The sequence below is a fragment of the Arachis ipaensis genome, chromosome B8, assembly GCF_059453495.1.
Source record: "Arachis ipaensis isolate K30076 ecotype BB chromosome B8, ASM5945349v1, whole genome shotgun sequence".
In the NCBI taxonomy this organism is placed as follows: domain Eukaryota; kingdom Viridiplantae; phylum Streptophyta; class Magnoliopsida; order Fabales; family Fabaceae; genus Arachis; species Arachis ipaensis.
This window is the reverse complement of record NC_142443.1, coordinates 92,070,448-92,142,536: the sequence shown is the minus strand read 5'-3', so window position 1 is coordinate 92,142,536 and position 72,089 is coordinate 92,070,448. Positions and strand designations below refer to the sequence as shown.

Genomic DNA, 72,089 nt, shown 5'->3' with positions numbered 1-72,089 from the left:
AAGGCCGTAGACCCAGAGATTCCTCTACAGTTAGAGCCTCCACTGCAGCAGACCGATCCTCCTACACTTATCCAGCCTGCAGATATTCAGCCTACCATAAAGACACGTTGCACATCCTTCCGGTAATGACGCTTCTTCACACCCAACTTGAGTGAGCATCGAGGACAATGCTATATTTTAAGTGTGGGGAGGTCGCCATCCCTGGCTTATCTTTTTGGTGAACCACTACAGACTCTTCTATCTTATTTTGTTTATTTTTCTGTATTTTTATTTTTATTTTTATTTTTCAGTACTTACACATTGTTCTTTTGCTGTATTTTTACTTTATTTCCGCATTTTGCACTTTAGTTTATATCTTAGACATTTAGTTTAGTTTGAACTTCTAAACTTATTAGTTATAGAATATGTGGATTAATTAGTATAGTTTACCCTTTTAGCATATATTAGTTTGGTTTAATTGAAAATAAAAAGGAGTAAACTAGAAACTTTAGTAAATTAAAACAATCTACACACCTTGTATATATAGCATTACATGTTAGTTAGTTAACAACATTTCATCAAGGAGAAACACTAAGGTTTTAAAAGCCACCCTAATATTTACATTGAGAATAATGGGAACTCTTGATTTCTACTTGCATGACATACATAACTGATATATGGTTTTTGAGCTGGAGAACACACAGCCTGTGAGTTTTGAGCTTAATTGTATGGTTACATTCAAACCATAAATTTCATTCTTGTGTGTTTTGCCCTTCTTTTTCATTCTGATATTCTTTTCTTTGTTTTAATCTATATATCCAATATAGAATATAGATACATACCAAGAGATGATTGAGGCCATGATTTGAATTTTTCCTCACTTATCCCAATTTAGCCTACCTTTTACATCACCCTTGTTAGCCCCATTGAGCTTTTTAATCCCCTCTTGTTCTATAACCACGTTACTAGCCTTAAGCAGAAAAACAAATAAAAATCCCAAGTTGAATCCTTGGTTAGCTTAAGATAGATATTGTGTACAATTTAAGTGTGAGGAATTTTATGGGAACATGGGATGATAGAAACAAAGTAGGGATTTAAAATGAATAAGTTATTTCAGAAATTTGGGAAGCATGCTCATGTGAAATCAAAATAACTAAATTACCATGTGCATAGATTAAAATAATAATAATAATAATAATAATAATAATAATAATAATAATAATAATTTTATATTTTCAGTACTCAAATAAGGGGATACAAAAATTCCCCAAGTGCAAAATAAAAAAAAGAATCAATACACATGGGACAAAATTTCAAAATTAAATTTAATGCATGAGCTTGTAATACAAAGTGGAAAAATTTGGGTAGATAGGTAAAGGAACTTTAAATTATATAAAGTATGTATGTTAGGTGAGATCTTAGACTAATCAAGGATTCACTTTGTTAGCTCACTTAGCCTTATACATATACCCTTACCTTTACCTTGGCCCCATTACAACCTCGAAAAAGACCTCATGATTTTTGTATGTCTATATTCCATATCTGTTGATTGGTTAGAAGAAGAACAAAGTTTTAGAAAGCAAGGATAGAAAGAAGAATAGAGTGATTAACCCAATAAACACTGAGTGACTAGAGAGTAAACACAAAATCCAATGAGGGTTCAATAGCTCATCACCATATATCTCTGCTTAATTGTTAATTGTCTTGCAAGTTTGTGAAATACTTTTACCCATCTCAATTGTAAAAGTGCTTTAACATTATCTAGGGTTTGGCTATGCATATATGATTCCTTGAGGATATGAATTAATTTAATTACATGTAAGCTTTATATACAAGTGGATAATAATTAGAATTGCATGATTCATTTAGGTAGTTGCATTTAGAATAGAATGCATTGCATGAGATTCCACCATTCTAACTTTACCCTTTCTTTGGGATTTAGCATGAGGACATGCTATTGTTTAAGTGTGGGGAGGTTGATAAACCCATATTTTATGATGTATTTTATGCCCAATTCAAGTGATTTATTCAATCCCTCACCCACTTATTCATGTAAATTGCATGGTTTTACTTTCCCTTCCTTATTATGTGATATATGTGAAAAACATGTTTGCTATGCTTTAAAAATATTAATTTTAATTACCCTTTATTACCATTCGATGCCGTGATTTGTGTGTTAAGTATTTTCAGATCTCCTAAGGCAGGAATGACTTAGAGGACAAAAAGGAAACATATAAAAATGGAAGGAAAGCACAAAAATGGAGTCTTGAAGAAAAAGGCAGCGACGCGAACGCATGGACGACGCAGCCGTGTGCCTAACGCGAAAAGGCAGCGACGCGAACGCGTGACTGATGCGAACATGTGCCTTGAGCAGAACGCAAATGACGCGTACCTGTGACCGACGTGACCGCGTGGAAGAGCAGAACTCCAGATGACGCGACCGCGTGACAGACGCCACGTGCAGAATCTGCAGAAAATACCCCCAGCGATTTCTGGACCCTTTTTCAGCCCAATTCTGAATCCAGAAACACAGAATATAAGCCAGAGAATGGAGGAATCAAAAGAAGATATATCATACATTCCTAATTTTAGGATTAGATGTAGTTTTTAGAGAGAGAGGTTCTCTCCTCTCTCTTAGGTTTTAGGATTAGGATTCCTCTTAAAGGATTTAGGATTTCAACTTCCTCTCAGGTTCAATATTCCTTTTATATTTTTATTTATTCTAATGCTTTTATTCGTATCTGACTTATGTTACCAATTTGGCTCATGAACTCTTTATGTTTAGATTGATTTTCTTTTTTTAATGCAATTGAGGTATTTCAGATTTATCTTTAGTTTTTTTATATTCTTGGCTTTAATTGATTAATTGGAGACTCTTGAGTTATCAAACTCATCGTGATTGATAATTGTTATTTTTGCTAATTGAATTGAACTCCAATAACTCTAGTCTTTCCTTAGCAGTTGGCTAGGACTTAAGGATCAAACTAATTAGTCCACTTGACTTTCCTTTGCTCTAGTAAAGGTTAACTAAGTGGGATTAAAACTCAATTCTCATCACCATCGATAAGGATAACTAGGATAGGACTTCCAAATTTTCACACCTTGCCAAGAGTTTTATTAGTTATTAATTTATTAATTCCTGCAATTTATTTCCCTTGTTCAAACCTTTTGAAATCCAAAAACACCATTTTTCATAACCAATAATAATTCATACTTCCCTGCAATTCCTTGAGAAGACGACCCGAGATTTGAATACTTTAGTTTATAAATTTTATTCGGTTTGTTACTTGTGACAACCAAAACGTTTGTAAGAAAGGAATTCTTGTCAGTCTAGAAGCTATACTTACAACGCGAATTTATTTGCGAAAATTCTAGAATGCGTGAGAGTTTCTCTCTTTCAACCATACATAAGAGTGGTAGAAGTCAAAAAGCAAAGCTTTTGTAACACCAAACTTAAGAGTTTTGCTCGTCCTCGAGCAAATATGAACAATGGGGAAGAAGAGAGTAGAAGAAGAAATAGGTAGGGATAGAGGGAAGGAAGGGAAGGGGTGAATGATAGGTGGGGTAGGTGTAGAATCTGTGGGACCCACTAATCCTGAGAGGCTAGGGAATTCAAATTTCCTGTCCCCTTGTGGGCATTGAACGCCCAGCCTCAACTCTTTGGCTGGTGTTGAATGCTAGCTTCCTGCTCTATATAGGGCGTTGAACACCCTTGAGGGTTTCCCTTTCCTGGCGTTCAACGCCAGGTCTTTGCTCCCTGGCTGGCGTTGAACGCCAACTTCTTGCTCCATTATGGGTGTTGAACGCCCTCTAGGGACTCCTTCCTTGGCGTTCAATGCCAGCTTCCTCACCCATTGGGGGTGTTGAATGCCCTCTTTGCCTTCTTGTCTGGCGTTCAACGCCATCAAGGGATCTACTCCAGGGTATTCTGCTTCCATCTATGAACGTCTCTGTCTCTGTTCTAACTACTGCACATGATCACAAACATTAAAAATCAAGGGAAAACTAAAGGAATTAAACTGAAATGAACTCAAGTGAAAATAAACAAAAGAAAAACAAAAGTACTCTGCTCATGGTTGGGTTGCCTCCCAACAAGCGCTTCTTTACCATCATTAGCTTGACAGACAGCTCCTTTCAAGGAGAAAGGTAGTCATAGAGGATTAAATTCTTACTCCTTACTGGGAGCATCCTTCCTATGATCTAATGGATTAGCTTAGCATGCTCAAGAGACAGGATCTTGTTCACTGCATGAGGCAGGGTTGGGCTTGCAGCAATATGTTGGTGTCCCTTTATGCCATTTCCCTCTTCCATGGTGAATACTATGATGAGATAAATGAATACTACCATCTTCCATGGTGAGAAGCCTTCAGTAGGGATGTTTTTTGTCCTCCATCCCCTATGCATCTTTCTCTTAGGATCCTCTTCCTTAGTTGATAGTGTACACCCGACACCAAACTTACGTTTGGTGGTAGGGGGATTGAATTAGTTCCATCCAAGGGAGGAGGCCTGAATGCCGAATCCTTTATGCAAGTGCATCCCTTGTCAGGGGGTAATGGAGGGTTAAAAACCTCGAACACCATCCAGTCCTCATGCAACCTCAGTGCCTTCTCTCCTTGCTCAACATCTATCAGAGCTCTTTTAGTGGCCAATAGTCAGGTTTTGAGAATGATGGAGGCATTTGCATCCTCTCCCATGTCAAAGCCTGTAGGAAAAATAGCTATCCAACCTTTACCAGTATGTTCTCCACTGGCTCGTGTGCTTGTCTCAAATACTGGTCATTCATTTGTAGGGTAACCCTTGTTGCTTGTGCCTATTAGATTCCTAGCTTCTTCATCACAGATGAAGGTATCAGATTTGAACTTAAGCCAAGATCATACAGGTGATGAGCGGATAATTTATACGCTTTTTGGCATTGTTTTTAGTATATTTTTAGTAGAATTTAGTTACTTTTAGGGATGTTTTCATTAGTTTTTATGTTAAATTCACATTTCTGGACTTTACTATGAGTTTATGTGTTTTTCTGTGATTTCAGGTATTTTCTGGCTAAAATTGAGGGACCTGAGCAAAAATCAGTTTCAGAGGTTGAAGAAGGACTGCTGATGCTGTTGGATTCTGACCTCCCTGCACTCAAAATAGATTTTCTGGAGCTACAAAACTCAAACTGGCACGCTTTCAATTGCGTTGGAAAGTAGACATCCAGGGCTTTTCAGAAATGTATAATAGTCCATACTTTGCCCAAGTTTTGATGACGCAAACTGGCGTTCAATGCTAGCTCTCTGCCCAATTCTGGCGTCCAGCGCCAGAAACAAGCTGCAAAGTGGAGTTCAACGCCCAAACTGGCCCAAAAGCTGGCGTTCAACTCCAGGAATGACCTCTACATGTGTAACACTCAAGCTCAGCCCAAGCACACACCAAGTGGGTCCCGGAAGTGGATTTATGCATCAATTACTTATTTCTATAAACCCTAATAGCTAGTTTATTATAAATAGGACATTTTACTATTGTATTCGATATCTTTGGACGCCTGATTCTTAGATCAGAGGGGCTGGCCATTCGGCCATGCCTGGACCTTTCACTTATGTATTTTCAACGGTAGAGTTTCTGCACTCCATAGATTAAGGTGTGGAGCTCTGCTGTTCCTCAAAGATTAATGCAAAGTACTACTGTTTTCTATTCAATTCATCTTATTTCGCTTCTAAGATATTCATTCGCACTTCAACCTGAATGTGATGAACGTGACAATCATCAACATTCCCTATGAACGTGTGCCTGACAACCACTTCCGTTCTACATTAGATTGAATGAGTATCTCTTAGATCTCTTAATCAGAATCTTCGTGGTATAAGCTAGATTGATGGCGGCATTCATGAGGGTCCGGAAAGTCTAAACCTTGTCCGTGGTATTCCGAGTAGGACTCTGGGATTGAATGACTGTGACGAACTCCAAACTCGCGAGTGCTGGGCGTAGTGACAGACGCAAAAGGATAGTAAATCTTATTCCAGTATGATCGAAAACCTCCAAGATGATTAGCCATGCAGTGACAGCGCATCGGACCATTTTCACAGAGAGGAATAGGATGCAACCAACGACAAGGGTGATGCCTCCAGACGATTAGTCGTGCTATGACAGAGCATTTGGACCATTTTCCCGAGAGAGATCGAAAGTAGCCATTGGCACCGGTAACATCCTTACATAAAGCCAGCCATAGAAAGGAGTAAGACGGATTGGATGAAGACAGCAGGAAAGCAGAGGTTCAGAGGAACGAAGGCATCTCCATACGCTTATCTGAAATTCTCACCAATGATTTACATAAGTATTTCTATCCTTATTTTAGTATTAATTTCGAAAACCCCATTACTATTTTATATCTTCCTGAATGAGATTTACAAGGTGACTATAGCTTGCTTCATACCAACAATCTCCGTGGGATTCGACCCTTACTCACGTAAGGTATTACTTGGACGACCCAGTGCACTTGCTGGTTAGTTGTGCGAAGTTGTGAACCATGGTATTGGCATCATGTTTTTGGCGCCATTGCCAGGGAAAGAAAGAGCAATGAATTTTACATAATCAAAGTGTAATCACAATTTCGTCCACCAACAGGGCTTTGCCAAGAGTGATCTTTCCAGTAGTGCATAGAATCTGAAAGCTTCCTGGATCTGGCATCTTCCTTGGTTGTTCATTCTGGACTAACGCACTGCACTCTTTGCTCAGTACCATAGTCTCGTCTCCCCTTAGGTCCTTCTTTTCAAAAAGAATGCCTTTTAGACAGGCCGTATAGCGGGTTTTCTTTCCCAATACCTCTGCAAAAGAGATATTGACTTGCAGCTTCTTGAGTGCTGCTAGGAAATGAGCCAGTTGCTCATCTTCTGGTTCTTTTTGGACACCTAAGAAAGGTAGCTCTTGAGGCTCTTTCATCTTTACAAGGGCGTACTCTGTGATAATCACAGGCTCCTCTTGCACGCCCAGAGAAGATTCAACTTGAGGTTCCTTTTCCTCTGTAGGGGGCGTGCTCAATGGCATTCTCAAGATCCTCTTGGTCCTTTATTGCCTTCAGTCCCTCAGTAGCATGCTCCTGAGGTTTGGCCTCCTTGGTGAAGACTACTGTTCCACCTTCTTTTAAGGTCTCCTTCCCAGAGAGCATTAGGCTTTCTGTGAAAGCCCTACAGGGATGCACCTCCTCAAACAACTCAGTAAGAGGAATATTGACCTGCTCAAGTGTCCACTGGTCGTGGGCGTGAGTGTCTCCTTGAGTATAGTTACCACTCATATTACTAGGAGTATTATAAATCTCAGTAGGAGGTGCGGCTATAGTCTCCATGTATAGAACTTCTGTCCTAACTGGAGTTTCCTCACAGGAGTATAAGTGCTGGTTGTTGGCAGCTATCTGCCTCTTTGTGTGTCTCTATAAATACAGAGAATCGCCTGCAAAGTGATCTACTGTCTTCCTGGCTATCTCAGAGATGAGAATATATGGGGAGGGCAAGTCCTAAACATTAGTTTGTACCTCTCCCAAGCATCATGGAGGGACTCACTCTCCTTTTACCTGAAGGTCTGAACATCTATCACTGACTTAGTTAATCTCTGTGAAGGAGAGAACCTGTTAAGGAATTCGTTAAAAACCATATCCCAAGTGTTCACACTTCCTCTAAGTTCAATATGCCACCATTCATTGGCTTGATCACTCAGAGCAAATGGGAAGAGTTTTAGTCTGCGGACTTCAGGGTCCATTCCGTTGGCCTCTACAGTATCACAAAACTGCAAGAAGTCGGCGATGAACTTACCAGGGTCTTCTTATGGTTGTCCATGAAACTGGCACTTTTGCCATAATAGCAGGACCTGGTCTATGTTGACCTTAAATTCAATAGGAGTGTCAAATGTATAGGAGCCTAGAAGTCTCCCGATTTGTGTATTCCCCTTTGGATCCATAGTGTAATACCCTAGTTACCCTAAGCCTTACCTTGCGTCGTAAAGCAAAGGTTAATCAAAGGCTATGACAGTTCTAGGCTCACACATATAATACATAGAAAGAATTAATATAATCTAGAAGACCGAGGAAGGATATAGCTCAAAAACAGGATTTGAAAAGCGCAAACGTACACACAAAGATACAAACTTAAAGCACAAGATATAGATATAATATAACCAAAAGATAATAGTATAATAGTAAGAGAATCTAGCCATGACTCACAGAGTTTAAGCCGGCTAGTTATATACAGACAAAAACAAAAATTTGAAGATTAAAACAGCTTATACAAGTTTTTCTCTCAAAATAAGCCTCTAGACAAAAAATAAATATGAAAGATGAGAGACATATACAAAATAAGCAAAAAGAGTCCAAAAAGTATCCAAGATCCTCTGCTCTGTCACCATCGAAGCAACTCAGAGAGGTGGGTTTGACCTGCATCTGAAAAACAACAACAGGATATGGTATGAGAACCGGAGGTTTTCAGTATGGTAACAGTGCCCAGTGATGTAAGATATAAGACCCCGGGATGCCAGAGACAATCCTAGACTTCATCTCAACCACAAGATTCACCTTAAAGCATTTCTATAACAATAAAGCATAAATTAATCCATAACGTAATAAAAAGGTAATCTAACTTAAAGGATTCTCTAACTAATAACTCTCTGCTGTCCCACAGCCTTCACCAACCTATCCTCCATGCGATCCTATCGCCACTGCCTTCTGAGCCTCCTCAATCCCAATAGAATACACAGATAATATCAATGCAAGTAAAACACAAATATAGGCATATATAGCAAGTAATTCATGTAGGAATTTAGACATGTTATACACTTAGGCAAGCAATTAAAAGTCGGCAAAGCAAACAAACAAATAGAAGATGCACATGATGTATGCCTGTCCTATTGGCTGTGATATCACATTGTCGGTTCAACTGCCAACCCGACACATCTCCATGGAGACGTCGCCATTTGGAATCATGACTGGGAACCCCCGAGATATGGTGCTTGGAACACCGTTGGTGCACGAAATTGTGATGTCCAGGCTCAAACAATCCCTGGCAACGTGAGCAACTTGGTACGCGTAATCGTGATTACACTTTAATTATGTAAAATTCATGGCTCTTTCTTTCCCTGGCAGTGGCGCCAAGAACATGGTGCCAATACCATGGTTCACAACTTCGATACAACTAACCAGCAAGTGCACTGGGTCGTCCAAGTAATACCTTACGTAAGTAAGGGTCGAATCCCACGGAGATTGTTGGTATAAAGCAAGTTATGGTCACCTTGCAAATCTCAGTTAGGCAGATATAAATTGATAATGATGTTTTCGAATAATAAATAATAAAATAGGGATAGAGGTACTTATGTAAATCATTGGTAGGAAATTCAGATAAGCGAATGGAGATGCTTTTCGTTCCTCTGAACCTCTGCTTTCCTGCTATCTTCATCCAATCAATCTTACTCCTTTCCATGGCTGGCTTTATGCAAGGGCATCACCGTTGTCAGTGGCTACATCCCCTCCTCTCAGTGAATAATATGCTCACATGCTCTGTCACAGCACGGCTAATCATCTGTCGGTTCTCGATCATGCTGGAATAGGATTCACCCTCCTTTTGCGTCTGTCACTAACGCCCAACAATCGCGAGTTTGAAGCTCATCACAGTCATTCAATCATTAAATCCTACTCGGAATACCACAGACAAGGTTTAGACTTTCCAGATTCTCTTGAATGCCGCCATCATTCTAGCGTACACCACGAAGATTTTGATTAAGAGATCTAAGAGATATTCATTCTAGCTTATTTCATGTAGAACGGAAGTGTTTGTCAGGCACGTGTTCATACGGGAGAATGGTGATGAGCATCACACATAATCATCACCTTCATCACGTTCTTGGGTGCAAATGGATATCTTAGAAGCGAAATAAGATGAATTGAATAGAAAACAGTAGTATTTTGCATTAATCTTTGAGGAACAGCAGAGCTCCACACCTTAATCTATGGAGTGTAGAAACTCTACCGTTGAAAATACATAAGTGAAAGGTCCAGGCATGGCCGAGAGGGCCAGCCCCTCTGATCTAAGAACCAGGCGTCCAAAGATGTCTAATACAATAGTAAGAGGTCTTATTTATAATAAACTAGTCACTAGGGTTTACATAAGTAAGTAATTGATGCATAAATCCACTTCCGGGGCCCACTTGGTGTGTGCTTGGGCTGGGCTTGAGTGTTGCACGTGTAGAGGTCCTTCTTGGAGTTGAACGCCAGCTTTTGTGCCAGTTTGGGCGTTTAACTCTGGTTTTGGCTCCTTTTCTGGCGCTGGACGCCAGATTTGGGCAGAAAGCTGGCATTGAATTCCAGTTTACGTCATCTATTCTTGGCCAAAGTATATACTATTATATATTTCTGGAAAGCCCTGGATGTCTACTTTCCAACGCAATTGGAAGCGCGCCATTTCAAGTTCGGTAGCTCCAGAAAATCCACTTTGAGTGCAGGGAGGTCAGAATCCAACAGCATCAGCAGTCCTTCTTCAACCTCTGAATCTGATTTCTGCCCAAGTCCCTCAATTTCAGCCAGAAAATACCTGAAATCACAGAAAAATACACAAACTCATAGTAAAGTCCAGAAATGTGAATTTAACATAAAAACTAATGAAAACATCCCTAAAAGTAACTAGATCCTACTAAAAACATACTAAAAACAATGTCAAAAAGCGTATAAATTATCCGCTCATCACAACACCAAACTTAAATTGTTGCTTGTCCCCAAGCAACTGAAAATCAAATAGGATAAAAAGAAGAGAATATACTATAAATTCCAAACTGTCAATGAAACATAGCTTCAATCATATGAGCGGGACTTATAGCTTTTTGCCTCTTGAATAGTTTTGGCATCTCACTTTATCCATTGAAGTTCAGAATGATTGGCATCTATAGGAACTCAGATTTCAGATAGTGTTATTGATTCTCCTAGTTCAGTATGATGATTCTTGAACACAGCTTCTTTAGGAGTCTTGGCCGTGGCCCTAAGCACTTTGTCTTCCAGTATTACCACCGGATACATAAATGCCACAGACACATAACTGGGTGAACCTTTTCAGATTGTGACTCAGCTTTGCTAAAGTCCCCAATTAGAGGTGTCCAGGGTTCTTAAGCACACTCTTCTTTTGCTTTGGACCTTGACTTTAACCGCTCAGTCTCAAGTTTTCACTTGACATCTACACGCCACAAGCACATGGTTAGGGACAGCTTGGTTTAGCCGCTAAGACCAGGATTTTATTCCTTTAGGCCCTCCTATCCCCTGATGCTCAAAGCCTTGGGATCCTTTTTATTGCCCTTGCCTTTTGGTTTTAAGGGTTATTGGCTTTTTGCTCTTGCCTCTTTGTTTTAAGAGCTTTTGGCTTTTTCTGCTTGCTTTTTCTTTCTATTTTTTTTTCGCCTATTTTTTTTTCTGCAAGCTCTGTTCTTTGCTGCTTTTTCTTGCTTCAAGAATCATTTTTATGATTTTTCAGATTATCAAATAACATGTCTCCTAGTCATCATTCTTTCAAGAGCCAACATATTTAACATTCTTAAACAACAACTTCAAAAGACATATGCACTGTTCAAGCATACATTTAGAAAACAAGAAGCATTGTCACCACATCAATATAATTAAACTAAGTTCAAGGATAAATTCGAAACTCATGTACTTCTTGTTCTTTTGAATTAAAACATTTTTCATTTAAGAGAGGTGATGGATTCATAGGACATTCATAACTTTAAGACATAGTTACTACTACTAATGATCATGTAATGAAGACACAAACATAGATAAGCACATAACATAGAAAATGAAAAACAGAAGAATTAAGAACAAGGAATGAATCCACCTTAGTGATGGTGGCGTTTCCTTCTTGAGGAACCAATGATGTCCTTGAGCTCTTCTATGTCTCTTCCTTGCCTTTGTTGCTCCTCCTTCATTGCTTTTAGATCTTCTCTGATTTCATGAAGGATGATGGAGTGCTCTTGATGTTCCACCCTTAGTTGCTTCCAATAATTGTGTGGTAGAAAATGTATCCCCTGAGGTATCTCAGGGATCTCTTGATTTGCAGTCAAATGTTCTACCACTGAGCTATAGACCCTTGATGGAAGCTTTTGTCTTCCCTTTCCTCTTTCTAGAGGTTTCTCTAGCCTTAGGTGCCATCAATGGTTATGGAAAAAACAAAAAAGCTATGCTTTTACCACACCAAACTTAGAATGTTGCTCGCCCTCGAGCAAAAGAAAAAAGAATAGAAGAAGAAGTAGAAGATATGGAAGAGATGGATGGATTTGTGTATTCGGCCATATGGGTGGGATTGGGTGGGAGAGAGATGTTGAACTTTGAAGGTAGTGGGTGTATGGATGTGAGTGGTAAATAGAAAACAGAAGGGATGATCATGAATGGAAAGAGAGATGATGAGGTAGGTGGGGATCCTGTAGGGTCCACAGATCCTGAGATGATCCTGTGGGGTCCACAGATCCTGAGGTGTCAAGGCATTTACATCCCTGCACCAATTTAGGCATGTAAAATGCCCTTGCACACAACTCTGGACGTTCAACGCCCATTTGTGTGCCATTTCTGGCGTTGAACGCCAGAACCATGCCTGTTCTGGCGTTCAGCGCCCAGAAGCTGCCCATTTTGGGCGTTCAGCGCCAGCACCATGCTCTGTTCTGGCGCTGAACGCCAGACAGATGCTCCTCCAGTGTGTGATTTTTCTTCTGCTGTTTTTGATTCCGTTTTCAATTTTTATATTTATTTTGTGACTCCACATGATCATGAACCTACAAAGACATATAACTAAGGAAAATATAGTTAGATAAATAAAAATTGGGTTGCCTCCCAACAAGCGCTTCTTTAATGTCAATAGCTTGACAGTGGGCTCTCATGGAGCCTCACAGATGTGCAGAGCTTTGTTGAGACTCTTCAACACCAAACTTAGAGTTTGGATATGGGAGTTCAACACCAAACTTAGAGTTTGGTTGTGGCCTCCCAACACCAAACTTAGAGTTTGACTGTGGGGGCTCTGGTTGACTCTGCTTTGAGAGAAGCCTTTTCTGCTTCCTCTCCATGGTTGCAGAGGGAGATCCTTGAGTTTTGAACACAAGGGAGTTCTCATTCCATTGAAGGACTATTTCACCTCTGTCAACATCAATCACAGCTCTTGCTGTGGCCAGGAAAGGTCTTCCTAGGATGATGGATTCATCCTTTTCCTTTCCAGTATCCAGGACTATGAAATCAGCAGGGATGTAAAGGCCTTCAACCTTTACTAATACGTCCTCTACTTGTCCATAAGCCTGTTTTCTTGAACTGTCTGCCATCTCTAATGAGATTTTAGCAGCTTGCACCCCATAGATTCCCAGTTTCTCTATTACAGAGAGGGGCATGAGGTTTATCCCTGAACCAAGGTCACACAGAGCCTTAAAGATCATGGTGCCTATGGTACAGGGTATTATGAACTTCCAGGATCCTGTTTCTTCTGAGGCAATGTCAGTTGATCCAGATCACTTAGTTCATTGATGAACAAGGGAGGTTCAACTTCCCAAGTATCAATGCCAAATAATTTGGCATTCAGCTTCATGATTGCACCAAGAAACTTGGCAGTTTTCTCTTCAGTAACATCCTCATTCTCTTCAGAAGAGGAATACTCATCAGAGCTCATGAAGGGCATAAGGAGGTTCAATGGAATCTCTATGGTCTCTAGATGAGCCTCAGAGTCCCTTGGTTCCTCAGAGGGAAGCTCCTTATTGATCACTGGACGTCCCAGGAGGTCTTCCTCCTTGGGATTCACGTCCTCTCCTCTCCTCACAGGTTCGGCCATGGTGCTTATGTCAATGGCCTTGCACTCTCCTTTTGGATTCTCTTTTGTATTGCTTGGGAGAGTACTGGGAGGGATTTCAGTGATCCTTTTACTCAGCTGGCCCACTTGTGCTTCCAAATTTCTAATGGAAGACCTTGTTTCATTCATGAAACTTACAGTGGCCTTAGATAGATCAGAGACTAAATTTGCTAAATTAGAAGTATTTTGTTCAGAGTTCTCTGTCTGTTGCTGAGTGGATGATGGAAAAGGCTTGCTATTGCTAAACCTGTTTCTTCCACCATTATTAAAGCCTTGTTGAGGCTTTTGATCCTTCCATGAGAAATTGGGATGATTTCTCCATGATGAGTTATAGGTGTTTCCATAAGGTTCACCTAAGTAATTTACCTCTGCTATTGCAGGGTTCTCAGGATCATAAGCTTCTTCTGCATAAGAAGCCTCTTGAGTACTGTTGGATGCAGCTTGCATTCCATGCAGACTCTGAGAGATCATATTGACTTGCTGAGTCAATATTTTATTCTGAGCCAATATGGCATTCAGAGTATCAACTTCAAGAACTCCCTTCTTCATAGGCGTCCCATTATTCACAGGATTCCTTTCAGAAGTGTACATGAACTGGTTATTAGCAACCATGTCAATGAGTTCTTGAGCTTCTGCAGGCGTTTTCTTTAGTTGAATGGATCCACCTGTAGAAGTGTCCAGTGACATCTTTGATAGCTCAGATAAACCATCATAGAATATATCCAGGATGGTCCATTCTGAAAGCATGTCAGAAGGGCACTTTTTGGTCAACTGTTTGTATCTTTCCCAAGCTTCATAGAGAGATTCACCTTCTTTCTGTCTGAAGGTTTGAACATCAGCTCTAAGCTTGCTCAGCTTTTGAGGAGGAAAGTACTTGGCTAAGAAAGCCGTGACCAGCTTATCCCAAGAGTTCAGGCTGTCTTTGGGTTGAGAATCCAACCATAATCTAGCTCTGTCTCTTACAGCAAAAGGGAAAAGCATGAGCCTGTAGACTTCAGGATCTACTCCATTAGTCTTAACAGTATCACATATCTGCAAGAATTCAGTTAAGAACTGAAAAGGATCTTCAGATGGAAGTCCATGAAACTTGCAGTTCTGCTGCATCAGAGAAACTAATTGAGGTTTCAGCTCAAAGTTGTTTGCTCCAATGGCAGGAATGGAGATGCTTCTTCCATGTAAATTGGAATTAGGTGTAGTAAAGTCACCAAGCATCTTCCTTATATTATTATTATTTTTGGCTGCCATCTCCTCTTCCTGTTCGAAAATTTCTGAAAGGTTATCTCTGGATTGTTGTATTTTAGCTTCTCTTAATTTTCTCTTCAAAGTCCTTTCAGGTTCTGGATCTGCTTCAACAAGAATGTTCTTGTCCTTGCTCCTGCTCATATGACAAAGAAGAGGACACAAAAAAATAATAATAATAGAGATCATTTATACCACAGTATAGGGATCCCTTTGTGAGTGGAAGAAAAGAGGGAGACAAAGAGTGTGATGTAAAGAAAGAAACACAACTGTGAGGATGGCAGAGATATGAGGTGAGATGTTAGTAGATGAATAAATAAATAGAATAAGATGGGAGAGGAGGAATTTTCGAAAATAATTTTTGAAAAAGAGTTAGTGATTTTTGAAAATAGTTTTTGAAAAATGTTAGTAATTTTCGAAAATTAAGATTTAAAAATTAAAAATTAAAATAATTAATAAATTAAGAAGAAATTTTGAAAAAGGGGGAAGATATTTTCGAAAATGAGAGAGAGAGAGTTAGTTAGGTAGTTTTGAAAAAGTTAAGAAACAAACAAAAAGTTAGTTAGTTAGTTGAAACAAATTTGAAAATCAATTTTGAAAAGATAAGAAGTTAGGAGGTTAGAAAAGATATTTTGAAAAAGATAAGATGAGAAGATATTTTTGAAAAGATATGTTAGAAATTAGTTTTTTGAAAAAGATTTGATTTTTAAAATCACAATTAATGACTTGATTCATAAGAAATCACAAGATATGATTCTAGAACTTAAAGTTTGAATCTTTCTTAACAAGCAAGTAACAAACTTGAAATTTTTGAATCAAAATATTAATTGCTATTGTTATTTTCGAAAATTTGGTATAAAAATAAGAAAAATATTTTTAAAAAATATTTTTTTTTTGAATTTTCGAAAATAACTAAGAATTTTGAAAAAGATTTGATTTTTGAAAAAGATTTTGAAAAAGATAAGATTTTCAAATTGAAAATTTGATTTGACTCATAAGAAACAATTTGATTTTAAAAATTTTTGAAAAAGTCAACTCAAATTTTTGAATTTGATGAGAGAAAAAGGGAAAGATATTTTTTTGATTTTTGAAATTTTTATGAAAAACATGAAAATTATGCAATGCATGAAATTTTTAGATCAAAACATGTGATGCATGCAAGAATGCTATGAATGTCAAGATGAACACCAAGAACACTATGAATGTCAAGATGAACATCATAGACACAATTTTGAAGAATTTTTAATGCAAAGAAAACATGCAAGACACCAAACTTAGAATTCTTTAATGCTTAGACACTAAGAATTCGAGAATGCATATGAAAAACATGAAAAGACACAAAACATGAAAACATCAAGATCAAACAAGAAGACTTACCAAGAACAACTTGAAGATGATGAAGAACACTATGAATGCATGAAATTTTCGAAAAATGCAAGATGCACATGCAAATGACACCAAACTTATGACATGACTCATGACTCAAACAAGAAACACAAAAAATGTTTTTGATTTTTATGATTTTCTAATTTTTTTTTGGATTTTTATTTTATATTTTTCAAAAATTATTTAGAAAAGAGAAAAATAAGGATTGAAAAGTTTTTAATATGAATTCCAGGAATCTTATGCTCTAAAGCTCCAATCAAAGGGTCAGGCATGGCTTAATAGCCAGCCAAGCTTTAGTATGTAACTCAAACATGACACGCCTGACATTCCTTACATTCAACAGCCAATTGGCTAAGAAAGATAAAGAAGCTCTTTTCTTGAGTATAAGAATTGAAACATGGCTTTACAGCCAGCCAGGCTTCAACAAGCTTCATGAAACACTAGAATTCATTCTTAAAAATTTTGAAGCCATAGAATAATTTATTTTTGAAAATATTTTTTTTTTTAAAAAACAGATGCGAAAATTTTTGAAAAATTTTTGAAAACAAAACAAAAAGAAAATTACCTAATCTGAGCAACAAGATGAACCGTCAGTTGTCCAAACGCAAACAATCCCCGGCAATGGCGCCAAAAACTTGGTGTTGTTGCCGGGATTGGGATCTCAGACGATTTTTGGCGCCAAACAGGAAAAATTAAGTCCCCGGAAATGGTGCCAAAAACTTGGTGCACGAAATTGTGATGTCCAGGCTCGAACAATCCCCGGCAACGGCGCCAAAAACTTGGTGCACGAAATTGTGATGTCCAGGCTCAAACAATCCCTGGCAACGTGAGCAACTTGGTACGCGTAATCGTGATTACACTTTAATTATGTAAAATTCATGGCTCTTTCTTTCCCTGGCAGTGGTGCCAAGAACATGGTGCCAATACCATGGTTCACAACTTCGATACAACTAACCAGCAAGTGCACTGGGTCGTCCAAGTAATACCTTACGTGAGTAAGGGTCGAATCCCACGGAGATTGTTGGTATGAAGTAAGCTATGGTCACCTTGCAAATCTCAGTTAGGCAGATATAAATTGATAATGATGTTTTCGAATAATAAATAATAAAATAGGGATAGAGGTACTTATGTAAATCATTGGTAGGAAATTCAGATAAGCGAATGGAGATGCTTTTCGTTCCTCTGAACCTCTGGTTTCCTGCTATCTTCATCCAATCAATCTTACTCCTTTCCATGGCTGGCTTTATGCAAGGGCATCACCGTTGTCAGTGGCTACATCCCCTCCTCTCAGTGAATAATATGCTCACATGCTCTGTCACAGCACGGCTAATCATCTGTCGGTTCTCGATCATGCTGGAATAGGATTCACCCTCCTTTTGCGTCTGTCACTAACGCCCAACAATCGCGAGTTTAAAGCTCGTCACAGTCATTCAATCATTGAATCCTACTCGGAATACCACAGACAAGGTTTAGACTTTCCGGATTCTCTTGAATGCCGCCATCATTCTAGCGTACGCCACGAAGATTCTGATTAAGAGATCTAAGAGATATTCATTCTAGCTTATTTCATGTAGAACGGAAGTGTTTGTCAGGCACGTGTTCATAGGGGATAATGGTGATGAGCGTCACACATAATCATCACCTTCATCACGTTCTTGGGTGTGAATGGATATCTTAGAAGCGAAATAAGATGAATTGAATAGAAAACAGTAGTACTTTGCATTAATCTTTGAGGAACAGCAGAGCTCCACACCTAAATCTATGGAGTGTAGAAACTCTACCGTTGAAAATACATAAGTGAAAGGTCCAGGCATGGCCGAGAGGGCCAGCCCCTCTGATCTAAGAACCAGGCGTCCAAAGATGTCTAATACAATAGTAAGAGGTCCTATTTATAATAAACTAGTCACTAGGGTTTACATAAGTAAGTAATTGATGCATAAATCCACTTCCGGAGCCCACTTGGTGTGTGTTTGGGCTGGGCTTGAGTGTTGCACGTGTAGAGGTCCTTCTTGGAGTTGAACGCCAGCTTTTGTGCCAGTTTGGGCGTTCAACTCTGGTTTTGGCTCCTTTTCTGGCGCTGGACGCCAGATTTGGGCAGAAAGCTGGTGTTGAACGCCAATTTACGTCATCTATTATTGGCCAAAGTATGCACTATTATATATTGCTGGAAAGCCCTGGATGTCTACTTTCCAACACAATTGGAAGCGCGCCATTTCGAGTTCGGAAGCTCCAGAAAATCTACTTTGAGTGCAGGGAGGTCAGAATCCAACAGCATCAGCAGTCCTTCTTCAACCTCTGAATCTGATTTCTGCCCAAGTCCCTCAATTTCAGCCAGAAAATACCTGAAATCACAGAAAAATACACAAACTCATAGTAAAGTCCAGAAATGTGAATTTAACATAAAAACTAATGAAAACATCCCTAAAAGTAACTAGATCCTACTAAAAACATACTAAAAACAATGTCAAAAAGCGTATAAATTATCCGCTCATCAACCGTCCAGGATTTTATGCCTGCATATTCTAGTGATCCAAAGGGATGCGAGCGGGATACTCTTGCCACGGACCTCACATCTCAACGCAAGCGGGATGAACCACCGCCCTTACACCACCGCTGCTACCTCGACAGGCGGGATCCAATCGCCGTCCCTGCCAGGCGCATAGCGTCTCAACAATCTCAATATAAAAATGATACACCAGTGGTTTTCAGAAAACATTTTTTTCAGTATTTAATGGATCCATCATTTCATTCTGAGTCCTCGACTCATCTCAACCACTGTTAATTCATAACCTTTATTTCCGATCTCATTAGTTCATCAGTTCTCAATTCATATATCTTTCTCCTTTTGCACTCCACCAAACCCATCCTCAGTAAGCTAGAAACCTAAACCTTCATTTTCTAACTTTTCGAGATAAATACCAATTAATTCCACCTAAGGCTATTCCTATGTTTTGATATCCAAAAACAAGTCCAAGAAACTTAAAAAGGTGTCACAGAAGTTTACAAGCTCGTTGGAAAGGTGAAATAGTCAAAAACAAAGTTTAAGTTGAAAAGAGGGCGTGTGCGTACGCACAGCGGTGTGTGTACGCATAGGGGTGTGCGTACGCACAAGTGCAATTTTTCACAATTCTGTTTGCTCACACAAGCTGTGCTAGCGCCCCCAACACACTGCCTTTCCCAACGTGTGCGTGCGCACAGGTTGTAAATTTTCATTGGTTGTGTGCGCACACAGGTTGTGCTAGCGCTCTAGAAAAAAAGCCTTCCCCTATGTGTGCGTACGCACAAGGTTGTGCGTGTGCACAGGTTCGAAAAATCACAGGGGTGTGTGTGTGCACAAGGCTGTGAGTGCACACACGAACCAGAAATCACAAAATTCTGTAACATTGCAGAATTTCAGATTTTGACACCAAACTTTCCACAATCATATCTTTTTCTACCGAATTCGGATTTCCACGAAATTTAAACCATTTTAAAGCTTGTTCAATTCCCTTTCATTTGAACGATGTGCACGCGTAGGTGACGTGTATGCGTCGATTGTGCAAAAATGAAGAATGACGCACACGCGTGGGAGATGCGTACGCATCGGTGAATGAGCGCTCCGTTCTTTTTGAAGGCGCTACGTTCTCCTGGAAGCATCACCAGCTTACCAACTGAAGACCCATTCTGACTTACCTCAACAAAGGCCAGAAAATCCCAATCCAAGTACAAGAAAACTGAATTGGAAAGTATATAAATAGAGGAGAATTTGATTTGTAGGGAGGCAGGCTGGGAGATCAGGCTGGCAGAAGCAAAGACCCCAATTGGAGGATTCTGCAGAAGTTTTCTTTGCATTTTCTATTCTGTATTTTTTTCGTTTCTGTTTTGTATTAGAGCAATGATGAGCTAAACCCCAATTTCATTTGGGGGAGGAGCTCTATTGTAAGTCTAATGAATCAATGAAATTCTTCTTCTTCTCAATTCACTTTAGTAGCTATTGGATACCTTCTGTTTTGATTTTGAATTACTCACTCCGGAAGGGGGTTTACTTCAGTGAATGCTTGTATGAGCCTCGGAAGGGGAATCACTTGCATTAGAATTGGAGCTCTATCCTTCACTACTCTCTTGATCAACACCATTCGGGAAGAATTGAGATCCTGAGAGTTAGTGAGGCTTATGGATGAGAGAATGTGCTCTAACTCTTCTCATGACAATTAGATGAAGGAATTGGCATGATTGATTGTGATTAGAGAAAATTGGATTGCCAAGGAATTGGGATCCAATCAATTTCAATCCGCCATAGATCTACTCATATGATTGAGAAAGGAGTTGAGACCCATTGATTCATGAAGGATTAGGATATCTCCAATCCCTGATAAATCATTATCTTTAATTTTCCGCACTAGATCTCTCTGATTTACTGATATTTACCTTCTGTTTTGATTTTCCAGCACCCAATTCCCTTTCTAATTCCTACAATTTAAGTTCCCTTGCACTTTAGATTCTGCAATTTAAATTCTTTGCACTCTAAGATTCAGTCCTTTACCTTTCTTGCAACTTAAGTTTCAGCTCTTTTGATTTCTTGCATTTTAAGCTTTAGTCATTTAAGCTTTCTGCCATTTACTTTTCTGTCAATTTACATTCTGCAATCTAGCTTTCTTGTAATTTACCTTCTGTCAATCATAATTCACTCAAATCATCAACTGTCTACTTAACTAAATTCATCACCCAACAAAAATTGCTTGATCCATCAATCTTCGGGGGATCGACCTCACTCACGTGAGTTTTACTACTTGATGTGACCCAGTATACTTGCCGGTGAGTTTGTGTATAATTGATTTTCCCTCATCAGAAGGATCTGTGATTTCCTTACCAGTTTCATGGGTGGGTTTTGCAGAGCTCTTCGCAAGGAACGCGTGGCCATAAATGGTGCGGCGATCGGAGCTCCGTAGCTCAAGATATGAGCTTGTGAAGATGAGGATGAATAGTGTTAATGGGGGTTTCTTCTCCTTCTCTTCTCAGCCAGTGTATATGTGTTTAATGGCTGGTGGGTTCATTTAATGAGCCTATATATATATTGGGCTTGGGCCCAACTTGGGCCCATTCCAACCCGTTAGCGTTTTTAGCCCGTTTGGTCCACTTTAGGCCAAACCTTTAAAATTAACGCCCGGTTTTCGACTTTAAATATTTTCCTAAGGTTTTTGACTGTTTTTACTTTTTCTCACGTGGTACCAGGCAGACGTGAACTGGTTTAACTGGTTCGGCTGCCGGTTCACAGTTTTTCTCGGTTTTTCGCAAAAAATATATTTTAATATTCTAATTTCTCAGAAAAATCTACTGAGTCAAAAAATCATATTTAAATTTTCTAATTAATATTCTAAAATTTTGGACCTATTTTGGGCAATTAAATTATTATTATTTTACGTTAATTATTTGTTTAATTAATTCACAATTCTTACACATAGTGACTTCGGGGTTCTTGCATACATAAGTAAGAGACAAAGAAAAATAGCACTCTCTATGTCACAGTATAGGGAGCTCCCAGTGAGATATCCAAAAGAAATAGAAGAGAATAAAGAGGGAGAATTCGAAAATTAAAGAGGGAAAAGGAATTTAAAAAATTTATTTTTTTAAATTCAAAAATAATAAAAATAAATGGAAAAAATAATTAGAAACTTCAAAAATAAAATAAAAAATAAAAAATTTAGAAATAAAGGAATTTAAAAATTTTTGAAATTCAAAAAGAAAGACAAACAATTAACTAACAAGATTTGAAAAGAAAGATAACAGATTTGATTTTGAAAATTTTAAAATTGAAAAAGAGAAAGTCAAACAAAAAGATTTAAAATTTGAATTTGAAAAGAAAGAAAAGATTTGAAATTTAAAATTTAAAAGAAAAAGTCAAACTAGATAAGATAAGATTTAAAAGTTTAAAATTTCAAAGATTTGAAATTTAAATTTGAAATTTTGAAATTTAAGATTTAAAGATTTGAAATTTAAAATTTAAAAGATTTGAAATTTAAATTTGAGATTTTAAAATTTAAAATTTAAAGATTTAAAATTTAAATTTGAAATTTTAAAGATCAAGAATCTAGAAAGATAAGACTTGAAAAGATTTGATTTTGAAAATTTTTGAATTTGAATTTTGAAAAAGATTTGATTTTGAAATTTAAAATTGATTTAAAATTTAAAAATTAAGCTTTGCTAACAAGAAAACTCTGAACTTAAAATTTATTTTGTTTGAGATCAAAAGCTATAATTTTCGAATTTTTTTAGGAAAAACACAAAAGGACACCAAAGTGTTTTATGAAGGTAATTATGAGATTCTACGCTTAAAGTTGTCTTTCTAAAGCTTTTACAAAAAATTGTCTTTTTCGTATTATTTTATTATTTTTATTAAAATATTATTTTTAATTAAATATTATTATTTAATATTTTATTATTATTTATTATTTTATCATTAATTTTCAAAAATTACCCCCACTTTAACACCTTTAAAATTCACTTTTTACCACCCGTAACTTTTAATACTTCTACTTTAACCACCCTAACTTTCAGAAATTACCAAATAACCCCTTAAACACCAAAAATTTTACTTCCTTGCCCTTTTAAAGATCTAAAGCCTGTTCTTCATTTTTCTTCATCACGCTCAAAGTGTTCTTCATGTTCTTCATAAATTCTTCAGATTCTTTCTCTGTTTTTACCCGTTTTTCAGTCTTTTCAGCAACCTATTTTTACCATAATTCATAATAAATTCCCAGCCACTAAAACCCTATCTATTCCACATGATTTCAACATAAATTGAACGTCAATTTAAGCCTAGGTTTTCATTTTTCCAGCTGCTCCAAGAACATGAACTTTAAAGCTTGAATTTCATCAAATTTCATCAAAATTTTACCAAATTTTCACCAAGAATCAATCATATATGCAACCAATTTTTAGCACAGCCAAATCATACAACATTCACACAACTCAAACACAATCAATCAAGATTAATTTCATCAAACCCTACCTGGTTTTGCTGCTCCAAATTTGGTTATACTTTCAGGTGGTCCTTAAGCACTTTTTCCTCCTAAATCACATTAAGAACAACTTTAAATCCACAAACCCTCAACTGACCAAATCTCTCTCAGCATGTTAGAAAGAGATATCTCACCTTAGACTTACTGGAAATTAACGTTTCTTAGCCCTCAAGTCAAGTTAAGCATGATTTCTATGGAAGAACATCAAGAAAACACATGTTTAAGCATGTTTCCTTGAAAACAAAGCAAAAGGGAGATGGTGCAGCTAACTCACCTTGATTCCAGCCTTGATAAGTCATATGATTATGTAGAGAAAGAAGAGAGAATCATTTTGGTTGGATTGGAATTTTGATTTGAGTTTTAGTTCAGCAGAAATCAAGCTTTGAAGATTTGGAACTAAGAACTTTTCTCTCCTTTTTCTCTTGATGATTTTCGGCCACAAGGAGCAAATGAACCAGCCTTGGAGGTTTTGGGGGTGTAGGGTGAGTTGTAATTGGTTGGCTTGAAGGTGGGTTAAAATAATATTAAAATATCTCAGGTGTATAACTACTAAAACTAGATGTATCGGAACACTTGTAAAAACATCTCTAAAAATTATTTTCTGAGCTACTAGCATAAATGATACTAGTAACATATTTATTATGAGAATATAACATGTATGATGAGGCCTTAGCATTGCTAAAGTCATCAGAGAGTGCTGCTGCTAAGCTGCACCAGTAAACTGTGAACCCGATTAAACCGATTTCCTATTTTTAACTAAAATAAACTAGGTAACTTTATAATATCATTCAACCATCTTCGAATACTAATATAATGATAATATTATACTATTATCTCTCTTCTCTCATGAATCGAGTCCGGTTTGTCAAACAGAGACTATTTACGAAAACTAGAATCAAAACTCCTAATCGATACGGTTTAAAAACTAGGTTCTCCATGGCCGCGTTGTCAAGCATACCTCAACAGAGGTTTTGGCTTAAAGATGACATAATGACAATCAGGATTGAGATGCTTGATGATACAGCAGAGGTGTTCCCTTTACTGATCTTCCGGAGAAATCCGTGCCTGTAGAAAAGATCTCGCGTACACTCAACTGGCTGTAAATGGAAATGGAAATGGGAATGGAGAAGGAGATGGTAACAACTTGGGTGGTACTTCGATGACCTTGGCTTCATTCCTAATGGTTCATCCACCAACTTTCAGAGGGACGACCAACCCTACTGAAGCAGACAATTGGTTTTAAGCCATGAAGCATGCTCTGCAGGCCCAGCATGTTTCGGATAATCAATTTGTAGAGTTTATGGTGTACCAACTTTTAGGAGAGGCTCAACATTGGTGGCAAGGAGAATGCCGATTACTACAACTTTGGAATGCTGAAATTTCTTGGGATGTATTTTAGACGACCTTCTACAAGAAGTGTTTCCCAAAATCAGTAAGAGATGCTAAGGAGTTGGAGCTTATGCAGCTGAAGCAAGGCTCACTGTTCGTAGTAGAGTACACTAGTAGGTTTGAGAAACCCTGCAGGTTCTCTAGGGTGCGTCAGGGTGCCCCAGAGTCCTATGAGAGTTGGAAATGCTTAAAGTACCAAGGAGATTTGAGGGAAAACATCATGACTGCTATGGCTCTTTGAAGATTCAGGTATTTTTTGAGTTGGTGAACAAGGCCCGAGTGGTTGAAGATTGTGCAAAGAAGGTGGCACTAGCAAGAGATACTAGAGAAGAAAACAACAACCGTGGGCTTAGAAAGTACTTTCAGCCGAGGAGTCAGAATTTCAAGCGGGGTGGATATGCACCTCAACACCCTGAAGGTCAGGGAAGCATTAGGAGACCCACTTATGATCATTACCACTAGGTGAGAGGAGGTGGCTATTTTCTACGTGGATTGCTTGGACACATGTCAAAGGATTACCCTCATGGGAGGAATCCGAATGCGTGTCAGAACCAACCTCAAGGATGAGTGTTTGCTATAAACGCTAGTGATGCTGCTATAGCAGATCATTTGATGAGAGGTAAATGTTTATTTGGTGACAAGACATTGGTTGTATTGTATGATACTAGAGCTTCACATTCATTCATTGTATTTGATAAGGTTGAGGAACTAGGATTGAGAATGTCAAAATTAGCTTTCGATTTGCATGTGGATACCTCGTATCAAACAGTTGTGACTAGATTAGGTTGTAGGCAAATATCTTTCCAGATTGAGGTTAGAAACTTCGTTCATGATTTAATTTGTTTGCCAATGGTTTAGTTAAAGATGATTTTTGGGTTTGACTAGTTGTCTAAGAATCGAGTATTGTTGGATTATTTTGAACAGTCGATTCGCTTTATGTCGGAAGGAGAAAGAGGAGCAGTAGTAGCTGAGGGTCATTATCTAAACTCTGTAATGGTGAACTGTAGTGGCAAAGAGTGTCAGGGTTATATACTTTTGGCTGCAAATGTGTTAGGTGATGAATCGAAGTTAGATCAAATTCCGGTAGTTAGAGATTTTTCAAAAGTATTTTCTGAAGATATCCCTGAATTCCCACCTTAAAGGGAGATTGAATTTGTGATAGACTTGGTGCTAGGAGCCGGACCAGTGTCAATTGCACCATACAGAATGGCTCCGATAGAGTTGGCAGAGCTTAAAACTCAGTTAGAAGAGCTTCTGAACAAGATGTTCATTCGATCGAGTGTATCTCCGGAGGGAGCGCCAGTTTTATTGGTGAAAAAAAAGGGAGGAATGTGACTCTGCATGGATTACTGATAGTTGAACAAAGTAACTGTGAAGAACAAGTACCCGTTCCCGGGGATAGATGACTTAATGGATCAGTTGCAAGGAGCTGGAGTGTTTTTGAAGATTGATTTATGATCCGGTTACCATCAGATTAGGGTGAAGGAGGATGATATCCCCAAAATTGCGTTTAGAACATGTTATGGTTACTATGAATACGCGGTGATGTCCTTTGGGTTGCGGAATGCACCTACTGTGTTCATGGATTACATGAACAGAGTATTTCATCCCTTTTTGGATAAGATTGTGGTGGTTTCATAGACGACATTTTGGTTTACTCAAAGACGGGAGAAGAGCATGAAGAGCACCTGAGGATTGTGTTGCAAATCCTGAAGGAGTAGAAATCGAATGCAAAATTGTCTAAGTTGAGTTCTGGAAGGAAGAGGTGAAGTTCTTGGATCACGTAGTGAGTAAAGGAGGGATAACAGTGGACCCATCAAAGGTTGAGGCAGTAATGGAATGGGAGAGACCGACATCAGTGGCTGGCATTAGAAGCTTCTTAGGGTTAGCCGGTATTACCGAAGGTTCATTAACGGATTTTCACAAATCGCACTATCGATGACTAAGTTAACAAGGAAAGAGACACTGTTTGTGTGAACGTACGAGTGTGAGTAAAGTTTTTACACTTTGAAAGAGAAGTTGACTTCAGCACCAGTTTTAATTCTACCTGAACCACGCAAACCGTTTGAGGTTTACTGTGACACATCGTTGAAAGGCTTGGGTTGTGTGTTAATGCAACACCAGAATGTGGTATCTTATGCTTCGCGTAAGCTAAAACCACATGAGGTGAATTAACTAACTCATGACTTGGAATTGGCAGCGGTCATGTTTGCATTGAAGATTTGGAGGCACTACTTGTACGGAGTGAGGTTTAGAGTCTTTTCTGATCACAAGAGTCTCAAGTTTATCTTACATTAGAAGGAGCTCAATATGCGTCAAAGGAGCTACTGAAAGATTATGACTTTGAGTTAAGTTATCACCCCGGAAAGACTAACGTTATAGCGGATGCCTTGAGCAGGAAGTCATTGACTATCACTTGGATGATGATTAAGGAAGAGGAGTTGGTGAGTAAGTTTGGGGATTTGAGACTAAGTGTTAGAAAATTTGATGGGAGTGTATGCCTGAACCAACTGCAGATCTCTAGTGACATTAAGGCCAAAATTTTAAAAGCTCAACAAGATGATCAGGTGTTACAGAAGGTGTTGCCGGCAATTGAGAAAGGAAACCAATGGGGAGTTTCATGGGACGGAGATGGAATATGGAGGTACAAGGGTAGGATTTGCGTGCCAAATGTTGGAAATTTGTGGCAAGATATCTTTAAGGAGGCACATAATAGCGGATTCTCTATTCATGCAGGAAGTACGAAGATGTATTACAATTTAAAGAAGAGGTTTTGGTGGCTTGGGATAAAGGGTGATGTAGCTACACTTGTGTCTAAGTGTCTGACGTGTCAGAAGGTGAAGATAGCGCACCTAAGACCGTCAGGAATACTACAGCCACTTGAGATTCCTCAGTGAAAGTGGAAAGGAATTGCGTTGGACTTCGTGGCAGGATTACTGAAGACTAGAGCAGGTTTTGATGTGGCTTGGGTGATCGTGGATTGATTGACCAAGTTCGCTCACTTTTTGCCGATACGGATGAACTACTCATTGGAGGAGTTGGTGAGGTTGTACATTAAAGAGGTGGTGATGTTGCACGGGGTGCCATCAAGCATAGTATCGGACCGTGATCCCCAATTCATTTCGAGGTTCTAGGGATGCTTCCAAAGAGCTTTCGGTACGAAACTATGTCTCAGCACGGTGTATCATCTGCAAATGGATGGACAGTCGGAAAAGACTATTCAGACATTGGAGGATATTGTAAGGGCGTGTGTTTTAGATTGACTGGGAAGCTGGGACCATTACATGTCTTTGGTGGAGTTTGCATACAACAACAGCTTTCATACGAGCATTGGAATGGCTCCGTATGAGGCTTTTTATGGATGTAAGTGCTAGTCTCCACTGTGTTGGTATGAAGCCGGTGACGCAAGTGCATTGGGGTTGGATTTGGTAGCAGAGACCACTGAGAAGATCAAATAGATTAGGGCCAGAATCTTAACTGCACAGATTTGTTATGAATTATTACAATCATAATTAGTTAAGAAAATCAAGAAAAAATTATAAAAAAATCAAATAAAAGATAAAAATATAGTAAAAATTTATTTTGAAAATAAAAATTTATTAATTGTGCTAGAAATTCTAAAAATTTGTATTTATGAATTTTGTTACTCTCTTCAACCTCATTATCCCTTTGTATCCAATAAAGTATATAATGTCACACTTATTTCAAAAAAATGAAACTCTTCAAATATACAGAATACGGTATAATGTATAATTTAAGAACAATAAGATAAAAAATATCTAGAATTTTATAATAGTATTTCAAATTTTCAATAATGATAATACAAAGAGTTTAAATCTACCAAATGAATTCAATAGTTACCTTTTGCACATCTTATTTATATTTGAATTTTAGAATTTAATTTCTATCTTCTTTTTTTCTTAATATAAATTATTTTTGACAGAAAAATAGCGAAAAAATCTATTAGACCAAAAAGATATTCTATCAAAGAATTATTGTAAGGAGATTTATAATTATAGAAGAAAATAATAAAAGTATTAATAATAATAAAGGAAAAAAATGAAGCTCATATTAAAGAATGTTAGAAAAGAAATAATAAAGTTCGTATTAATAATAATAATGTTAAGGAATGATGTTATTGCTTTAGGCTTCTAGCCTCTGCCTTTGGCCATCGTTTTTTTTTTCTTTTTTTAATTTTTTATTTAAATTATCAAGTCATAAAATAAATAAAGAACAATTCAAGAAAACAAAAACAGCAAGATCAATAGTAACTATACAAATAAAAATACATAGGAGAAAAACAAACTATTATATGATAGAATTAACATGAGTATATTTCATCATTAAATAAACAAAGTCAACGCAAAACAAAATTACACATAAAGAGAAAAAAAGAGTTAAAATATCCAAGGTGATAAAAAGATTTTTTTTACAATTGTTTATATATATATATATATGACTATAAAATAATGAACTTCTAACTAAATTATTATTAGATAGGGTAAGAGAGAGAGAGCAGTAGAGAAAAGGCTTTGTGTATTCAAGTTGTATAGAATGATACAATATAAAAGGGGATTTATAAGTGCTAAGAGAATCGAAATAATAAAGACGTAATATCGTATAATAAATATTTAGATATGTTAAATAACGCTAATTGATCTAATTGATCCTAGTTATACTCTAACATCCCTCCTCGAACTCAAGTGACAACTTGAGTTTGAAACTTATTTGAAACAACTAAATAAAAAAAATGCATAAACTAATAGAACCGGCGCAAATGGAACTGCCTGAAGAAAGCACAGATAGAACTGTTGGAAAAAAGCACAGACGGAACTGCCGAAAGGAAGCACAGATAGAGCTGTCGAAAAGAAGCGTAGACGGAACTGCCACAAGGATGCTGATGTGCGGATAATTTATACGCTTTTTGGCATTGTTTTTAGGTAGTTTTTAGTATATTTTATTAACTTTTTGTTATATTTTTATTAGTTTTTATTCAAAGTTTACATTTCTGGACTTTACTATGATTTTGTGTGTTTTTTCTGTGATTTCAGGTATTTTCTGGCTGAAATTGAGGGACCTGAGCAAAAATCTGATTCAGAGGCCGAAAAAGGACTGCAGATGCCGTTGGATTCTGACCTCTCTGCACTTGAAATGGATTTCCTGGAGCTACAAGAAGCCGAATTGGTGCGCTCTCAATTGCGTTGGAAAGTAGACGTTCTGGGCTTTCCAGAAATATATAATAGTTCATACTTTGTTCGAGTTGAGATCACGCAAACTGGCGTTTAACGCCAACTTTCTACCCTATTCTGGTGTTAAACGCCAGAACTGGCATAAAAACTGGAGTTAAACGCCAGAAATAGGCAGCAACCTGGCGTTTAACTCTAAGAAAAGCCTCTACATATGGAAGCTTCAATGCTTAGCCCAAGCACACACCAAGTGGGCCTCGAAAGTGGATTTCTGCACTATCTATCCTAGTTTACCCATTTTTTGTAAACCTAGGTTATTAGTTTAGTATAAAAACTACTTTTAGAGATTTATTTTGGGACCTTATGACATTTTACACGTTTCATATTGTATCTTTGACGGCATGAGTCTCTAAACTCCATAGTTGGGGGTGAGGAGCTCTGCTGTGTCTCGATGGATTAATGCAATTACTACTGTTTTCCATTCAATCACGCTTGTTTCTATTCTAAGATATTCACTCGCACTTCAGCATGATGAATGTGATGATCTGTGACACTCATCACCATTCTCAACCTATGAACGTGTGCCTGACAACCACTTCCGTTCTACCTTAGATTCAGTGTGTATCTCTTTGGTTCCTGGTTCACGAGTTTGATTGCCTCTCCTAACAATAGAGCATTCAAATCTGTGAGATCAGAGTCTTCGTGGCATAAGCTATAATCAATTGGCAGTATTCTTGAGATCCGAAAAGTCTAAACATTGTCTGTGGTATTCTGAGTAGGATCCGGGAAGGGATGACTGTGACGAGCTTCAAACTCATAAATGTTGGGCGCAGTGACAGTGTGCAAAAGGATCAATAGATCTTATTCCAACACTAGTGAGAAACGACAGATGATTAGCCCTACGAAATCCATAGCTGGACCATTTTCACTGAGAGGACGGATGGTAGCCATTGACAACGGTGACCCACCAACATACAACTTGCCATGGAAGGAGCCTTGCGTGCGTGAAGAAGAAGACAGTAGAAAAGCAGAGATTCAGAAGACAGAGCATCTCCAAAACCTCAACGCATTCTCCATTAATACATAACAAGTATTATTTAATCCATGTTCTTTTACTCATTCCTATTAAAACTGAGAATTATTATTGATATCCTGACTAAGAGTTACAAGATAACCATAGCTTGCTTCAAGCCGACAATCTCCGTGGGATCGACCCTTACTCACGTAAGGTATTACTTGGACGACCCAGTGCACTTGCTGGTTAGTTGTACGGAATTGCAAAAGTGTGATTGTGATTTCGTGCACCAGATGCCCAGACGGAACTGCCACAAGGAAACGCAAACGAAACTGTCGGAAGAGAACACAGACAGAACTGCCGCAAGAGTGGCTAACTGTCGAAAAACTGCTAAAAAGATGGCAAACTTATCGAAAACTATTAAAATGTGACAAAGTGCGAAGGGATGACAAACAATCGGAAGATAACGAAAAATATATAGTTTTCCCATGAGAATAAGTAAGTAGCGGATAGGCTAATCGGTAGGTCAGAAAAGCATCAAAACATTGACAAAAGAAAAGAAAAAAAATGGCACGGAAGAAAAGTTTGAAAGGAATGGTGATTTAACAAGAAGAAAATTAACTTATCCTCCTCAAAGAGGATACCATGGCTTTGATACCAGCCATGTTAGAAAGAAGAGAGGGAGCAATAGAAAAAATGTTTGTGAGTATTCAAGTTGTGTAGAATGATACAATATAGAAGGGTATTTATAGGTGATAAGAGAATCGAAATAATAAAAGACCTAATATCCTATAATAAATATTCAGATATGTTGAATAATGCTAATTGATCTAATTGATCCTAATTATACTCTAACAATTATATTCAATTAATTGATATACATAATATAAAATTGTGTGATACTTAAATATCTAATCAAAATCAATTAGTTGATATAATTAAGCCATCATTATTAACTGTATTTAATGAGTTAAAAAAATAAATTAAGAAACACTTTTATAAGTATGCCACGTCAGCTTTATCAATAAGTGTAAAAATTCAATTTTTATATAATAGAATAGATTTGAAACCTCACTAATCAATTTCATATTTTCTTCCATTAAAACAATTGGTCGGTGATATTCCCCGCGAATAAATAATGCCTGTATCCAATAATATGGGTCATTTTATCCAAAAAATTTTGGATTTTCGATATAATTGCTACACTTTGTAAAACTATTTATTGAAATTTTTTACTTTCAAAGTTACAGTTTCTATCACCTAAGAGGATCCTTGGTACGAATATAGCAAACGAGGAGTACATAAATAAAAGCGAGGAGTACATAAACAAAAGTCAAGCAGGGTTGGAAAGAAGGGTTGTAACAAACCATGGATAGGTGGCAGCTGGTCCACCTATTTTGGGCAGCAGGAAGAGCACCAGGGAGAAAATAAATAGCAAGTGGTTGGAGGATTATGATCATTAGTGAATTGTGGTATGAATTCTCCTTTTCCTGTAGCTATTCTCTTTTTCCCTATTCTATCCCTTTTCTAATTCTTCTCAATTTCTCAGTACACCCTTTATTCTTGTCTCAGGTTACTAGTTGCTGGCTGCTTCCTAAGGCTAGGGATTTTGCACTGTCTTATTCTTCTTAAACCCCTTCTTCTTTCTGCTAGTCATATTCTTCAATTCCTTTATACTCGTACTTTTACATGGCTGTAGCTGACAATACCCGCATGAAAGGCATGGAAGCTGACATCAAGAAGCTCATTCAGATGTTCGAATCCATTTTAGAGGAGACTCGCGCTGAGCACGCGCGATCGTCAGAAGCGACAAATTTGAAAATTGATGCGCTGCAACAATCTATTACTCAGCTTCTCTATGCCCAGCCTCATCACATATCTGAATTGCATGAGCTCTCCCATGGTTTGAACTCAGGGTCAGAATTCCACCAGCGTCCTTTTATGCAACCGTGTCGAGTGGGTTTCGATCTGCCTAAATTCGATGGTTCTGATGTGTTAGGTTGGGTCTTTTCTCTGGATCAGTATTTTGACTACTTCCGTGTGCTTGAGGAAGAGCAAATCAGCATCACGGCTATTCACATGACCGATGCCACGATTCCTTGGTTCCAAATGTCACAACGCTCTGCTCGATTTTGTTCATGGAATCAGATGAAGCGTGCCATTAAACTCGAATTCGGGCCTTCTCTGTATGAATCGCCACGGGAGTTATTATTCAAATTCCAACAATTGGGAACGATGAGCGACTATCACTCCAAATTTGTTGCTTTAGCTAATCGCGCACAGATTGATCCACCTGATGCATTGAAGGATTGTTTTATTAGTGGGTTAAAATATGATATTAGACGAGAGCTGAAGGCACAGTGCCCTCCTTCCCTGATGCGTGCAGTCACATTAGCTAGACTTTATGAGGACAAGTTTTCTTTAGTACCGAGAAGCACTTATGATCCGGCTTATCCCCGTCCTCAGCCGACTCCTGCAGATGCAATTTCGAGCAATAGGCTCGTTCAGCGGAACACTCTACCGCCGTTGCTTCCGAATCCACCTCAGCGTCTTGCCTTACTACCGATGAAAAGCTCGATGCAGAAACTGTCCCCGACGGAGATTCAGAGCAAATGGGAGAAGGGATTATGTTACTAGTGCAATGAGAAATGTTTAGCTGCTCACTGTTACCCGAATCGCCAGTATATGCAGCTACAACTAGTGTTAGATGATGTAGATAGAGAGGACACAGGTTTGTAAGAGTCATTGGAATCTGAGCCCAGTTTAGAGGCCTTGGAGTCTCAGGTAGTTGAGCATCATTTATCTTACAATGCTATGCATGGTACAAGTGGTCTTGCTTTGATCTGTGTTAACGCTATCATCAATGGGCTAGAGGTCCCGGCCCTGATTGATGGTGGCAGTTCGGATAGTTTTATTCAACCTCTCATAGCCAAATTTTTGAATCTACCTATTGAACCTGCATCGGGATTTAAGGTGGTAGTGGGCAGTTTTGAAGTCTTGCCGGTAGAGGGTCACATTGCTAGTTTGGATGTTAATCTATCAGGTAGCTTTGTTAGCATTCCAGAGGTTTATGTGCTCCATGTGGCTAAGGGAGAGTTGGTGATTGGTTCAACTTGGTTACAAACATTGAAGGCTCATATTTTAGACTATAATTCTTCATTTCTTCGCTTCTGGCATAAAGGGGAATTTGTCACTGTGCAGGGTTATAAGAGTCCACCTTCATCTCAAGCTCAATTTCATCATATACGAAGGTTGGTAAGCACCAATGCAGTGGCTGCAGTGTTTACTCTTGAACTTCAGCAATTGGATGGGATTGTAAAGCCACCCTTGCAGTTACTAGAAGCTCTTCACCCTACCTTGGTTTGTTTGATGCAGCAATATGCTATTGTTTTTGAGCAGCCTTCGGGTCTTCCTCACTGACGTTCCCAAGATCATGGCATTCTTTTAATTGAAGGGGCTACACCAGTTAAATCCCGTCCTTATCGTTACCCTCACAACTTGAAAGCATAAATTGAAACAATGGTGTATGAGATGCTGCAAGAGGGGATAATTCAACCCAGCAAAAGCCCTTTTTCCTCTCCCATTCTTTTGGTCAAGAAAAAAGATGGCACTTGGATTTTTTGTAACACCCCAATTAACCCAAGCCTTACCTCTAGCCGTAAAGCAAGGGTTAACCAAAGGTTACGATAATTCTAAGGCTTATACATATTTATATAGAAAGAATAATATAATCTAGAAGCCCGATGAAGGAATAAAGCTCAAAGTTAGGGTATGAAAAGCACAAAACGCATAAACAGAGCAACTAACTTAAGGCACAAGAAATAGATACAATTTATATCAAAATATCATAGTATAATGTCATAAGGATCTAGCCACGGCTCGCGGAGTTTAAGCCGGCTAGCCATATATGCCGACAATTAGAAGACTGTAGTTCAAAAGGGCTTATACAAGTTTTGTTCCCTCAAATAAAAGCCTCTAGGCAAAACAAAATACAAAAGTGAGAGTACAAGTTAAAATAATCAAGATGACAACAAAATAGAATAAGATCCTCCGCTCCGCTACCATCACCCAACTCACTGCGGTGGGTTGCGACCTGCATCTGAAAAACAACAACAATGTATCGAATGAGAACTGAAGGTTCTCAGTATGGTAACAACGCCCATTAATTTAAGATGTAAGGCTCCGGGACGCCAAAAGCAATCCTAGAACTACACATCAAACTGATATTCAAGCTTAGAACAAAATAAATAAATATATAACGAACTTAAACCATGAACCGGGTTATCTAAACTTAGGGTAATTCTAACTAAAACTAATCACACCGCTGTATCCCACAGCCCTCGCCAACCTAACCTCCATGCGATCCCATCGCCACCGCTTACCTAACCTCCTCAGTACCAAACAAACACAGATAATGCAGACAAAGAAACCACAGGTAGTATTCATATATATACAAGTAATTCAAGAAGCAAGTAGGCATGTTATACAATTAGGCAAACGCAAGTAAATAAAGCAAGCAAGCACATAGAAGATGCATATGATGAATGTCTGCCCTATTGGCTGTGATATCACATGTCGGTTATTGCCAAACCCGACAGAAAATTCGGTCGACAACTCCCGAATTAGTCTCTCTATTGCCCATAAGGAGGAAAATTCCGAGGGAGAGTGCCCTACCACCTTCTCCTTTCGGAGGGAAATATTCTGAGGGAGCGTGCCCTACCACCTTCCTCTGGTTGTCGCATGATTTTGTGGGTTAGTGCCCTACCACCTTGCAATCAGAGAGAAACCCATGCTCAGGAGGAAAATTTCGAGGGAGAGTGCCCTACCACCTTCCTCTTGAGCAACACATATGAGTGAGAAGCCCAGCTTCACGCCTCACATCCGAACGTAGGCGGGAAACTGCCACAGCCCCTACGACGGATAACAATGCATATCATAATCACTTATTCAATCTCAGAGACCAGTGCTCGCAGCACCCTTTCACTCATACTCATTCCATTGACCATAATCATTCCTTTCCCAGTTCTCAACTCATCACAACCATCTCCAATATCATAAATATTCCATTCCGCATTCATTGATTCATCAGTTTCTCATCTCATTGTCGGTAATCACCAAGTTCACTACTCTTCCTTTTCCCTCAACCAAACTCATCCTCAATACACCAGAAACCTAAGCCTCCATCTTCTAACTTTTCAAAATAATCATCACTAGACCCTTAGCCTATTTCCTTTATTCCCATACTCAAATCTAAGCCCAAAGGCCTTAAAATGGTGTTATAGAAGCTTACAACCTTGTTGGGAAGGTGAAATAGTTAAAAACAAAGTTTAAATTTATGAAACAGGGCATATGCATATGCACAGAGGTGTGCGCGCACACGACTAGGAAGATTTTGAAAGTGTGCGTATGCACAGGTACTAAAACTCTCAAGCCTGTTCACTCGCACAAGCTGTGCGAGCAGCCCCAACAGACAACCCTTCCCGACTTGTGCGTGCGCACAGGGCTGTGCGTCCGCACAGGTCATAGTTCTTTATTGATGTGCACGCGCACAAGCTGTGCTAACGCTGCAAACAGAACGCATGCCCCTGCCTGTTCGTGCGCACAGGTGTGTGCGTCCGCACAGGTCAAAATCTTCGCAGGGTGTGCGCTCACACATGATAGAAATCATGAAATTCTGCAACCTTACAGAATTTTCAGATTTTTAACACCAACTTTGAATGATCATAACTTCCTCTACAAAATTGTAATTTTCACAAACTTTATATCGATTTAAAGGGTTTTCAAAGATCTTTAATTCTAAACAATTTTCAATCAACTTCGAAAACCTTGGCAAAAGTTATGATCAGAAAAAGTTCACCAAAAATTCGTTTTTACCAAAAATCATAAATCCTTAACTTCACCAAAATTCACAATTCAAAGCCAAACCAATCATACCCCAAACAATACCAAAACAACATCAAGGTCCATACCAAATCTTTCTCAACCACTTCAACCCTTCAAGCATATAAACCATTTAATACTCACTTCATCCAACTCTAAATTCAATCTATCATCACATCCAATTTCCTTAATACCACCATTCCAATCCTCAACAACCATAACAATCTCATCATTCAATATCTCAATTTATCAACTCTTAAACAATCATCTCCACTTACCAACAACATCAATATGCATTCATAATCATCAACCATATCACAAACCTCCATCGACAATAATAATTCTCACATTCATCATCAACCTTCTTAATAATTAAAATACCAATAATCATCATCAAATCATATAATCATTAATATTCTTTATTCCAAACCACCACAATATTTTACATTAACTCTTTACCTTAAATTTCCATAATCATCATTATCCACCAATATAACTAATCACCATAAATATTCATCAATACCCATAATTCCCAACAAACACCATCAACCACACTAATCCAATATAACCAACAATTACATCAATTCACATGTAATTATTTATGCACCAACATCATTCAATCCTATCTTAGGGTTAACTAGCCTAAGTGTCCAGAAACATTATATATTACATAAAGAAAACCAAAACCATATCTTGGCCGATTCCCAAATGCTCCAAACACCAAAACGAAACTACCAAACTTGATCCAAAGCCTCAACCAACTCTAACAAACACCAAGGCTCAAACTAACAACACATATATCACCAAAATCAAAACCTAAGATACATAAAACAACTAAATACAAGGGTTTAGTGAAATCTTACCTTATCCAACGTGAGTAAGGGTAAAATCCATCAATTACCCGCTACTAGAGATCACCTAAACAAGCAAAACCACGAAATCTACTCAAAAACTAAACCCAAAAATGAACAGAACCTAGGGCACAAAACTGGAGCGTGAAGAGAGGGATCTTATCAGATTTCTTTAGATAGAAAAGAAGAGCTCATCGAGAGCTTCGTGTGGCCGCAAATGGCTCGTCAATCGGAGGTCCGTAGCTCAAGTTATTGCGAGCTGAAGTGGGGAGTGAATAGTATTTTCTTCTTCCTCTTCTCCCCTCTCAATATGATGTGTGTGTGTGTTTATGAGATGAGGGTACATTGGTTCATTAATGAACCCTTATATATGTTGGACTTGGGCCCAACTTGGGCCCGGTCCAATTCGTTAGCGTTTTTAGCCCATTTGGCCGAACTTTGGGCCAAACCTTTAACGCTAACGCCCGGTTTTTCATTTCTAATAATTTTCTAAGGTTTTCGACTGTTCTCACTTTTTCTCGCACAGAACCGGGCAGACTTAAACCGGTTTGACTGATTCAACTGTCGGTTCACAGTTTTTCATGGTTTTTCGCAGAAAACACACAGAAAGACCTACTGAGTCCAAAAATGATATTTAAATCCCAAATTCATATCCCAATTTTTCGGAACCTAATTTGGGTATTTAAATTATTTTATTCGTGAAAACTCCGGTTCTTACATTTTATGATATACTATTCTATAGTAGTGGTTTCGACTTACATTAGAGAATTTGGAACTACTCTTAAAACTACTGCAGCAAGAGTCTTTATTTGCTAAACTTTCCAAATGCCGTTTTGGCTCCTCGGAAATCGATTATTTGGGACATACAATCAGGGGCGGTGGTGTTCACATGGAAACGGCTAAGGTTCAGGCAATTCTGGAATGGCCTCAACCTACAAGCATAAAGCAGCTTCGGGGGTTTTTAGGCTTTACTGGTTATTATCAACGATTTATTAAAGGGTATGCCTCATTAGCAGCTCCACTCACTGATTTACTTAAGAAAGACTCGTTTAATTGGTCAGAGCAAGCTAATCAAGCCTTTCGATAGCTGCAGCATGCTATATGCACCAAACCAGTCTTGACATTGTCCAATTTTAATATTCCTTTTGAAGTGGAGACAGACGCTTCAGGTACTGGTGTTGGGGCTGTTTTGATTCAACAAAAATATCCCATTGCTTATTTTTCCAAGAAACTACCTCCTACTTTACAGAAGCAATCCGCTTACATCAGAGAGTTTTACGCCATCACTGAAGCCTTAGCTAAGTTTTGCCATTACTTGCTAGGCAAAAGATTTATCTTGCGCACTCATCACCAAAGCTTGAAAGCGCTCTTAGAACAAGATCTTTATACACCAGAGCAACATAAATGGCTTCATAAATTGCTCGGTTTTGATTTTGAAATCCATTACAAGGCAGGGACTGAAAATGTTGCAGCTGATGCACTCTCTCGCAGCTTCTTTGGGGCTTGGTCTGCGCCAAGAGTAGAGTGGCTAGACCAACTTCGTGCAGAATTGGTGGCGGATGAAGATCTCCGAGTATTATTGGCAAAGTGCAACTCCAATTCAGTTAAGGATTTGAATTACTCTTGTCAAAATGGCCTCTTGTTGTGGAAGAACCGATTAGTGGTACCTTCCAAGAGCACTTTAATTAGGCAAATCCTCCATGAATACCACGATAGTGTGATTGGTGGTCATGTGGGAATTGCTAAGACTATGAAACACATTTGTTCCATTTTCTATTGGCCTCATATGCAAAAGGATATCAGGCAGTATATCTTATCTTGCTGCATTTGTCAACAAGCAAAGGTAGAGAACAAGGCACCAGCCGGTTTGCTCAAGCCCTTACCCATCCCATCACAGGTATAGAAAGATATTGCAATGGATTTCATTGTGTCTCTGCCAGTTTCATCCGGCTATTCAATTATCATGGTGGTTGTCGACCGTTTGACTAAGTACGCCCATTTCCTTCCCTTGAAACAAGATTTTAATAGCAGGTCAGTTGTAGAAACTTTTATCAATAATGTGGTTAAGTTGCATGATTTTCCAAAATCTATTGTATCGGATAGGGATCAGGTATTTATCAGCAAATTTTGGCAGCACCTCTTTCGTATCCAAGGTACTAAATTAGCATTGAGCTCAGCTTATCATCCCCAAACTGATGGCAAGAGTGAAGTTTGTAATCGAACCCTGGAGATGTATTTACGTTATTTTTGTTTCGAGAATCCTAAGCATTGGCTGGAGTTTTTGCCGTGGGCTGAGTTTTGGTATAACTCCTCGTGGCACAGCAGTATCAAGATGACTCCCTTCAAAGCTCTTTATGGCAGGGACCCTCCTACTTTAGCTCGTTATGAACTCTCTGGTACTGATAATCCTTCCTTGCAAGAGTGGCTTCAGGACCGTGATCACTTACTCGGTCAACTGAAGTTTAATTTGGAACGCTCCCAGCAGTATATGAAATATGTTACTGATAAACATCGCGGACAAATTGAATTTCAGGAGGGCGATTTGGTGCTTGTGAAGTTACAGCTATATCGCCAGCATTCCGTGGCACTGAAACACCAGAAGCTGGGGTTGCGTTATTTTGGTCCTTTTCCGATCAGCAAAAAACTCAGTGACATGGCCTATAGGGTGGAGTTACCTTCGGAAGCACGTATCCATAATGACTTCCATGTTTTAGCTCTCAAACAATTTCGGAGAGAGGGTACTCCCCAGTACTTTCCTCTCCCATTGACCACTACTAATGCAGGGCCAGTGTTAGAGCCTTCCAGAATATTTTCTACACGTTCTATTATGAGGGGTGACAGACTAGTGCCACAATGTCAGGTGCAATGGGGACAGGGCAACTTGACAGAGACAATATGGGAAGATGTTCATCACTTTCACAAGTTGTTTTCGGAATTCAACCTTGAGGACAAGGTTGTTGCTGATGGGGAGGGTAATGATACAAATACAGCAAACAAGGACTACATAAATAAAAGCGAGGAGTACATAAACAAAAGTCAGGCAGGGTTGGAAGGAAGAGTTGTAACAAACCATGGATAGGTGGTAGCTGGTCCACCTATTTCGGGCAGCAGGAAGAGCACCAGGGAGAAAAGAAATAGCAAGTGGTTGGAGGATTATGATCATTAGTGAATTGTGGTATGAATTCTCCTTTTCCTATAGTTATTCTCTTTTCCCTTATTCTATCCCTTTTCTAATTCTTCTCAATTTCTCAGTACACCTTTTATTCTTGTCTCAAGTTACTGGTTGCTGGCTGCTTCCTAAGGTTAGGGATTTTGCACTGTCTTATTCTTCTTAAACCCCTTCTTCTTTCTTCTAGTCATATTCTTCAATTCCTTTATACTCATACTTCTATATTGTGAATTGCTTACTGATAAAAATACTCAATATTAATACCACACTACAATTTTTTCAATCTATTGGCTTCCTTGTATCAAACCTATAGGGTTTTTTCCTTTGAATTAATAAATTATTAATTTTTCATTTTATATTATTGTAAAAGGAATTAGATTTTTGTGTATTATCTATGAATTTCATAAGTAGTCCAAATATTGTGATCTGTCCCTGCAGTATACCGACACCTTAGCTTGTACGACCAACTTGCTTACAAAGATCACATCGATACTTAGGTGCCAGGTCAACCTCGTCCGTCTCATTGCAGATTCTTGTAAACATTAGCCTCCTCTTCACTGATCGCGTCATCGTTTGAAGATTTTATAGTATCCTGACGCTTGTGTGACGAACTTGCCTACACAAATCACATTGATGCTCGGGTGCCAACTTCACTTAGTAAATTTGGTTTCGCTTGTTATCCATGTCATTTGCCCCAAAGATGCTATTTGAAAGAGACATGAACCTCAAAATTAATGATTGTTTCCATTACATTTAAATATTTTGAAACTACTGTTATGCAAATGTTCTTCCTCAATTTGCTGTTGAAGGCGAAAATGTGATAAAAACATGTAATTCCTCAATTTTGCAATGAGTATATGCCAAATTGGGTGTTTTCTTAATTTCGTCAGCTTAAACTGCGAAATTGAATTGCTTGCGAAAATTGAGAATTAATGCAAAAAAATATAATTCTTTTTATAATAATTTAAAATAGAAAATAAAGAATTTTTATTTAAATAAAAAGAATCTCGAACCTACAAGGTTGCACCTTCAAGGTGAATGCTCCTTCAAAATGGAGGCTCCACATCCAACAACGCCTTTAAGTTGGAGGCTCTGGTTTGAAGCCTTCTCCTTAAAAGCTCCAACCATATTGGCATTTTATTGTTGATAGCTCCAAGTCTTTTAAAGAAGTTTTTATGACGAGTGACGATATGGAATTAATTAATTAAAACAATTTCAGTAATTTGCTTATTTTTCTAACTATAATTCTTACAAGTTCAATAAAAGAAGCATATTAATTATTTTTTATTATAATTAAAAAATAAAAATTATTGAGTTAATAACAACTTGACTAATTTGTTTACTTTTTAGTTGTAATTCTCACTAATTCAATAAATTAAAATATTGACAATAATTATTTTTGAATTATAATTAAAAATGAAATTCTTGAATTAGTAACAACAGCTTCAACAATTTGTTCATCTTTTAGTTATATTTCTTACTAATTCAATTGAAGGGGCATGCTAATCCTTTTTTTATTATAATTAAAAGTAAACTAACTACTAATTCAATGCCCTGTTTATTATTTTTCTTTTACTAGAATTCTAGCTGATTCAATAAAAGAGACATATTAATTATTATTACTGTCGTCGTCGTTTGAGTTAAAAATATTAGACCCAAGCAAATTCATTAAACAATCAAAGCTCTAATTTGCTTACAATTTCCTGTAATCTAAGACTATTACTCATATTATACTCCCCTACTTCTAACTCAAGGCTGCTTTACTTTTGCCAAAAAAATATGCAGAACTATTACAAAATGGTGGGTACTCCCATGAAGATATTATAATTGTCTTCATGTGATGATTTTTCTTTTTGACCCTTAGATGATGGATTGTAGGGTTAGATTTTAATATGTTATAAAAGTGTTGTTTTTATTTGAAGTGTGGCCAAATTAATAAATCACACTTTTATACAAAGCATCTTCATAAAAAGATGTTTTTTACATCTTCATTTGAGTAGCTCCCTTACAAAATTTACAATATCTGGGTGTAAGAAAGCAGCTAGGAATACAAAGAACATTCGCTGCATGCATGGCTTTTTTTTTTATTAGGTGGGTAGCGTCCTCGGTTTCATGCTCACAGAGACAGCAAAGAGGGTCTTCAAGGATAACCCCTTTTTTTTTTGAATCAAAGGAAGCTTAACACAGCAGAGTGGAGTAGATAGCAAAGCTATAGTAAGAATAAAACAAGATAACATATAATTCCTAGACACTGTGACCCGGCCATCAACACCCAAAGGGCTCAGCACCACTCCATTCTTCGTAGAACGTAAACGATCTGTTAATAATGTCCCCTACTCTTGAACTCTTATTTCGGAAGAGCCTGTCATTCCTTTCTAGCCAAATTGTCCAGATAACAGCAAAGAATCCAGTGAACCATCTCTTCCTATCTACCTTCCTTCCTAGAAAGCTCATCCAACTCTCAAAATGTTCCTTCAAAGTACCCGGAAAGCTCCACCTTTGTTGAAAGGCCATTAGCCAAGCACACCACACCTGCCATGTAATCTCACAACTAAGAAACAGATGATACGCGGTTTCCACAGGCTTACCACAGAGAAGACACCTATTGTCCTGCTGGTCAATAATCCGTAATCTGCACAGTCGATCCTTTGTGTTGACCCTTCCGACTAACGCAAACCAAGAAAGGAGTTTAACCCTCGGGGGGACAAATCCTTTCCAAACAGCACTAGTGAAGCTATAGCTGGTAACCTCCTCCGGTAGGACTTCCTCCTGCATCACTCGCACAAAGGATTTTGTTGAGTAGTCACCTGTTTTATCAAATTTCCATACCACACTATCTTCCCTCCCATTTGTAAGCTTGAATGACTGTAAGATCTCATGAAGCTGGTGTACTAAGTCCAACTCCCACTGGAACAACTCTCTCCTCCACTGGAAACTCCAAATCCACACTAGCCCATCCCAAAAGCCATAGTCTGCTATCACAGATTCATGAAGAGTTGAGACCGAGAAAAGCCTAGGAAACATATCTTTCAATACTCCAGCCGGTAGCCATCTATCCTCCCAGAATCGGATTGTTCTACCATTCCCTAACTCCATCGACAACCCCCTGATCATCTGATCTCTCAGCCCCGGCTTACTAACTTGTAGCTGGCATATATCCTTCCAAGGACCCCCTCGCGTGGGAGTAGGTTGTCCTCCCACCATTCTTGCAGGATGCATATTATTACAAGAGCACACCACTTTCTTCCATAAGGGACAGTCTTCTTTCGAGAACCTCCACCACCACTTAAACTCCCAACCCACCTGCCTTCTTTGGAGCCATAACCACTTCCCACTTCACGAGCGGTACCCCGTATCTCCCATCCTCAGTACTCCACAGGAACCGTCGTTGCAGGGAAATCAGCTTCTCTGCCACTGTCTTTGGCATCTTATATAAAGTGAGGTAGTAAATCGGCAAGCTACTAAGAACCGCCTTAATTAGGACCAGCTTACCTGCTTTGTTAAGAGTTTTTGCTTTCCACAAACTCAGTTTGTCTTCCACCTTATCAATCACCGGTTTCCATGTCTTAACCAGTCTCGGATTTGCTCCCAGGGGAATGCCCAGATATCTGACTGGTAATGAAGCCTCTTTACAACCCAGTAACCGACACATCCTCCGGACCCACATCCTCTCACAGCTGACCGGTATAAGGCTGGACTTTTCAAAATTAATGGCCAATCCCGACATGAGCTCGAAGCATCTGAGTAGCCGATGATAATTCCTGATGGTCCCCTCATCAGGCGGACAGAAAAGAATAGTATCATCTGCAAGCTGCAAGTGAGACAACTCAATATTATCTCTACCAAGCAGTAACGGAGTTATACGGCCATTCCTCACCGCCTCTCCAATCATTCGATGCAAAACATCCACAACTAACACGAACAGAAATAGGGACAACGGGTCACCTTGCCGTAGACCCCGTTCCATTTTGAAAGGCTTTGAAGGTGATCCATTGACAAGCAATGACATAGATGCAGTGGTGACACACTCCTTTATCCAACCTCTCCACCTCTGGCCAAACCCCATCTTCTGCAAGACAATATCCACAAAGCCCCACTTGACTCTATCATAAGCCTTTTGGAAGTCCAGCTTTATTATTGCGACGCTCTTTTTTCGTGTTTTTAGCCAGTGCACTGTTTCACAGGCGATCAGGGCCCCATCATGGATTTTCCTGCCCTTAACGAAGGCACTCTGAGTCTCTCCTACCAACCCCGGCATTACCTTTCGCATCCTCCTAACCAACACCTTGGATATGACCTTATAGACACACCCCACCATACTAATCGGCCTGAGGTCCTTTATTTCTCTGGCTCCAGTAAACTTTGGCACCAGCGTAACCCACGTAACATTCGAGTCTCTAGGAAGTGCAGCCGAAAGGAAGAAGCCTAGCACCGCATCAGTGAACTCCCTTCCTAAGTCATCCCAGCATTTTTTTATGAAGTTCATGTTGTACCCATCACTACCTGGCGCCTTTGTTGACTCACAATCCCACACTGCCTCCTTTATTTCTTCAACAGTTGGTAGCATCTCTAGCTCCAGTGCCTCTTCCTCGTTGATCTGCTTTACAAGCCCATCCCTGAACCCAATCACTGGCGATGTCTCCTGGTGGTACAACCCCTTATAGAAGTCTCGAATAGCCGTCTTGATCCTCGCCTGGTTCCTTATCAACCTCCCATTAACCATTAAGGAATCAATCATATTCGACCTTCATCGTGCTGAGGCTAGATTGTGGAAGTAGCGGGTATTTTTATCTATTTCCTTCACGTGCCGCGATCTGGACATTTGCTTCCAATGAAGCTCCTTCCTGATATACCATTTTCTACAGAAGCTTACCAACGCTCTCCTTCTTGCTTCAATAGTCCCATCAGCCGTGCCAGTACTTACCATGTCATCTACTTTCTTAATTTCATCCTCCAGCTGTGTAATCCTTTGGTCCATATTCCCAAAATTGGCTCTATGCCATCTGCTCAGCGGAGTCGTCAGAGCCTTTAGTTTATCAATGAACTGTCCCTCCCCCAAGTTCCTCCACTCCTCCTTCACCATTCTCAAGAACCCATCATGGGTAAACCACGAATCCAAGCTCCGAAACGGTCTTGGTCCCCCGCTAATCCGGGTAACCTCCAAGATCATTGGGCAATGGTCTGATAACCCTCTAGGTCCCCCTCTCAGTCTTGTATCAGGAAACTCTTCTAGCCACTCTAAACTAACCAGTCCCCTATCAATGCGGCTACATGATTGCCCTCTGAACCAGGTGAATAAGCGATCAGTTATTGCCAAGTCCACTAACTCCATATCCTGTATCCACGATTTAAACTCTTCTGCGGACACTGTTAAAGAGGTAGCACCCTTTCTCTCTTCTACATGAGTTACCTCGTTAAAATCCCCCATATAACAGAACGGTACTTGGCATAACCCAGATAGGAAGCTCAACTCTTCCCACATAATGAGTTTTTCCGCCCTTTCATGTGGCCCATAAACTAGACAGAAAGCACAGGAAAAGTTAGTTTTTAGCAGCACACCTTCCAAGCATATCCAGCGAGCCCCTTTATAACAGTTGTTCATCCGAAACACCATGTCGTCCCACATTAATACCAGTCCCTCCGCAGCACCAACCGAACCAACTAACTCCCATTTAACTACGCCATTTCCCCACAGTTGCGCTATATCAAAATTTGTCACCATCTCTGTCTTAGTCTCTATCAAGCCTAGCATATGCACATTAAACTTTCTCCGAAATTTCTTAATCATACTTAGTTTACCAACCCCCTAATATTCCAAGAACTAAAAATCATCGTATAGCACTTATACACACCTTTTTCTGATTCTTCGGTCGACTCCTCCGTGCTTTCTCCTTTCGCTTAGCCTGTTTTTTCTTCTACGCAATTAACTCATTCTGTGCCTGTAGAATGGCCATGATGTCATCTTCCTCATCATACTGCACCGCTCCAGATTCTATTGCAAGCTTCCAGGCTTCTTGGTTTTCTTGCATATCAGCTGTCCATTTGTTCTCTGATGTTTCCGTCTCAGCATCGCTCACTGCATCAGAAGGGGCCCCTTGCACACCCGGTGAAACTCTCCCCTGAACACCAGTAGCTAACTCTCCCTGACAGCCACTGTCCCTGCCCTCTGCCAACTCATCTCCCAGGCTATCCCCATCTCCTTCCAACGGAGAGTGATGAGCGGATATTTTATACGCTTTTTGGGGTTAATTTCATGTAGTTTTGAGTATGTTCTAGTTAGTTTTTAGTCTATTTTCATTAGTTTTTAGGAAAAATTCATATTTCTGGACTTTACTATGAGTTGTGTGTTTTTCTGTAAATTCAGGTATTTTTCTGGCTGAAATTGAAGGAGCTGAGCAAAAATCTGATTCAGGCTGAAAAAGGACTGCTGATGCTGTTGGATTCTGACCTCCCTGCACTCAAAGTGGATTTTCTGGAGCTACAGAACTCGAAATGGCATGCTTCAAATTGCGTTGGAAAGTAGACATCCAGGGCTTTCCAGCAATATATAATAGTCTATACTTTGCACAAGGATAGACGACGTAAACTGGCGTTCAACGCCAGTTCTCTGCCCAATTCTGGCGTCCAGCGCCAGAAAAGGATCAAAAGCTGGAGTTGAACGCCCAAACTGGCACAAAAACTGGCGTTCAACTCCACAAATGGCCTCTGCACGTGAATTGCTTAAATCTCAGCCCCAGCACACACCAAGTGGGCCCCAGAAGTGGATCTCTGCATCATCCATCATAGTTTACTCATTTTTTGTAAACCTAGGCTACTAGTTTAGTATTTAAACAACTTTTAGAGACTTATTTTGCATCTCATGACATTTTAGATCTGAAATTTGTACTCTTTGATGGCATGAGTCTCTAAACTCCATTGTTGGGGGTGAGGAGCTCTGCTGTGTCTCGATGAATTAATGCAAATATTTCTGTTTTCTATTCAAACACGCTTGTTCCTATCTAAGATGTTCATTCGCGCTTAACTGTGATGAAGGTGATGATCCGTGACACTCATCACCATTCTCAACCCATGAACGTGTGCCTGACAACCACCTCCGTTCTATATCAGATTGAATGAGTATCTCTTAGATCTCTTAATCAGAATCTTCGTGGTATAAGCTAGAATTGATGGCGGCATTCATGAGAATCCGGAAAGTCTAAACCTTGTCTGTGGTATTCCGAGTAGGATTCAAGGATTGAATGACTGTGACGAGCTTCAAACTCCTGAAGGCTGGGCGTTAGTGACAAACGCAAAGGAATCAAGGGATTCTATTCCAACCGGATCGAGAACCAACCGGTGATTAGCCGTGCTGTGACAGAGCGCGTGAGCGTAGTTTTCACTGGAAGGATGGAAGGTAGCCATTGACAACGGTGATCCACCAACACACAGCTTGCCATAGGAGGATGTGCGTGCGTGAACAAGAAGACAGAGGAAAGCAGAGATTCAGAAGACAAAGCATCTCCAAAACTCCAACATATTCTCCATTACTGCATAACAAGTAACCTTTAATCCATGCTCTCTTGTTTATTTGCAATTCAACTGATAAACATAATTGACTTCCTGACTAAGATTTACAAGATAACCATAGATTACTTCAAACCAACAATCTCCGTGGGATTCGACCTTTACTCACGTGAGGTATTACTTAGACGACCCAGTGCACTTGCTGGTCAGTGGTACGAGTTGTGAAAAGTGTGATTCACAATTTGTGCACCAGAGAGCGCGACACTCCCTTGCCGCTAACCTCAAAAGAACCAGTGCCATCCCCTGCACGACCTGGATTCCCCCCAACGAGATCCACTGCCCCTCCTCCCTCCACCAGCCGCGGCATCATCAGCACCATCCCTCCCGCGAGAGCACTGCCTACCTCCCTCACCGGTGCCCCGCTCAACCCCCGTGCCCCCAGACTCGCCTCAGCAACCTCACCCGCGACGTCAACAGCCTTGCACATGCCACCCATCCCCATCATCATGTGCGGCGACCCAGGGTGAGCATCTGCCTCCACAGTCAGTGTCGTACTCACCAAGGCGAAGCCCCGATCTGCGTCTCTTCTCCTTCCCGCATCACACCTGACCACGCCGCCATGGTCTCCTTCCCCAGCCTCATCGCCCAATGTAAACGGATCACCACTCACATACCTACCCAATTGAGATCCTCCCTCCGCATTACCCACAACCCGCTTCGCAACAGGCCCAATCCGCATCCCCTTTACAGAACCAGCATGAGGAGTAGATGGGCCTCGGGAAGTCAAGCCCAACGTTGCCCCCTTTGGCTTAGAGTAAACAAGCTGGGCCTTAGAGCTATTAGAGCCCAAACAAATCTGGCTTGTGATTTCTCCCACAGCAACCACCCGGTCCGCATCAAAGTCCCACGACTGAGTCCTCTCTGACGCATCTTCTTCAATCTCAGCACTTCCTCTCCTGAGCTCAGCAACCGTATTCTTGGCCGTTACAGAATTTGAATTCAAAGAACCGTTGCTCCATTCATCCAAAATATCGGCCGTAATTAAATATCCAAAATATCCAAAATATCAAGGATAACCCCTTAATCTTGTAGGCAGAACATTTCGTTCTGGCTATAGTGTGACAAGATCTCTTGTATGGGTATGCCGTATAAGATCACAGTTTACAAAATCAATTAAGATAGAGAAAAATTGAGAACATAATTCTCTCGTTGGAGAGCAATAAATCCTTGCCAGCCCAACTTTGATCCTGCTTTCGAGGAGATCATGAATCCGACCAAATGTTGATGTGATAGTTATTAGAATCGATCGGGTAATCGATTTGGCCAGATTATTAGGTCATTGGATCACTGGTTCAATCGGTGGATTACAGGATAAATCGGTTGACCCGATTATAATTAAATAATTATATAAATTTTAATTTTTTATATTAAATTAACTTATTTTCTAATTCATTAATTAATTAGTATTTATTATATTATTCAAATATATGTTAAAAAATATTAATATTAATAGATGTCATATAATTATCAATAATAAAAATATATTATGATTAATAAAAATTTTTTGCCTATCTTTTTTTAATTTATAGATATTTAACAATGTTTAATGTTTATTTTAATAATTATATAATTAAAAATAATTAATTTAAAAAAAAGTAAATATAAAATAAAAAATATATTAAATTAATATGAACACTATTCATTAGAATAAAAAGTTAAAAAATATCTTAAATTTGCATGACTAAAAGTTAATACATAAAATTATTAATTATGTATGTCAAAAAAATTAGTAATATATTTATAAAAAGACACCATACATTACAAAGAGTAAACTTGGTCTAGTGGTTGTTAGGCTCTCTTACATCTTGCTGACATCAGCGAGTCAACTGGTCTGATTCGGTCTTCGTTTTAGACCGAATTTGACTAGATTTTTTGAATTTGAATGATTCGTTTGCTTGTTTGGTTAGAATGTTAATCTGGATCGGTTTAAGATCTGGTTTATCGGTTTTTTGATCAAACTGACCGGTCTAGTCTGGATTTGATAACTATGGTTGATATTATTCCCATCTTTCAGGCTAAACCCTCACTTAGCAATTCTTTACCTGCTATCAATTTTTCAGGAATATGAACATCCTTCCATGGGGTGCTCTATTATCCAAGAAAGAGCAGTTATTTTTTTAAAATTATGATTTTAATAATTCAACAAAAGAGACATTAATTATTAGATTAATTATTCAAATTACTTCATGAAGTTTTTAAAAGTTGACATTTTAGATAAAAAAAATTTAATACACAATTAATCTCTGATATTTATTTTTGTAAAATAACTCAGAACTCTTCACATAAATCTTTCTTATCCTCTCTTTCCATTACATTATGTTCATTGTGTTGAGTCATATCATACAATAAACGCTGACTACTAGAAATATATTTTTTACAAAGTCTGACTGTGGTGATGTACAAGAATCATGAAGGGCCTACTGTATTTGAAATATTGGTTAGTGTTCATACCCTGGGTCGAGCTATCCGATCCGGGATGATAAGTAATAAAGTGACCGACCTCTTTTGGTCAGGCTAACCGACCTCTTCTCAAAGTGGTTGGTCAAATCGACAGGAAAGTCCAGTAAGGGGGTCCAAATAGAGGAGCACGACCCAAATCGAAAGGCAGTTCAAGCCTATAGAGATAAGGGCGGTTTCCTTGAAGATAAGCTGACCTCACCAAAAGATAAGATAAGATAACTAACTTATCTTATCTAAAAAGGTCACTCTACACCATTATAAATACCCTGGAGCATCCAAGTATAACTCATACTCTGATTCTACTAAAAACCTGCTTAATACCCATGCTAACTTAAGCATCGGAATCTCTTGCAGGTAACCCTCACCCTTCAGTGACAAAGGATCAGCAGTGCAGCCAGTCCAACAAGTCGGACACGACAGCTCCGGCCACTACCCACCAGCCGGACACGTCATCTCTGATCAGTACAGAAGATCTCGATCGAGATCGACCTACAGTTTCAGGTAACCCTCAGAACATTGGCGCCGTTTCCGGGGAACTTGGAAGTCATCCCATCACCATGGCGGACGATCATGACAACGACCACGATTCAGGTCTAGAGGATAGAACACCGCACAAAAATGCGGATACTACGCTAAAAGACAATCCGGAATCCAATGGGGACAAAAATTCATCAAATCCGGGAGTGATAGAAGCGCTTCAAGATTGATTAAAGCAACTTGAAAAAGAAACCCATCATCAACGAGAAGTTGGGAAGGATCTACAAAGAGAGGTAAGACGACGTCAAGAATTAAAAGATAAACTTCTAAAACTCGAAGCCGATCTCAAAGCAAGAGCTACTCGGACCACCCCTGAGGACAACTCACGCAAAGATCAAGATCCATTCACTTGGAAAATCATGAAGACCAAAATTCCTAAGGACTTCAAACTTCCGGATATGACTTTGTACGATGGCACTACGGATCCCAACCATCACCTCAGCAATTTCAGAAGCAAAATGTACCTTACCGACGCCTCAGATGCAGTTCATTGCAAAGCTTTTCCAACAACTCTCACAAAGACAGCAATCAGATGGTTTGACAACCTACCTCCGAAGTCCATCTCAAACTTTGATGACCTAGCCAAAAAGTTCCTGGCCAGATTCTCCATCCAAAAAGACAAGGCTAAGTACTCCCCCAGCCTACTAGGAATCAAGCAAGGAGATCGGGAAAGTCTTCGCAACTACATGGAAAGATTCAATAAAACATGCCTAGACATACAAAGCTTACCAACAGAAGCCGCCATCATGGGCCTCATCAATGGCCTACGAGAAGGACCTTTTAGCCAATCCATATCAAAGAAGTACCCCACATCTCTAGACGAAGTGCAGGAACGAGCAGAGAAATACATCAACATGGAAGAAAATTCTCGACTAGGAGAAACCTCAAAATCCGGATTCACCTACCGAGACAAAGACAAAGAGTCCAAAAAGAAGGAAGATCGACAAGGGAAAAAAATTAAAAAATATCATAATTACCCCCCTCTCAGGGTGTCCCTGGTGGATGTTTACAAAGAAGTCTGCCACACAGAAAAAATACCCCCAGCTCGACCACTCAAAGGCAAAAGAGGAGGAGGAAACCGGAATGAATATTGTGAATACCATCGAGTCCGTGGGCACTCCACCAACGAATGCTTTGACATAAAAAATTTCATAGAAAAATTAGTAAGAGAAGGAAAACTAGATCGGTTTCTGGCCACCCGAGACGATGAGCAAAGAAAAAGGAGAAGAGACGAGGAGGTGGGAAGAACTGAGCGATCACCTCGAACACCAGAAAGACATGTCCATATGATACATGGAGGATTTACAGGAGGAGGAATCTCCAAATCATCTCGCAAAAGATATCTCAAAGAAGTATATCATGTCGAAGGAAAGGAGGAAGCACCCGACATCCCCGCAGTTACATTTACCAAGGAAGATGCATCCGGCATCATCTTAGAACACGACGATCCCATAGTCATCACCATTATACTGGCAAATGCAAATCTCCATCGCACACTGATAGACCAAGGGAGCTCCGACAATATCTTATTCAAAACTGCCTTCGACAAGCTTAGCCTGGAAGATAAAGAACTCAAAGCATATCCAAACAGCCTGTTCGGACTGGGAGACACTCCAGTGCAACCACTAGGATACATCCCGCTACACACAACCTTCGGAAAAGGAAACCAATCTTGAACACTCAAAATAGACTACATCGTGGTCGACGTGAGTTCAGCCTACAATGCCCTAATAGGTCGAACAACATTAAATTAACTCAGCGCAATAGTTTCAACTCCACATCTGTGCATGAAATTTCCAACTGCAGAAGAGATATCTACGTTAAAAGCAGATTAGAAGATGGCGCACCGCTGTTATAACGAAAGTCTAAACCTCAGAGGCAGAGGAGAAGAATTCCACACAATCGAACTCGGTGGAGTGCAGAGGCGAGAAGAACTCCGTCCACAACCTGAAGGTGAAATAGAGAAAGTCCAGATCGGAGACATCCCAGACAAAACAACCAATATTGGCACGACTTTAAAAAGAGATATAAAAGAATTACTTGTACAGTCCTTACGAGACAATGTCGACCTCTTTGCGTGGAAGGCTGCGGACATGCCAGGCATAGACCCCGAGTTAATGTGTCATAAGCTAGCAGTCTACTCTGGATCTCGGCCAGTACAACAGAGGCGTAGAAAGCTCGGACGCGAAAGATCCCAAGATGTGGAAGAGCAGGTACAAGCTCTACTGGAGGTAGGATTCATAAGAGAAGTCAAGTATCCACTATGGTTAGCTAATCATCTTGGTGAAAAAATCAAACGGGAAGTGGCGAACGTGCACCGACTATACAGATCTCAACAAAGCCTGCCCAAAAGAACCTTATCCACTCCCAAGTATCGACGCTTTGGTAGATGCCTCCTCCGGATATAAGTACCTCTCGTTTATGGATGCATATTCCGGATACAATCAAATCCCCATGTATCCACCCGATCAAGAAAAAACCTCATTTTTAATACCAAAAGCAAATTACTGCTACATTGTGATGCCTTTTGGTCTCAAGAACGCGGGAGCTACTTATCAAAGGCTAATGAATAAAGTATTTTCAGATCATATCGGAAAAGTCATGGAAGTCTACGTGGACGACATGTTAGTAAAAACATAAAGTGAAGAGACATTGTTGTCCGACCTGGTCCAAGTGTTCGACACTATAAGGAAGCATGGCATGCGACTCAATCCTGCAAAATGCACCTTTGCAGTAGAAGCAGGCAAGTTCTTAGGTTTTATGCTCACACAAAGAGGAATTGAGGTAAATCCGGATAAATGCCAGGCAATACCCAACATGAAGAGCCCAACTTGTGTCAAAGAGGTACAACAACTCAACGGGAGACTGGCAGCCTTATCCAGATTCCTAGCGGGATCAGCGATAAGATCTCTTCCCTTCTATGCTACTCTAAGGAAAGGAAAGAAGTTCGAATGGACAAAGGAGTGCGAACAAGCCTTCCAAGATTTCAAAAGATTTCTGGGACGGCCACCTATCCTATCTCGGCCACGAGAAGGAGAACCACTCATATTATACCTCACGGTAGGAAGTCGGGCAGTAGCCTCAGCACTGGTTCGAGAGGACGACAAAGGGCAACAACCTGTATACTTCATTAGTAAAGCGCTACCGGGATCTGAGCTGAACTACCAAAAAATAGAAAAATTTGCCTATGCGCTCATATTAACATCTCGACGTCTCCACCCGTACTTCCAAGCTCACACCATTAAGGTTCGGACCAACCAGCCCATAAAAGGGATATTGTAGAAAACAGATCTAGTAGGCAGAATCCTACAATGGGCAGTCGAGTTGTCCGAATTCAACCTTCAATACGAAGCTCGGACAGCCATTAAATCACAATACTTAGCCGACTTCATTGCAGAATTTACAGACACCCCGAAAATCCCCATAGAATGGAATATTTACGTGGATGGTTCCTCAAATAAGACTGGAAGCGGCGCAGGTGTGATAATTGAAAGCAACCAAGGAACCCAAATTGAGCTTTCACTCAAATTCGGGTTCCCTGCCTCAAACAACCAGCTGGAATATGAAGCAGTACTAGTTGGTTTGAAGCTGGCTAAGGAGGTGGGAGCTAAAAAACTCATCATTTTCAGCGACTCACAAGTAGTCACCTCACAAATAACAGGGAGCTACCAAGCCAAAGATCCCACAATGAAAAGTATTTGGATAAAACCAGGGAATAGCTTGGACAACTCGGGGAATATGAGATCCGCCACATACCCTGCGAACAAAATACCCGAGCTGATGCACTCTCAAAACTAGCCAGCACCAAACCAGGGGGCAACAATAGAAGTCTCATCCAGGAAATGCTACAGAACCCGTCAATCTCGGAAGAGGAAAAAGTCCTAGCCATAACAGGTCAGGATCAAGGATGGATGACCCCCATAATTAACTACCTCAAAACAGAAACACTCCCTACAGATGAAAAGGAGGCAAAGAGGTTAAAACGGAAGGCACAATACTACACTATCATAAACAATACTCTATACAAAAGAGGAATTTCAATACCATTGCTAAAATGTGTACCGACTTCCAACACGAAGGAAGTTTTAGAAGAAATACACAGTGGCATCTGTGGCAATCATCTCGGAGCACAAGCACTCACCAAAAAAGTACTTCGGGCAGGATTTTATTGGCCAACTCTACAAAAGGAGGCTATAGAGTTTGTAAAGTCATGTTCACCATGTCAAAAACATGCCAACCTTCATATCGCCCCGCCAGAGGAGCTCATCAGCGTAACCTCACCTTGGCCATTCGCAAAATGGGGACTCGACCTTCTCGGACCCTTTCCCCAAGGATCAGGACAAGTTAAATTCCACATAGTAGGGGTAGACTATTTTACAAAGTGGGTTGAGGCAGAACCCCTAGCTAACGCCACTGCTCAAAGAAGTCGAAAATTCCTATATAGGAACATTGTCACAAGCTTCGGGGTTCCATACTCCATCACCACAGACAATGGCACCCAATTCACAGATGTAGGCTTTAGAAAATTAGTAGCCGACTTGAACATAAAGCACCAGTTCACCTCCGTCGAACATCCCCAAGCCAATGGACAAGTCGAAGCTGCTAACAAAGTCATATTGGCCGGGCTAAAACGGAGATTACAAGAGGCAAAGGGAGCTTAGGCCGAAGAACTTCCACAAGTCCTATGGGCATATCGAACAACGCCACATTCCACCACAAAGGAATCACCCTTCCGATTAGCATACGGAATGGAGGCAATAATCCCGGTAGAGATCGAGGAAGGGTCGCCTAGAGTGGTCCATTACAATGAAGAAGCCAACTCCTAACTTCAAAGGGAAGGGCTCGACCTACTTCCTGAAATCCAAGAAAGGGCTCGGATCAGAGAAGAAGCACTAAAACGACGAATGGCTTCCAAATATAATCAAAAGGTAGTGCCAAGAGGTTTCGCTGAGAATGATCTCATCCTAATCCGAAATGATATTGGAACAACTCGACCCGGAGAAGAAAAGCTGGCAGCAAACTGGAAAGGACCCTACGGAGTCATAGAAGTACTTGGGAAGGGCTACTACAGACTATCCGAACTCGACGGGTGAGAACTTCCTAGGTCGTGGCACGCCTGCAACCTAAGAAGGTACTATAGCTAGAGAAGGTAAAAGATGTCATCATAGGATGCACTCTTTTTCCTGAAAAGGTTTTTTAATGAGGCACCAAGTTGAGATCCAGAAATTGTCCGACTTAAAAGATAAAAACTCTATATGTACATATTTTCATTTTATTTTAAATAAAATACATTAGACGTTCTACAAAGTTTTCAAGACGCATTAATCTGAAACATTCATCGTCCGATTATAAAGCGACAGATTGGCACAAAGATGAAAATCAAATTCATCTAAAGGTCGACTAAATGAGGATTTAACCCACCTCCTGATAGCATAGAAACTTGTCTCTCAATAATTTTCCTTCGGCAAGTATACCGAATTGTCGTCAAGTAAAAACTCACAATAGAGTGAGGTCGAATCCCACAGAGATTGATTGGTCAAGCAACTTTAATTAGAGGAATCTTCTAGTTGAGTGAAGCAGAATTTGGTTTGAGAGGTGCAGGAAATTAAATGGCGGGAAAGTAAATAGCAGAAAATGTAAATTGCTGGAAATAAAGAGCTGAATGTAAATGGCGGAAAGTAAATTGCAGAATCTTAAATGGGAATGGGGAAGATGCTCATAAAAGTAAATTGCAGAAATTAAAGAGAATGGGTAAGATCAGAAATGAGGATTCATTGGGCTTAGGAGATGTTGCATTCTCCGGATCAAGTTCATTTTCATTTCTTCGTCAATCAATGCATTCATTGTTCTCCTTGCAATCTTAAGTGATCGAATTCCAATTCCTTGGTAATTCAATTTCTCAAATCTTGATCAATAGCCAATTCCTTGGTCAATTGCTCATGAGAAGAAATGAAGTATGGTCACTGATTATACCACATGCATTCCCAAATCAAGTGTTGGTAGGATTATAGTCACCATACCCAACCAAACCCAATTTGGTCCAACATGAGAAAGCATTTCTAGCATGATCTCTTCATTCCTCTTCCAAGGTTCAGAAGAGATCCAAGTATGAATAGCTTCTTTTCCAAGATAACTACCCAATTGGATGAAGATTGAAAGCTTTCTAGTAAAATCAAGAAAAAAGATAGAAGAAGAGTAATGAAAATTAGTATTGATCCATCAAATTACAACAGAGCTCCCTAACCCAATGAAAGGGGTTTAGTTGTTCATAGCTCTAGAAATGGAAAACAAAGATGGAGAATACATCATGAAAACTAGAACTAGAAGTACAGAGAAAGTAAATTATACAGAGAGTAGTTCCCAATTTCCAATCCCCAAAAAGCTTCTTTCTAATTCAAAACTACCCCTATATATACTACTCTTCTGATCTTCTAGTTGGTTCTTCAAGTCTTGGATATGGGCCTTTGGATCTTGAGTTTGAAGTAGTTATCTTCCACAGTGAGCTTAGCTTTACTTGCAGAGAGAAAGTGTGGAGTAGGCAGGGTGTTTAGCTCAGGACGTTAGTGGCGTTAGTGTTAAGTGAGAGTGTGGGTTCGAGAACGTTAGTGGCAATCACCTTTTTTACTAATGTTCCTCACCCAAGGATAATCCATGTTAACTTCAATGTTAGTGGCACCAACGTGACCACTAACGTTGCCTCTTGATCCTTCGCACACGTTATTGGGACTCACCTTTTCCAATAACGTTGAGAGACTTCCCTTCCCCCTACGTTAGAGTCCACGTTAACTTAGTTAACGTGGCTCTTAACGTAAGCTTGCCAATCCTTCGGGAACGTTAGTGACACATACCTTTGTCACTAACGTTCCAATGTGCCCCTACTTCCCACGTTAGAGTCCACATTAACTAGGTTAACGTGGCTTCTAACGTAGTAATGCTAGCCATCTCCAACGTTCAAAGGTGAGTGTCACTAACGTTGGCTCATCATCTCTCTTATCCACGTTAGCTTCCACGTTAACTAAGTTAACGTGGGAGTTAACGTTGCTCATAGTGGCTTGTGTGGGTTCACCCCAACGTTAGTGACAAAGGTAAGTGTCACTAACGTTGGCGATCACATGCTTTCTCCACGTTATCTTCCACGTTAACTAAGTTAACATGGGAGTTAACGTGGCTCATTATGGCTTGGCCAACGTTAGTGACAAAGGTGAGTGTCACTAACGTTGGCTTCTCTTTTGATTCCCAATGTTAGAGTCCACGTTAACTGAGTTAACGTGGCTCTTAACGTGGCCACTTATGAGCTTGGCCCAACATTAGTGACAAAGGTGAGTGTCACTAACGTTGGCTCCACTTTCTTTCTTCCACGTTAGAGTTCACGTTAACTTAGTTAACGTGACTCTTAACGTGGGCTATGATGGCTTCGACGACGTTATTGGCGATTACTTTTCTCATTAACGTTGCAAGCTAGCTCCCATTCCACGTTGGTGGTCATGTTAGTGAGACTAACGTGGCTGCCAACGTGGCTCTTTCTTGCTTCCTTTCTCCTGAAATCAAGCAATACAGTGCATCAAAGTTCTAATCCACATCATGAGACATGCATCATCCAATTTGTCATCTAATTCATGCAAAATTCTCATGAAATCATGTAAAGTGCTCAATGTATGCTTAAATCAAGATGTAAGTGAAATTCTACCCAAAACTTGCTTATTTCCTAAGAAAATGCATGGAACTACCCTAAAACAGTAAGGAAAAGGTCAGTGAAACTGGCCAAAATGCCCTGGCATCACAACACCAAACTTAAAGCTTGCTTGTCCCTAAGCAAGTACTGGAACAAGAGAATGATGAATGGAATGCCAAGAGGAATGAGTCATTATTGTGGAGGTCATATCCTTGGTTTTATGGTGGTTTCATGCATAGCAACTTAGGTTCATTCCTTCACTGGCTTTCAGACCTTTATCATGTCCTGGGATACTCACTTGATTGCACCCTATGAGACTCTTATTCACTGATCTTTTTATTTTTTTTCAGGGCTTATTTGTGTTCTTAGGCTAAGTGCTCTGTGAGGAGGCGACTCTTTAAGATAAGCTTTCAGCCAGCACTCCTGAACTAGTTGGTTCAAGGTGCTAGGTTTTAGGACACCCCTAAGGACTTACTCCCTCAAGTCTCTTTCCCCCATACATATACACCACAGGCACATGGTTTGTTATTTCCTTTCTTGAGACCTTGGTGTCCAGCACCTCCTTGGGTTACTAAATGTTCCGTAGCAAGGTTGCTCTTGATAGTGGATTTTCAGTTGATAATCCCGGGTTAGTTAACCCAAGTTACCAAGTGATGAAGCACTCCTAAGAACTTATTCATCCAAGCAGATCCTTGGTACAGGAGCACCACAGACACATCTCTCAAGTTTCAAACCCTTGGTGCCTAGCCTTATTCTTTATTAACTTTTCTTTCTTTTTCAACTCTTATTGTTCTTTTCCCCTTTTTCGTATTAGGATCTTGTTATTTAGCTAGTCTCATGGGGTGTGTTTCAAACATATGATTCAGGACAGATAGTTGTCTTCCCACCCTTGTTGGTGAATCAACTTAGCTAACTTATGACAACATCACACACTAAGGAACTTACTCCACAATATGAACTCCACTCTGGTCTTTGATAACAATCATTCTCTTTTTATTTGATTCAAAGGGAGACAAGCAACACAATAAGCAGGATGGAATTGAAAACAGGCAACTTGACTAGTAATCATAGACCTAGGCAATGAAAAACTTAAAGACAGAATTGAAAATTTCTAAACTACCATGGAACATGTTCTATTTCATACATGATTTTCCTTATTTAAAGCTTGAAAAAGATGGAACAAAGAGGGAACTCCACCACCTTTTACTCATGGGGTTGTCCATGCTCTTCCTCTTGCTTGTCCTCTTTGTGTCTACTTGTGCTTCCTTGCATCCGTGCTAGTCTGGCTCTTTTCCAGTCTTCAAGTGCCTTCTTTACCGATTCATGACTCTTCTCCACCCTTACTCTTTCTTCTCATGCTAACTCATCCTTCACTTTGTCATATTTTGTGATTCCCGGATGTACATTAGATAGCTGTCCAACTAAGTATCCAAGCCTTGCTAGCATGTTTACATGATTTCCACTTTCACTCATGTAAACCCCTTAAGAGAATGTCCTGTGCTCGTCAAAGAGTTCTGCTTGTTCTATTTGTTTTCGATGCATCTCATGTATATGTGCACCTTGATGTGCTTGGATGTTGATTAGCTTCTGGATAGATTCTTGTTGTTCAATTTGCCTTTGTTCTATCCTGTGGAAAGATTCACCCCATTGTTTTCCTTGTTCCAATTGCTGCTCCATCATTTGCTTCTCACACTCCCCTTGTTGATTCGTCCATCTAGAAAATGATTCTTCTTGACGGTTCATCATTTGTAGCTGGAGCTCCTTCTGTGCCTCTTGATTTTCCCAATATTGCCTAGATAAGCCATCAATGGCTTCTTGTAATTGGTGCATGTTCAAGGTGGCTGGGGCTTACTCTTCTAGGTCTTGTCCTTCTACTACTTGATGGGCTGGCCTCTTTCTTGGCTTCCGTTGAGGTAGGGGGGATGCAACAGCATTCATCCTTCGGACTGTAATGGGAATTCTCTCTTTGATCCACTCGGGGTCTTCATCTTCAAACACCACCCCAGCCTTGTCGCAAAGTCGGAAAATAGTGCTGGGGTAGCCTAACTTTCCTCTAGCATCGCTATTTTCAGCCCTCTTCCTAATGCCTTGGGCTATGAGTTCATGAACCTTAATCTCTCCTCCTTTGAGTATACAGTGTACCATTGTGGCTCTTTTGAGATTCACCTCTGAGTTGTTCTTTGCAGGGAAGATAGATCTCCTTACAATTTCGAACCACCCCTTTGCTTCAGGAGTGAGGTCCCCTCTCTTAATGAACTTGGGTTTCCTTTCGGAATCTCGCACCTAGTCAGCACCTGGTACACATATATCTCGCACAATCTGGTTATAATTTGGGTTGTTATCAATTCTTAAATGATAGCTCTCTTCCTCAAACGGTATAGACCGCAACTTTAATGCTCTCATGATACTCATGGGACTGAAATCCACGGTCTTTCCTCTTACGAAACTTGTATAAGACTCATCTGCCATATCATAACGAACAGCATTTGCATAAAATTCTCTTACAAGATTTGTATTTACCCTAGTGACCAGATCAGTGAGGAGATCTCATCTTCTCTTTTCCACCTTCTTTGTGATTTTGGGACACTCAGATTTTCTGACTTGAAAGCCCAGCTCGTAGACGATCTCCTTATCAACCATCCATCCGTACTGTAATGCATGATAAGAAGTTCTGAACTTCTTTTCATCAAAAGGACGTTGCTCCATAGGCTCCTTTCCCTTTCTTCTTTTAGAGCTTGATGATGCCATGAGTGACTTTTGAAAAGAAAGGGTGTGGAAAATGGGCTTCGGTTGATTAGGATTTGGTGCAATGAAGGGAGTTGGTGAGAGTGTTTTTAGTGGGGTAGGAAGTGCTTGGTTTTGAAAAGGGAGAGGTGTGAAGAGTAGGAGTGGAATGTGAAGGTGGGGTACGGAATACGGATTACTTATATAGAAAGGTGGTGAGTGAATGGAAGGTGTGGATTGATGAAGTTGTTGTGTTATGGACGGATGGGGTTTATCATGTGAAGAGGACAAGGATCATCAACTTTATTAAGGGAATTTGTTCGGTCTCCAAGAGTATCCTTCTTCCAATGTTGCATGGCCATATTTTCCAATGTATTCCCCTTGAAGACAAGTGTGTACTCCTCCTTCATGAAGTGGCCGAACCTTCCTCATTTAATTGTCCACTCAATCTACTTCAATACCCCTTTCTTCTCTCCTACAAAATAAAAGAATTGTGATAAAAAAATATGTGTGGAAAGTGGTGGCAAAAAAAAGAATAACTATTTTTTAAAGTTTTTGTTTTAACTAACTAAGTGCCATTCATTAGAGCAAACCAACTGACTAACTCAACATCCATGTGTGCAACATTGGCAACACCAAACTTAGTTTGGTGCCGTGTGGTGTAAAAGATTTGTTCAAGGCCCCTAAGAGTGACATGATATGGGTTACATTGATGTTATCTTAGTGTGCCTTGAACACCAAACTTGTTCTTCACTATATGTTGCACACAAGGATTCATTCAAGTCCATGTCAAGTTGATTTGAAATCCCTGAACCTTGCATTATTAACTACTTTTAAAAGCATGTAAAACATGGGTTACCTCCCATGAAGTGCTTCTTTAGCGTCATTAGCTTGACGTTTTGCCTTTGTCATGGCAGTTGGTAATGCTTCAGATCTTCCCCTCTTGCAGTAGACCTATATCCATTGGCTTCATCAAGGATCTCTACATGTTCTAAGGAAAGAACTTTGTTGATGGTGAAGACCTTAGGCAACTGAGATGGGATAGTGGGGAGATGAGGTGGAATATCTGGGAAGTAGGCTGAGATCACTTTGTCCCCGGAGAAAAGTCCTTTGTGGGGATCTTCTTGTTCCTCCACCTCCTTGGTGCCTTCTTCTTTGTCCCTTTTGATGTTGCCTTGCTCTTTGTGACCTCCTCTTCTAAGGGAATTTTGTTACTGGTCTTATATGACTCTGGTGGTTTAGGTTCCTCCTTATTTTTCTTGAGCTGTGACAGTTGCTGATTGCCTTGTTCTTCAACCAAGTGGTTTCCCAGAGGTCTTGGTTGTGCTTCAGTGCTTGCCTCCTCCCTCAGTATCTCATTATGATTTATTTCTTGTGAGAGTTTGAAGATATTGAAGCTGAGTTGTTCATCATGGATCCTCAAAATTAGCTCCCCTCGCTCCATATCTATGAGTGCTCTGGCTGTAGCTAAGAACGGTCTTCCCAATATGATTGGGTGAGTGTGACTTTCTTCCATGTCCAAGATGACAAAGTCTGTGGGAAGGAAGTATTTTCCCACCTTCACCAGCACATTTTCAACTACTCCTACTGCTTGTTTTTGGGTTTTGTCAGCCAGCCTGATAATTACATCTGTGGGTATTATCTTATTGATCTGCAGCCTTTTCATAAGGGATAAAGGCATTAAGTTGATGCTTGCTCCCAAATCGTAGAGTGCCTTATCAAACATTGTTTCTCCTATGGCACACGGGATGTGAAAACTCCCTGGGTCCTTCCTTTTTATAGGCAACTCTTGTTGAATAAGAGCACTGCACTCCTTATTCATCACTATTGTTTGTCCTCCCTTGAGTGAGCTTTTCCTGGTCAGCAGCTCCTTCATATACTTAATATATGAGGGCATTTGTTAGAGGGCCTTGATGAATGGTATGTTTACATGGAGGGATGCAAACAGGTCAAGAAACCTTGAGTATATTCTCTTCTCTACAACACCATTGAGTAATTGGGGAAAAGGTGCATAGAGTTTCAGCAGCTCCTTCTGTGTCAGCTCTTTTTGTGAAATTTTGGGTTCTTGGTGATCCTTTTCCTATTTCTCTGCTGATGTCTCTCCAAGTTATTCTAATAGCTTGTTTTGCTTTTCCTCAGCCTCCTTACTACTTATAGTAACCATCTTGCAATCTTCCCATCTGACTTTCTTTGCTTCACCTCTCGGATTTTTCTCTGTGTCACTTGGGAAGCTATCAGTAGGTTTGGAAATCTTTTCAGATAAGTATCCCACTTGAAATTCCAGTCTCTTGATGGTGTCCCCCTGGTTCTTGATACTAGCTCGCACCTCCTCTTTGAATACCTTATTATCTTGAATCTCTTTGCATATGCCTTCAAGTAGAGTCTCAATTTTGGAGAGTCTTTCTTCAGATGATGGTGAGTTGAGAGTGGATGGGTGAGTTGGGTCATTTTGGTTTTGGTATGGATGTGGAGAGGTGTTGTTATGGTGGTGCTGATATGATCTCTGTGTGGAATGTTGGTGAGCTACATTGTTGTTGTGGTTGTGACATCTCTGATCTTGGCTTTGATCTTGTTGATTTTCCCACCCAAAGTTTGGGTGATTCCTCCAACCAGGGTTGTAGGTTTTGGAGTATGGATCATGGGTCTGCCTGGGTGAGTTTCCAATGTAGTTGGCTTGTTCTTGCTCCTTCTCTGCCTCAGCATTCACCCCCTCTTGGGTTGTTGATGAGGTGGTGATTGCTGCTACTTGGTTCTTCTCCATCTTCTTGGTGAGATCGGCTAGTTGCTTGGTAATAAGCTTGTTTTTGGCCAGCAGTGCATCCACATTGTTTAGTTCCATCACTCCTCTAGTGTTGCCTCTTTCAGAAGTATAGAAATAGTCATTCTCTGCTACAGTTTCAATGACATCTATGACCTCCTCAATGGTCTTCTTCTTGTTCAGAGATCCCCCGGATGAATGGTCTACTGCCTTCTTTGATTCATAAGAAAGGCCTTCATAGAAAATGTGTAGCTGCACCCATTCATTGAACATATCTGGTGGGCACCTTCTTGTTAGGTCCTTGAACCTCTCCCATGCTTCATATAGAGTCTCACCATCCTGCTGCCTGAATGTTTGCACCTCAGCTCTCAGCCTATTGATCCGTTGAGGAGGATAGAATCTTGCCAGGAATTTGTTCACCACATCTTCCCAGGTTGCTAAACTCTCCTTTGGGAAGGATTCCAGCCATTTAGATGCCTTGTCCCTAAGTGAGAAAGGGAACAGAAGTAGTCTATAGGTGTCAGGATGAACACCATGATGCCAGGGCATTTTGGCCAGTTTCACTAACCTTTTCTTTACTGTTTTTAGGATAGTTTCATGCATTTCCTTAGAAAATAAGCTAGTTTTGGGTAGATATTCAATTACATCTTGATTCAAGCATACATGGTGCACCTTACATGATTTCATGAGGATTTTGCATGAAATTAATGACAAATTGGATGTTGCATTTCCCATGACTTGGACTAGGACTTTGATGCACTTTATTGCTTGATTTCAGGACAAAGGAAGCAAGGAAGAACCACGTTAGCAGCAACGTTAGTCTCACTAACGTGACTTCTAATGTAGGAATGGGAGCTAGCTTGCAAAGTTAATGAGAAAAGTAATCGCCAATAACGTCCTCGAAGCCATCATAGCCCACGTTAAGAGTCACGTTAACTAAGTTAACGTGAACTCTAACGTGGAGGAAAGAAAATTGAGCCAACGTTAGTGACACTTACCTTTGTCACTAACGTTGGGCCAAGCCCATAAGTGGCCACGTAAGTTGCCACGTTAACTTAGTTAACGTGGCTTCTAACATTAAGAAGCAAAAGAGAAGCCAACGTTAGTGACATTCACCTTTGTCACTAACGTTGGCCAAGCCTCCACAAGCCACGTTAACTTTCACGTTAACTTAGTTAACGTGGAAGCCAACGTGGAGAAAGTATATGATCGCCAACGTTAGTGACACCTAACTTTGTCACTAACGTTGGAATGAACCACACAAGCCACAATGAGCCACGTTAACTCCCACGTTAACTTAGTTAACGTGGAAGCTAACGTGAAGAAGAGAGATGATGAGCCAACGTTAGTGACATTCACCTTTGTCACTAACGTTAGAAGATGGCTAGCATTGCTACGTTAGAGGCCACGTTAACCTAGTTAACGTGGACTCTAACGTGGGAGATAGGGGCACATTGGAACGTTAGTGACAAAGGTAAGTGTCACTAACGTTCTCGAAGTTTGGCAAGCTAACGTTAAGAGCCACGTTAACTAAGTTAACGTGGACTCTAACGTAAGAAAGGGGGAGGCTTTTCAACGTTATTGGGAAAGGTAAGTTCCAATAACGTGTGCGAAGGACCAAGAGGCAACGTTAGTGGTAACGTTTATGCCACTAACGTTGAGGTTAACGTGACTCTAACTTGGGTAAGGAACGTTAGTGAAAAAGGTGATTGTCACTAACGTTCTCGAACCCACATTTTCACTTAACGTTAACACCACTAACGTCCTGAGCTAAAGTCCCTGCCCACTTCACACTTTCTCTCTGCAAGTAAAGCTAAGCCCAATGAAGAAGATAACTGCTTCAAACTCAAGATCCAAAGGCCCATACCCAAGACTTGAAGAGCCAACTAGAAGATTAAAAGAGTAGTATATATAGGGGTAGCTTTGAATTGATAAAGGGGATTGGAAATTGGGGGAAAACTACTCTCTGTATTTTGCCATTCTCTGCACTTCTAGTTTTGTTTTCATGATGTATTCTCCATCTTTGCTTTTATTTTCCAGAGTTATGAACAACTAAACCCCTTTCATTGGGTTAGGGAGCTCTGTTGTAATTTGATGGATCAATACTAGTTTTCATTATTCTTCTTCTATCTGTTTTCTTGATTTTACTTGAAAGCTTTCGATCTTCATCCAATTGGATAGTTATCTTAGAAAAGAAGCTGTTCAAACTTGGATCTCTTCTGAACCTTGAAAGAGAAAGGAAGAGATCATGCTAGAAATGCTTTCTCATGCTGGACCAAATTGGGTTTGGATGGATATGTGACTATAATCCTCTCAATACTTGATTTGGGAAATGCATGTGGTATAATCAGTGACCATACTTCATCTCTTCTCATGAGCAATTGACCAAGGAATTGGCTATTGATCAAGATTTGAGGGATTGAATTACAAGGAATTGTAACTCGATCACTTAAGATTGCCAAGGAGATCAATGAATGCATTGATTGAGGAAGAGATGAAAATGAAATTGATCTGGAGAATGCAACATCTCCTGAGCCCAATGAACTCCCCATTTCTGATCTTACCCATTCTCTTTAGTTTCTGTCATTTACTTTTATGAGCAGTTACCCTATTCCCATTTACAATTCTGCAATCTATTTTCCGTCATTTACTTTCAGCTCTTTATTTCTAGCATTTACTTTTTTTGTTATTTACTTTCCCGCCATTTTATTTTCTGCAATTATCAACTCAAATTCTGATTCGCTCAACTAGAACATTCCTCTAATTAAAGTTGCTTGATCAATCAATCTCTGTAGGATTCGACCTCACTCTATTGTGAGTTTTTACTTGACGACGAAATTCGGTACACTTGCCGAAGGAAATTTGTTACGAGACAAGTTTTCTGTGCATCACACCATTAGACTTCACAGTATCACATATCCTCAGGAAAGTGGTTAGATGTTGATTTGGGTCTTCTTGGACACCTCTTCCGAATGAACAGTTGTTCTGAACAAGGGTGATGAGCTGTGGCTTTAGTTCAATGTTGTTGGCATGTATGGTTGGCCTTTAGATGCTACTCCCACAGTTTCCTGGGTTTGGGTTGATGTAAGAGCCTAGAACTCTTCCCTCCTGCACAGCATGATTTGCTAGACCTTCTCTGCCATGGTTGTGAGCCTCTTCTTCATAATGGTTCTCCATGTTTTCATCCATATCTGGTTCAAAGTATTCCTCCTCTTCCTCAGCACCAACTACTCTCTTTCCTCTTGCTTCCCTCCTTAATCTAAGGAAGGTCCTCTCAGGTTCAGAATCAAAGGAAGTTGAAGCCCCGCTTCTTCTCCCTGTCATACAACCAACAAGGCACAAGCAAGGAAATAATTGCAGAAAGTACTCTTGTTAAAATTGCTGTTAGTGTGAGTGATGCAATATATCAAACAGTTAGTGGGTTAGTGAACTGAATAGTAAATAACTAAGAAAAAGGAGTAGGGGGGAAGGGATAAAAAAATAACTAAAAATGAAAGTAATTAACTCAAACAGAAATTTAAATCAAACAAAAGAAAAATGCTCAATCTAGTTATCCTCCAATTTAATCATTGTTGATACAAAATCAATCCCCGGTAACGGCGCCATAAACTTGATAGCATGGAAACTTGTCTCTCAACAATTTTCCTTCGACAAGTATACCGAATTGTCGTCAAGTAAAAACTCACAATAGAGTGAGGTCGAATCCCACAGGGATTGATTGGTCAAGCAACTTTAATTAGAGGAATGTTCTAGTTGAGCGAAGCAGAATTTGGTTTGAGAGTTGCAGGAAATTAAATGGCGGGAAAGTAAATAGCAGAAAATGTAAATTGCTGGAAATAAAGAGCTGAATGTAAATGGCAGAAAGTAAATTGCAGAATCTTAAATGGGAATGGGGAAGATGCTCATAAAAGTAAATTGCAGAAATTAAAGAGAATGGGTAAGATCAGAAATGGGGATTCATTGGGCTTAGGAGATGTTGCATTTTCCGGATCAAGTTCATTTTAATCTCTTCCTCAATCAATGCATTCATTGATCTCCTTGGCAATCTTTAGTGATCGAATTCCAATTCCTTGGTAATTCAATCTCTCAAATCTTAATAAATAACCAATTCCTTGGTCAATTGCTCATGAGAAGAGATGAAGTATGGTCACTGATTATACCACATGAATTCCCAAATCAAGTGTTGGTAGGATTATAGTCACCATACCCAACCAAAACCCAATTTGGTCCAACATGAGAAAGCATTTCTAGCATGATCTCTTTATTCCTCCTCCAAGGTTCAGAAGAGATCCAAGTATGAATAGCTTCTTTTCCAAGATAACTACCCAATTGGATGAAGATTGAAAGCTTTCTAGTAAAATCAAGAGAAAAGAAAGAAGAAGAGTAATGAAAATTAGTATTGATCCATCAAATTATAACAGAGCTCCCTAACCCAATGAAAGGGGTTTAGTTGTTCATAGCTCTGGAAATGGAAAACAAAGATGGTGAATACATCATGAAAACTAGAACTAGAAGTGCAGAGAAAGTAAATTATACAGAGAGTAGTTCCCAATTTCCAATCCCCCAAAAAGCTTCTTTCTAATTCAAAACTACCTCTATATATACTACTCTTCTGATCTTCTAGTTGGTTCTTCAAGTCTTGGATATAGGCCTTTGGATCTTGAGTTTGAAGCAGTTATCTTCCGCAGTGGGCTTAGCTTTACTTGCAGAGAGAAAGTGTGGAGTAGGCAGGGTGTTTAGCTCAGGACGTTAGTGGCGTTAATGTTAAGTGAGAGTGTGGGTTCGAGAACGTTAGTGGCAATCACCTTTTTCACTAACGTTCCTCACCCAAGGATAATCCACGTTGACTTCAACGTTAGTGGCACCAACGTGACCACTAACGTTGCCTCTTGATCCTTCGCACACGTTATTGGGACTCACCTTTTCCAATCACATTAAGAGACTTCCCTTCCCCCTACGTTAGAGTCCACGTTAACTTAGTTAACGTGGCTCTTAACGTAAGCTTGCCAATCCTTCGAGAACGTTAGTGACACTTACCTTTGTCACTAACATTCCAATGTGCCCCTACTTCCCACGTTAGAGTCCACGTTAACTAGGTTAACGTGGCTTCTAACGTAGTAATGCTAGCCATCTCCAACGTTAGTGACAATGGTGAGTGTCACTAACGTTGGCTCATCATCTCTCTTATCCACGTTAGCTTCCATGTTAACTAAATTAACGTGGGAGTTAACGTTGCTCATAGTGGCTTGTGTGGGTTCACCCCAACGTTAGTGACAAAGGTAAGTGTCACTAACGTTGGCGATCACATGCTTTCTCCACGTTAGCTTCCACGTTAACTAAGTTAACGTGGGAGTTAACATGGCTCATTGTGGCTTGGCCAACGTTAGTGACAAAGGTGAGTGTCACTAACGTTGGCTTCTCTTTTGCTTTCCAACGTTAGAGTCCACGTTAACTGAGTTAACGTGGCTCTTAACGTGGCCATTTATGAGCTTGGTCCAATGTTAGTGACAAAGGTGAGTGTCACTAACGTTGGCTCCACTTTCTTTCTTCCACGTTAGAGTTCACGTTAACTTAGATAACGTGACTCTTAACGTGGCTGCCAACGAGGCTCTTTCTTGCTTCCTTTCTCCTGAAATCATGCAATACAGTGCATCAAAGTTCTAATCCATATCATGAGACATGCATCATCCAATTTGTCATCTAATTCATGCAAAATTCTCATGAAATCATGTAAAGTGCTCAATGTATGCTTAAATCAAGATGTAAGTGAAATTCTACCCAAAACTTGCTTATTTCCTAAGAAAATGCATGGAACTACCGTAAAACAGTAAGGAAAAGGTCAGTGAAACTGGCCAAAATGCCCTGGCATCACCTCCTACAAAATCGGCAAAGATGAAAACAGAATAATGCAAGAAGTTATCGAAAGTGATCTGGAGAAAGAACCTGACGAGGTCCTGATGGATTGCTAAATAATAACTTAAAAGACTGGACGACGTTAAGAAGTCGGACCAAGTCAAACCAAGTTTTAAGTAAACCCTGGAAAGAGGTCTGGCCAACCCTATAAAAGAGGATTACTTTAACTTAGAAGGGCCTGACGTGACGAAGTTGGCCCAAAACATAAAGTTATAGAAGTAATCCCTGAAAGAGACCTGAACAAGGTCCAAGAAAGAGGATTACAAAAGTAACTTAGAAGGGCCCGACATGACGAAGTCGGCCCAAAACATAAAGTTATAGAAGTAATCCCTAAAAGAGACCTGAACAAGGTCCAAGAAAGAGGATTACAAAAGTAACTTAGAAGGGCCCGACATGACGAAGTCGGCCCAAAACATAAAGTTATAGAAGTAATTCCTGAATGAGACTCGAACAAAGACCAAGAAAGAGGATTACAAAATAACTTGATCCGACATGACGAAGTCGACCCACATAAAGTGCGAAGGCTACAAAAAGTAATACTTGGCAGAGACCTAACAAAAGGTCCAAACGAAACAAGATTTTTGTTTGTTGCCTCAAAAGAATCAAATGCACAAGCACAAAAGCAACTGAAAGAGATCGAGCAACAAGGCTCCAGCACTACCGAAAGCCTGGAAAAAAGTGCCTAGATGAGATAAAGATCGACATGATACTAAAGACGCAAAGTTGTGATAAAAATAAAAGGGCTACCCAAATCAGCCCCAAGAACTTGGAAGCTATTTTTTGTTTTTCAGCCTAAAGTTGCTAAACAAGCAACTAAACAAGTATCAACAGCCAGCAAAATGAAATTTACAAAATAAAGAGTTTAAAAGCCCACAAGCCGGGCTATCTACACAATCAAGATAAAAAAGTTTAGTTAAACATCAGAAGTCTTCCCGGTAGCATCAGCATGGGGAGAAGGAGGGCGAGTCTGAATGGGCACAGCATCCACAGTCGCATCATCCCGATTCAAGATTTGACAGTCCGGATCGGATACGGGATGACCAACCTCAACTGAAGGAACTGTAGAAGTTGACACTTTGGCAGCAGGCGCAGGGGGAGGTTCGACATCATCATCATCCGGGTCATCAGGGACAATCTTACCATCCCTCACAAAATTGTCCAGGCTAAAGAGAGAGAGAGGTCGACCTCGGGAGCCAGAATTCGAACCTGCTCCTTCAAGTTCTCATAAGCAGCATTCACGATGCCGACAAGATGACCCTGGAGCTCGGAGTAATCAGCTCGGGCAGACTCCAACTCCTCCCTCAAACGCATTACCTCCCGATATGATGTAATGCAGCTGTCTTTATGCCTCAATGCCGTGTCCTCGGCCAACCTCACAGAAGCCGCCAAGGCAGGGAGCTAGCCTTCTCGCTCTCCAGCTCCTTCTCCAGTCTGGTCACTTTCACTTCGAGCACCTTCTTCAAGCCCTTCATCCAATCAAACTCCTGTTTAGCCTCCTCCATGAAGGCTTTGGTGGCATGAAGAGGATGATTTTGGGCAGTTCGGTACAA

At 39.8% G+C, this 72,089-nt stretch overlaps 1 protein-coding gene, 2 non-coding genes and 1 pseudogene across 3 annotated transcripts; 3 read left to right on the top strand and 1 right to left on the bottom strand.

The window, feature by feature from the left end:
• Positions 1-14,540: 14,540 nt before the first annotated feature.
• On the top strand, positions 14,541-14,648 carry LOC148548828 (small nucleolar RNA R71). The gene has a single exon (XR_015897959.1). It is a non-coding gene; the product is annotated as a small nucleolar RNA R71 (small nucleolar RNA).
• An 18,053-nt stretch (positions 14,649-32,701) lies between these two features.
• Positions 32,702-39,646, top strand: LOC148548827 (uncharacterized; annotated as a pseudogene).
• A 6,013-nt stretch (positions 39,647-45,659) lies between these two features.
• LOC107611181 (uncharacterized) lies at positions 45,660-46,700 on the bottom strand. The gene has a single exon (XM_016313136.2). The coding sequence runs from the start codon at positions 46,698-46,700 to the stop codon at positions 45,660-45,662; it is 1,041 nt and encodes a 346-aa protein (XP_016168622.2).
• Positions 46,701-64,894: 18,194 nt separating this feature from the next.
• LOC148548826 (small nucleolar RNA R71) lies at positions 64,895-65,001 on the top strand. Its single transcript, XR_015897681.1, has one exon. It is a non-coding gene; the product is annotated as a small nucleolar RNA R71 (small nucleolar RNA).
• Positions 65,002-72,089: the final 7,088 nt, after the last annotated feature.

Excerpts from the sequence above, each read along its gene's own strand:
- LOC107611181 (XM_016313136.2), bottom strand. The coding sequence starts at position 46,700 with ATGATTAAGAAATTTCGGAGAAAGTTTAATGTGCATATGCTAGGCTTG.